Below are 72,089 nucleotides of genomic sequence, written 5' to 3'. Positions count from 1 at the left end.
AGCGAGAGATATGGGTGTGTGTGAGATACGCGGTCATGCGCAGGGCAGCAGCGAGAGATATGGGTGTGTGTGAGATACGCGGTCATGCGCAGGGCAGCAGCGAGAGATATGGGTGTGTGAGAGATACGCGGTCATGCGCAGGGCAGCAGCGAGAGATATGGGTGTGTGTGAGATACGCGGTCATGCGCAGGGCAGCAGCGAGAGATATGGGTGTGTGTGAGATACGCGGTCATGCGCAGGGCAGCAGCGAGAGATACACAGGACGGCGGCGAGAGATATGGGTGTGTGTGAGATACGCGGTCACGCGCAGGACGGCGGCGAGAGATATGGGTGTGTGTGTGAGATACGCGGTCACGCGCAGGACGGCGGCGAGAGATATGGGTGTGTGTGAGATACGCGGTCATGCGCAGGACGGCGAAGAGATATGGGTGTGTGTGAGATACGCGGTCATGCGCAGGACGGCGAAGAGATATGGGTGTGTGTGAGATACGCGGTCACGCGCAGGACGGCGAAGAGATATGGGTGTGTGTGAGATACGCGGTCACGCGCAGGACGGCGAAGAGATATGGGTGTGTGTGAGATACGCGGTCACGCGCAGGACGGCGGCGAGAGATATGGGTGTGTGTGTGTGAGAGATACGCGGTCACGCGCAGGACGGCGGCGAGAGATATGGGTGTGTGTGTGAGATACGCGGTCACGCGCAGGACGGCGGCGAGAGATATGGGTGTGTGTGTGAGATACGCGGTCACGCGCAGGACGGCGGCGAGAGATATGGGTGTGTGTGTGAGATACGCGGTCACGCGCAGGACGGCGGCGAGAGATATGGGTGTGTGTGTGTGAGATACGCGGTCACGCGCAGGACGGCGGCGAGAGATATGGGTGTGTGTGTGAGATACGCGGTCACGCGCAGGACGGCGGCGAGAGATATGGGTGTGCGTGAGATACGCGGTCATGCGCTGGGCAGCAGCGAGAGATATGGGTGTGTGTGAGATACGCGGTCATGCGCAGGACGGCGGAGAGATATGGGTGTGTGTGAGATACGCGGTCACGCGCAGGACGGCGGAGAGATACGCAGGACACATTCGCTACGTGATCCCCGCAGCAGTTTGCGCTTACGGTCGCCCCGTTGCCTCCGGTAACCCCATCCCTCACTCCATCCCTCCTCCAGCCCGCTGGACCAGCCGCCATTTCCACCCTTTACCGAACACACGGGTAACAGCCGGCAGGGATCAGCGTCACATCGGCCCGCATCTATACCGCAGTGTGTGAGGCCCCTGCGGCCCCATCTGTGCCGCCCGCCGGGCCCGGAGCACAATGGCCGCCGCTTCCCCCTCCGCCGGCAGCTCCCGCTCCTCCGTCCGCCGGCCCCTCACCTCAGCCCGCGCTCTCCGTGACTAGGAGCTCCGTGTAGCCGCCGCGCCTGCAGAGCTCAGCCGGCCGCAGGGTCCCTCGCTGGACGCCGCTCAGCCATCTTCCCGTCTCTCCCAACCCCCATTGGATCTCATTCCTGCGGCCTTATCATCCCTTTAAATCAGGAGCATTAAAGGGGAGGTGAGAAGTTTTCCCGCTCAGAGACTCCTCCTCGCGGAGAGACAGGATGGGGCCTGCTGGGAGGACTGAGGGGAGACGGCCGTATCCATCACACTCTGAGGGGGGGGGACAGGGCCGTATCCATCACACTCTGAGGGGAGACACCATATTCAGCACACTCTGATGGGAGACACCATATCCAGCACACTGAGAGGGGAAACACCATATCCAGCACACTCTGAGGGGGGGAGAGGGCCGTATCCATCACACTGAAGGGAGACACCATATCCAGCACACTCTGAGGGGAAACATCATATCCAGCACACTGAGGGGAGACACCATATCCAGCACACTCAGAGGGGAGAAAGAGGACCGTATCCAGCACACTGAGGGAAGACACCATATCCAGCACACTCTGAGGGGAAACATCATATCCAGCACACTGAGGGAAGACACCATATCCATCACACTCTGAGGGGAAACATCATATCCAGCACACTCTGATGGGAGACACCATGTCCAACACACTGAGGGGAGAGGGCCGTATCCATCACACTGAGGGGAGACACCATATCCAGCACACTCTGAGGGGAGAGGGCCGTATCCATCACACTCTGAGGGGAGACACCATATCCATCACAGTCTGAGGGGAGACAACATATCCATCACAGTCTGAGGGGAGACAACATATCCAGCACACTCTGAGGGGAGACAACATATCCAGCACACTCTGAGGGGAGAGGGCCGTATCCATCACACTGAGGGGAGAGGGCCGTATCCATCACACTCTGAGGGGAGACACCATATCCAGCACATTCTGAGGGGAGACACCATATCCAGCACACTCTGAGGGAGGAGAAGGCCGTATCCATCACACTCTGAGGGGAGACACCATATCCATCACAGTCTGAGGGGAGACAACATATCCAGCACACTCTGAGGGGAGAGGGCCGTATCCATCACACTCTGAGGGGAGACACCATATCCAGCACATTCTGAGGGGAGACACCATATCCAGCACACTCTGAGGGAGGAGAAGGCCGTATCCATCACACTCTGAGGGGAGACACCATATCCATCACAGTCTGAGGGGAGACAACATATCCAGCACACTCTGAGGGGAGAGGGCCGTATCCATCACACTCTGAGGGGAGACACCATATCCAGCACATTCTGAGGGGAGACACCATATCCAGCACACTCTGAGGGAGGAGAGGGCCGTATCCATCACACTCTGAGGGGAGACAACATATCCAGCACACTGAGGGGAGAGGGCCGTATCCATCACACTCTGAGGGGAAACATCATATCCAGCACACTCTGAGGGAGGAGAGGGCCGTATCCATCACACTCTGAGGGGAGACACCATATCCAGCACTCTGACGGGAGAGGGCTGTATCCAGCACACTGAAGGGAGAAAGAGGACCATATCCATCACACTCTGAGGGGAGACACCATATCCATCACACTCTGAGGGGAGACACCATATCCAGCACACTCTGAGGGGAGAGGGCCTTATCTGTTGCACTCTGAGGGGAGAGGGCCTTATCTGTTGCACTCTGAGGGGAATTAATGGGGGGGGGGACAACAGTATCCGTCACACTCTGAGGGGAATTCATGGGGGGCAATCCAGTATCCGCCGCACTGTATGGGGAGAGGGCCGTATCCATCACTGAGGGGAAACATCATATCCATCACACTCTGAGGGGAATTCATGGGGGGGGGCGACACCTTATCTGTCACACTCTGAGGGGAGAAACCATATCCATAACACTCTGAGGGGCATTCACGGGAGGCAATGACCGCATCCGTCACACTGATTGGTGACAACTATATCTGTCACACTCTTGAGGGGAGAGAACCATCTCTGTCACAGCCTGAGGGGCATTCATGGTGATGACACTGTATCTGTCATACTCTGAGGGGCGATGAGCGTATCTGTCACACCCAGGCGAGCGAAACACAGATGAGGGGCTTGTTCACGCGGCCATAAGCATATTTCAGGCGTATAAATACGCAGCATATTGGTACTGTGAGTCGCTTATGCCGCATTTTTCACCGGCTCCTGTGGGTTTTCATGCACACAAGTACAGTGCAGATTTGTAGAACCCCCTTTATACAAAGGCATTTGATATTTGTGCGCGCCTAAGTTCTGTATGTTTGTGGAATAAGCAATATTTTTTGTGCGCATAGGCATAGTTTACTGCACTTTTTGCACCCGCAAGGTATGTTCATTTGCCTGTGAGTGTAGCGGCCCAGTACATGCTTTCCTCCCCCCCCCCCCCCATAATGTCATACATGTCTGTCCTATGTAGATGCACTGTGCAAAACTGTCTTGTCATTTTGTTATGTGTATTGCACAGCTGCAGCAAATTAGAGGTTAATGTCTGTGACGTGTGAGCTGACTAAATGTATCAGTTTATGTCCTGTCAGGTGGTGTGAGAGAGTCTATAAATGGGAGTCATTAAGAGTGGGGAAGGAGGGTACCTTCAGCCCTCATGTGTTGAAGATGGAGGAGGAGGAGAGATTTCCCGAGCACAAGGATCAGCATGATCAGTAAGTGAGCCCCAGAGAGTGTGAGCCCCAGAGAGAGCGTGAGCCCCAGAGAGAGCGTGAGCTCCAGAGAGAGCGTGAGCCAGCCTTAGGTCTTTCCTACTCAAGGCCCAGTGCAGAGGTACTCTTCTCAATTGTTCACGCCCAAGGGGGAGGGGATTATTTTTAGGGAATCCATTTTTTTACTGCACAAGTGTGCAATGTGGCCTTTAATTTATTCAGCTGGGCCCTGAGCCATGTGTCGTATAAGTTGTTTGGGGCTGTAATAGGGGTATTGCTGAACACAAGAACTGGTGCTATGAAATTTGGGTGCGTCTCCCCAGATTTCCCTGCTTGAAACAGAAAACTGTCATGAAAGTGACTTTTATGAGAAACATTAACTTTTATTTATGCTGTTTAATAATTTTTGCAAAAAACTGTGGTGTAAGGATGCTCAGTACACACGTAGATAAGTGGGCTAAGGGGGTCTAGATTTTAACCCCTTAATGACACGGCCTATTTTGGCGTTGAGGACCAAGCGATTTTTTTGGTATTTTTTCATCTCCATTTTTCAAAAGCCATAACTTTTTTATTTTTCCGTCGACGCGACCGTAAAAGGGCTTGTTTTTTGCGTGGCGATCTGTAGTTTTTATCGGCGCCACTTTTGGGTACGTAGACAATATCATAAAATTTTTTTCTTTTTTTTTTATGATAACAGGGAGAGAAAACGCATCAATTCTGCCATAGATTTCTTTTTCTTTTTTTTACAGCGTTAATCATGCAGCATAAATGGCACACTAAATTTTTTCTGCGGGTCGGTACGGTTACAACGATACCAAAATTGTTATATTTTTTTTTAGGTTTTTACTCTTTTTTTGCAATAAAACCCCCTTTTTTTGGAAATCTTTTTTTTTTCTCTATAGCTGCATTCAAAGTTCTGTAACTTTTTTATTTTTTATGTACGGAGCTCTATAAGGGCTTATTTTTTGCGAGACGAGCTCTAGTTTTTATTGGTACCAGTTTGGGGAATGTACGGCTTTTTTGATCACTTTTATTGTATTTTTTGTGAGGCAAAATGCTAACAATTAGCATTTTGCCTCTGTTTTTTAGCGTTTTTTTTTTACACTTTTTGTCGTACAAAATAAAAAGCGTGTTCAACTTTTTGTACACGTCGTTACGGACGCGTCAATACCCAATATGTGGGGTTATATTTTTTTTCCCTTTTTTATGCTAATATTAGAAAAAGCACAAAAAAGGGTGTTTTTTACATTTTTTTTTTTACATTTTTCTTTTTTTACACTTTTCTTCTCTTTTTTTTACACTATTTGAGTCCCTCTGAGGGACTTGCAGCACTGTGCCTATGATCGCTGTCATAAGGCATGGCAGAGCTACTGCTCTGCCATGCCTTATCGCTTGTACAGCGATTATAGGCACAGGCAATACAGGACGCCAGTGTCTGGCGTCCTGTTGCCATGGTGACAGGCCGGGCTCTCGCGATGACATCGCGGGATAGTGCGGGATCTTATGTGATCTCACGCTATCCCCAGGACGTACCAGTACGTCCTGTTGCGGGAAGTACCAGGCTCCCAGGACGTATCGGTACGTCCTGGAGCGGGAAGGGGTTAAAATGGGGGGGCGTTCTATAGTTTTGGTTGTATAGGCCTATTTACATGGTTGCAGGCATTTTTCGTGCACCTGCCCGTGCCATAAAAATGCCTGGACGGCAAAGAGCCCGGCGCATATACGCTGGGGGGCCTGGGAAAACATTCCCCCTTCCCTCGCTGGCTCACCTCCTCCCCTCCAGACGTTTGCAATAGAAGGGGATTGGGTGGAGCTAAGCTGCTGCTCCTTGTGCACAGCCAGCAATGGGAGCGGGTGGAGCTTAGCTCCACCTCCACCCCCAAACAAGGTGAGGGGTGGAGAAGGGGGAGGGAGTTTAGCAGTCACGCTGAAAACTACCTCCCTTCTTCGGCAGCTAGCATAGGCTCCCATAGGAATATATGCAGCTGCCAATGTGAAAGTGCAGAAATACGCCACTGTGCACTGATGCATTGTAAGCCAATGCATCAGAGGGGCAGCGTATGTCAGCTGTGCTTGAAAACCCGGACGATATACGCCTGTGTGAATAAGCCCTACAAGTGTGCAATAGGGCCTGGAATTTATCCAATTGTGCCCTTAAGGCCAAAAGGTGTTCCCTCCATTACAGGCCTAGCCAAGTATCCAGTAAGCAGATTGCAGCTACAATGGGTATATTTCTGAAGACCGGACAAATCGGGGTATCCATTTTGGGGTGCAAGTCTTCATTCATATGTGTGCTATACAAAAAAAGCTTTTTAAAATGATGCTTTACTTAGATTCATTCAAATACTGTGGGGGCAAAATTTGCAGTACACCCCTAGATGAATTCGTTAAGGGGTCTAGTTTTCCAAATGAGGTCATTTGAGGAGGTTCTCCATCGTTTTGGCAGCTCAAGGGCTCTTCAATTGTGCAATGGGACTTGAAATGCCTTTAAGCTAAATTTCTGTTCTGGAAGCCTCCAGCTCGGCCCGTTGTGCATACAGACATAAGATTAGGACAACAATGGGTATGTTGATGAACACAGGACAAACGGGGGTATCCGTTTTAGGGTGCAAATCCTCATCTATTTGAACTATAGAAAAAACTGTCTTTATATTGACATATTTTATTTTTTCTTTTCTAAATTGCATTAAACTCTGGAAAAAACTGTGGGGTCAAAATACTCCTGACCCCCCTCAGTGAATACATTAAGGGGTGTAGTTTTTAAAATGGGGTCATGTGTTGGGGTGTCTATCATTCCAACACCTATGAGCCTTTGCAATCTTGGCTTGGTGCAGGAAAACAAAGTGTTCCTTGAAATGTTAAATATGTACATTTCCTAAATGGTTAACAAAAAAAAAATTCAAACGTGCTTCCAGAATAAAGTAAACAGATGGAAATATATATCTCAGCAAAAATTTGTACAGTATATTTGCACATATTTGACATTGCAGTTAAAATGTGAAACAAAATGACAATTCTTTTCAAAATTATACCAAATTTGTCACTTATAATAAACTAGCTGATATACCCAGCTTCGCCCGAGTTAATTTGGTCCTGGTGTTTATCTGGTGTTCACACGCAAAATCTTATGAAGTCGTGGTTACTTTAGAGATACCGGAAAAACATATGTTCACCATTTTGCATAGTTCTCTGCGTTACCCAGGAAACACCAGGTGGAGGTAACCATGCGACGTTTCCTTTATATAAAATGACATCAGGAAGTGAGAGAATTAGATTACGTACGTAAAATTTGGACACAATTCTTTTGCACTTAGAATTGAATAATCGAGTTGGGACCCATTAACTTTTCCTATTTATGACACATTCAATGCTTATGGCAAATTTCATGTTTCTATGACATTGGGAAGTGAGCGATTTAGATTATGTACGTAAAATTTCGACGCTAATTCTTTTGCGCTAGAATTAAATAATCGAGTTGGGACCCATTAACTTTTCCTATTTATGACATAATCAATGCTCGTGCCAAATTTCACGTTTCTATGACACCAGAAAGTGAGAAAATTACATTTCGTACGTAAAATTTGGACGCTAATTCTTTTGCGCTTAGAATTGAATAATCGAGTTGCGATCCATTAGCTTTTCCTATTTATGACATAATCAATGCTCGTGCCAAAGTTCACATTTCTATGACATCAGGAAGTGAGAGAATTACATTCCGTGCGTAAAATTTGGACGCTAATTCTTTTGCGCATAGAATTGAATAATCGAGTTGGGACCCATTAGTTTTTCCTATTTATGACATAATCAATGCTCCTGCCAAATTTCAAGTTTCTATGACACCGGGAAGAGAGAGAATTAGATTCCGTACGTAAAATTTGGACGCTAATTCTTTTGCGCATAGAATTGAATAATCGAGTTGGGACCTATTAACTTTTCCTATTTATGGCATAATCAATGCCCGTGCCAAATTTCATGTTTCTATCACATTGGGAAGTGAGCTTTAGATTATGTACGTTAAATTTTGACGCTAATTCTTTTGCGCTAGAATTGAATAATCGAGTTGGGACCCAATTACTTTTCCTATTTTGGAGATAATCTATGCTTGTGCCAAAATTCATGTTTCTACGACATTGGGAAGTTGGAGAACTTTTGGCGAGTCAGTCAGTCAGTCAGTGAGTCAGTCAGTGAGTCAGTGAGGGCTTTCGTCTTTATATATATATAGCCATACACAAATTCTGTTGCTCTGTTTTTACCTCCCAAATAAAGTGCAATATGTCAGAATCACTTGGATATGCAAAACTTTGCCTCAAACATTGCCACAGGTGTTCTTACCATAGGATATCCTGAAAACATGACCTGTTAGTGGTCCCTGAGGACTGGAGTTGGGGACCCCTGCCTTATAGTATAGGGAGAAGTCTGGAAGGCCCCCCCCCCCCTCCTCCTTAGGATGCATGAGCAGCGTGAAACTAAGGCAAGGTCTACGTCCCATCCACACAAAATTACTGATCACGGAACGGATGCTAAGCAGATAGCGCCGGTTGAGATGAACGGGCAGAGTCTTACATAAATATAGAAACTTTGGTAAGGAGTCTATATTAATTGCCTTAACTCTGCCTGTCTATGACACATAAAGTGGGCTTCATCTGTCCAGATCCGCCCTGCGGCTAGCCAGAAAGGGCTGGAAGGAGGTCATCTGCAAACAAAGCCATTTTATGTTCGGAGGAGTCCTCTTGCAAGCCCCTTACTAAACCATTTTTCCTGATAGCATTGGCTAGCGATTCCATTGATAAAACATAAAGCAGAGGTGAGAGGGCTCAGCCCTGTTGAGTGCCATTGCGAATCATTATAGTGTCGAAAGACAGCATTTACCCTTATTCTAGCCAAGCAGTAATTATACAATGCCATGATCCACTCCCTCATCCTCCTCCTCAGTCCCAATTGTTGAAGGGTCCCCTCCACAAACCTCCACCTGACCCTGTCAAACATCTTTTCCGCATCAACCGCGAGCAGGCAAAGTGGCTTATCTCCCACTCTAGCCCTGGAGATCAGAGAAATAGACTTAGTGGTATTGTCCCTGGCTTCCCTTACAGGAACAAATCCCATTTGTTCTCTATGAATCAGATTAGGAATACACTTGCTGAGCCTATGGCTATGAGTTTAGGGAGATCGGTCTGTAATTTGCATAGGAAGAGGGGTCTTTCCCCGGCTTCGGGATTACTAGTATATGTGCTTGAAGAGCCTGGGGCAGGAAGGGACTCCCCCGAGAAACGTCATTTAAAAATTGCACTAAAAGCAGAGAGGGTTCTTCCTTGTATAGTTTATAGAATCGCGCCAAGACCCAATCAGGTCCCGGTCTTATGCTTAAAGGGGTTGTCCCGCGCCGAAACGGGTTGTTTTTTTTTTTAACCCCCCCCCCCCCCCGTTCGGCGCGAGACAACCCCGATGCAGGGGTTAAAAAAACAAACCGCTCAGCGCTTACCTGAATCCCGGCGGTCCGGCGTCTTCATACTTACCTGCTGAAGATGGCCGCCGGGGTCTGCTCCCTCCGTGGACCGCAGCTCTTCTGTGCGGTCCACTGCCGATTCCAGCCTCCTGATTGGCTGGAATCGGCACGTGACGGGGCGGAGCTACACGGAGTCGGCATTCTGCACGAGCGGCTCCATTGAAGAGAGCAGAAGACCCGGACTGCGCAAGCGCGGCTAATTTGGCCATCGGAGGGCGAAAATTAGTCGGCTCAATGGGAACGAGGACGCCAGCAACGGAGCAGGTAAGTATAAAACTTTTTATAACTTCTGTATGGCTCATAATTAATGCACAATGTACATTACAAAGTGCATTAATATGGCCATACAGAAGTGTATAGACCCACTTGCTGCCGCGGGACAACCCCTTTAACTTTAGCTCTTTAATGCTCTCCAAGATCTCTTCATAAACGAAGTCATCTTCCAAAGCCCCAGACTACTATAGGTCCAAGGGACCCGGGCCAAACTCCCTTAAATAGCCTCCTCTTCCTCTCTTCTGACCTGTCCTGCCACGGGGTCCCTCTCTATATTATATAACCTATCATAATAGGGTGACATTCCTCCAAGATACCCAGAGTGGAGAGGGCAAGTTCCCCCTAGCTTTGTGAATTTTTTGGACAAACGTCTGGGGTGCTCTAGGATGGAGTGCTCGGGCCAACCAATGCCAATACTTGTCCCACGTCTCGTAGGCCTCTCTACAAACCCTGTCGCTATACGCCAACATCTTCTGATTTAAGATTTCCACAATCCATAAGGGCAAGGATGAGACTTCTGCCCGTAAAACATTGCTCGGGACCTTTTTATTCGCTACCTCTCAATCGTGCAGGGACAACAATAGTTTCCCCAATTCCTTTGAGCGTTCTTTCTTTAATCTAGCTCTGTGGGAGATCATAGTTCCTCTCAGAACACATTTCAGAGCCTCACATTCGAGTGAGGCCCACATTTCGTCATTCTGGTGATCATTTATAAAATTGGCTATGGTTGCTTTAATATCTTGAACGCAAAGGGGATCTCAACTATATTGTCATTTAACCTCCATACTTTTCTACGAGTGTCAACCTGGCGCTTGCGAATTTCGCATAAACCGGAGCGTGATCTGACATCTGCTGTTGTGGAAGTGCTTGGGGGTGACCGCTCTTTGGTGACTTGCACGGAGGCCTCCTGCTCTCCTACAGCTCCACGATCTGTAAGACGCGGGGCCATCTTAGATTTTCCGCTCGGCGCCTGCGGTCCTTCTGGGGAGCGGAGAAAGCGCTCCAGGCCAGGTGTGGAAGGTCTCGGCTGCTGCTTCCCCATGGCAGGCTCTGCATGAGTCCGCGGTGGTAGAATTGTCCCTGCTTGTGGCGGGTCAGTTGGGAGCTGCAGACGGATGTGTGGGAGATGAGTGGGAGATTGCATCAGCAAGCGCTCACTCAAAGACTGCACGTAATTATGTGCATTCAGTCACTCGGCAACCAGTGAGTGTGCATCGGGGCATAACATTTCAAGTACAGTACCACCATTAATGCTTGCACCAATAACTGGTCAACGAAGGATATCTCGGCCCGTGTAAATGTTGCCAACACCTCTTTCAGTGATTGCAGAATTGAATGCCAAGTGAACAACAATCACTCTGTGTAAGAACCCACAAGCAGTGGTTCTTCGTACACCTAAGTGACTGTTTCACCCTTAAAATGCTCGCTATTTGGCTGTAATCTCCCAATGAGATGTGGGACACGGCGTCCGTGGTTTCCAAAAATAATTTCTAATTTTTATTCAGCTGACCACAGAACAGTTTTCCATGTTGCCTCCCTCTATTTTAATCCTTTCCAATCCAATTTGTATCCTGGTTTTCCTAGGGGGGCTTACTATTTTTCTGCCGTTATACAACAGCGCTATCTGCTGGCTAAAGCCAGTACTGCATGAGGTGACACATTGGATAGGCTCTGACAGCAGAGAGGCTGGCAATATACAGTAAGAGAACCCCGAGGGACGTCTTCCAACATCGGAGCTGTACAGCCTTAAATCATAATGTCTTAAGACGTCAGACAGTGGATTGGAAAGGATTAAATGGGTTTTGTCCCAGTAAAGAGGCTGGCGTTTCTGGATTGTGTTGACATGTGTGTTACGTTCATGCAGGACGTGAGAACAGCGACCTACACGATTGTAATAGATTCATAGCTACATACACTCCAGAGCCACCACAGAGATCACCAAACAGACCAAACGCGAACAAAGTAAGAGAAAAGGGGAAGTCTGACCCTACACCTCCGAAGGTGGGGAATCCTGCCTAAAAGCGCGGTGATTGTCCCAAGGATTGTCCTACCCAGGAACCTAGGGTAACGTTGACTTGCCCTGGGTGGATTTAGGGAAAGAGGTTGAAGACACAGATCAGGCAGGGAACACCAGACAAGATCAGAGCAAATTCAGACAAAGCAAACCACAGGCAAGACTTGGTTTAGACAGAAGGGTCCGCACACCTACAGACAGGGGGGATTGAGACATGAACCAAGCTGGACGTAGGCCACTCACACACGCTTTTTAGACGTATGTATGTGAAACCCATGTTTTCAAATGGGTTTCCTCACACTAGTGATGTTTTGTAGCCTGCTACATTGTGAGAAAAAAAAAATCGCGGTTTGCTAAATATTGCCGCGATCTACAAGGTTTTGTAGCCCATCTCTCCCTATGGAGCATTCCTTTCTGTTGCATGGCATTGCACAAAAACGAGCTGCAGAGGAGAAGTGCGCCGGACCTGACAGTGGCTGTTAGGTGATCTATTTCTATTTGGGTTTTTTTTTATGCAGCTAGGACTTGTTTTAGGGGTAGGGCTTATATCTCAAACCCACCTGAAAATTCCGGTAAAAGAGTGCTACAAAGACGCACGATATTGCAGCGAGAAAATGCAGTGATATGACAAATTGCTATGATTTTCTCGCAGCGATATCGCTGTCGCCCGTGTGAAAGAGGCCTTACAGCGTTTACCACGGTATTTCTGTGTTTTTTGAATGCTGCTTGCTCTATTTTCCTGCATTTAAGCACTTTTTAAACGCACCTCATCACCCAGTGTTAAATTGCATTAGTGGATTGTATGGCAAACTTTTTTCATGATGTGTTGCTGCGGTTTTGGGGTCGCCTTGCTGATAGTCTAGTGCAGGTTTTGTAGGTGCTTCTCCATCTTCTGGCTCTGGTGGGAGTGGTATTAGGTGAGATGTACTTGGACTCACCTATGGGTATTTGTCAGGGCTATTTAGCCTGGCCTGATGTTGGACTGAATTGCTTTTTAATCTTCAGTCTCTCTATGATTGCAGTCAGAGCTGGGTGCTGGATCTTCCATTTACCTGATGCTTCTCAAAGTTAAGTCTGCACTTGTTTTAATTTCTATATTGTTTCTTATGTTATTTCCCCTGTCCCACGCAGGGTCAACTAGTAGCCGAGGTGCGAGGCCAGGTTCGTCCTTGTCAGGACGGGTTGCCTGCATTTAGGCAGGTCCCTTCCCCATGTCAGTGTATATACTGTATTGTTTTGACAACAGAGGGTGTGCATTTGTATGAGATCCGCGGGTAACAGATCCAGCACATCCTGGGTGGACGTGACACAGTGGTTTCTGGAAGTATTCTTGAGCCCATGCAGTGATTTACATTACAGAATCATGCATGTTTTTAATGCAGTGATGCCTGAGGACCTGCTGTTTTTAGATGCGGTTTTTTACTGATTGGTGAACTCTGACTATCTTTGCTTCTCTTACATGCTGTTTTTATACACAGTCAGTAGAAAATTGACCCTGCAGGTGTTTTTTATTAGTATCACATAGGGCCCTTTTACACAGGACGACCTGTCGGGCGTAGATGCCCGACAGGAATTCCCATCGATAATCGTTCTTGTGCTTTTACACAGGAACGATCATCACTAGTGAATATTGGGAGAGCAGGGCGGGGATCGTTCTGGCCCGCCTGCCTCCATTCACAGTAAACAGGCAGTCATTCATAAATGATCCATTGTTCAGTTTTCTACATGCTGTAAGCAAGTGGGGTTCACTCGCCTGTGGATCGCTGTCCTCACGGTTAGGAAATGGTCACCAAACGCATGCAAATAGTTTCTGCCAGCTTTATTCCACAGCACATCATATCAAATCAACTGGATACAGCAAACAATGTCCATATAAGCACCCCACCTGGGTGTGAGTTTAGGGTCGTCTTACCCTGTCTGACTCAAGGCCTTTGCCGGCCCTCAGCTTGCATCCCTCCCAGCATGGCTAAACTGTCACTTCTCCCTGATTTGGGCATGATCCACTCCTTTTAGCCTGTCAGGTGTTAACCCTCTCTGTAGTATCAGAATGCCGGTCTATTGCCCTCTAGAGGTCATTCTGTGTAATGCACCACTACAATGCATAAACTGAATGATGAACAGGAACCAAACAAATTCTTGTTCGCCATTCAGTCGGCATACATTCACACTGTACAATTTATTGGCCCATTGGCTCTTACTTTTCTAGCTCTTTGTTACCCCGGTCCAAACTTTTGTGAGACGTGTTGCTGCCATCAATTTCTAAATGAGTTAGTGGAAAAATGTCTCCCCTCCCCCTTCTAATGTGCTCTGTGCTCTACCGTGAAGAAAATATTCGATGAGATTTCCAGATCATTGCATTCTTTTTTTTCTTTACATTTATTTACATTTTACAGAGCGCCCCAACTTTTTTGAAATTGGGGTTGTATTACGCTTGGTTGCCATGGGACGGCTTCACCACGGAAATGTTGCGGTTTTGCCACAGCAAAAAAAGCGAGATTTCCGCGGGATACTTTTTGGAGCGACTTCCCCGCATGCTCTTCTTTTGCGGATGGCTTTCCCATAGAGAGGAGCAAGGCCGTAATGGGGAAAAAAAAGAATTGCATGCGTCCCAGGAATCTGCGCCGCAGCGCCGGCTTTGCCGCAACTGACTGTCCGCCCCGTGTGGACAAGATTTTTGACAAATCTCGTCGACATGGCTGGCTAAACCCGGCATTAGCGGCCGCAGGCAGATTTGCCACAGCGAAATTCCGCCCTGTGTGAACCCGGCCTTATTGATCCTGAATTCGGATGAAGATGTGACCACGGGTGCGGATCCCACCTTCTTTCCAGATAATCTTTCTTTGCTTTTGGGGTGTAAGTACTTGTGAGCAGGACCTTCACTCCTCTTGTATGAATAGTTGCTCTCTTAACTGTACCTGTAGGATATGTTGATGCTACATAAAGATTATTATTATCGGCGACCGTCGTGTCCCCATAAGAGAACCATCGCTGGTCCATTCTAACATTTGCGTACCAGGGAGCTTTTTATGCTTTTTGGCTCTAAAGACTGCTGTGGTTACTTGAAATGAATCCCAGAAGCTTTCTGAGCTTCAAGTGTTAGCATTCTGATGTTCTGACTTGATGTCCTAATTGTCTACGAATATCAGATGTCATATCTGAATGCCAAACGCTCCGAGAGCTGCTAATGAGCAATCAACTTCTTGAATTTAGCTGATCTGTCATTAGCTTGTAAGAGCTGAACTACACAGATGTTGCAGTTGATCAAGTAGTTTTATTAAACAGTAGCACAAGATTTTTGAGCAGCCCTTAAATGGGAGTTGGGAGACCTTGTCTGCCGGGAAAGACGGGGGTCTGACCAATTTTGGCACCAAGTGACAGTTGGCTGACAGCCGACCATCTGTGGTGCTATGGGTCTATGTCAGGCTCCATCGGATCCATGGAGGCCATATCTTGTAATTTACAGGATGTCTGTCTGTCTATCTATCTATCTATCTATCTATCTATCTATCTATCTATCTATCTATCTATCTATCTATCTATCTATCTATCTATCTATCTATCTACTTGTGTTAGCTCTGAGGTAGTACCATAAGTACTCCAGCTGTAAAATACACTCAAATGGTTTAAATTGTCACTTTGGTGGATAGAGATGGCACCTTGGTCCTCAGAGTGCCCCACAGCCACTTAATCCAGAAGCCAGTGCAGTCCATTGCTGTTTTGGAGGATAACCCAGCATTGATTAGAGGCATGGGTCAAAGGGCGAAGCGCCAGGGGTGCACCTTGCCATTCTGCTGCTTGAGGATAACAGTACTGCAACCCCACATTTTGTGCGATGCAATTTTAACATTACCAAGTCTCATAGACCCCTGGAGAGAAAAAAACGCTGCGAATTTCGCAGTGAAAAAGAACTGTAGTAGGTAGTCACCCAAATGCGGCACCAAAGCTAAAGTATGTACTGTATTGGTACCAAGCATGGCAAATACATATGGCATCAGAACCAAGCTAAGGGCATATATAATACTAGAACCAAGCTCAGGACACACACAGTACCAGAACCAATCCTAGTTGATAAATATGGTACCAGAACTAAACTTAGTGGAGAGAGGGATTATGAAGCCAATGTAACTCCTACTGTGTAACATTCATAGTTTCAGCTTTAAGTGGTAGCATTCTGATGGACTGACTTCATGTTCTCATTGTTTACGAATATCAGATGTCATCTGAATGCCAGAAGCTCAGAGAGCTGCTAATAAGCAACCTAGTTCTTATGTTTAGAGCTGTCATTAGCTTGTAAGAGCTGAGAAACACGGATATTTCAGTTGATCAAGTACTTGTATTAAACATTATCACAACTTTCCTGAGCGCCCCTTATAAAGGAGTTAGGGGACATAGACCACCGTAAGAGGTCTCATCAAGTCTGGTTGCGCCAAGTGACTGCGGGCTCTTAAGCCCATCCTACTGTGCCACTATGGGTCTTTGAAAGGCTTCATTAGATCCATGGAGGCCACATCTCACAACTAACAGTACGCATATGTCATTCACTGATCACATGTGACGTCTTCTCTGATTAGAGCCATTTTCTTTCCTTTCCCATCTGACCCAGACCACCATGATGATTGTTTCCCAGGCATGACTTGTCTCTATAAATTTCACTGCCCATGTATCTAGAGCATTGCGCTATCTACTTACTGTATACAAACTCCTCACCCTGCTGCCCACTTTAACAATGCTACAAGTGCTGCTCTCCTTGAGCACTAACCAGGCCACGTTAAAGTTGAGGGCACAAGTCGTAGTAAAAAATGCAATTTCTATGAAAGTTGACCTCCCAACCAGACCTCCCCACTGGTACCGCACATACTTAGCCGCACAAGGGACTACCTGGAAAAGGGCTGCAGGGAGCGTTATAACTGCAGCTATAGCCATCCGGCAGAAGAAGGAGACACTTCTTTCCAACAGTGACCCAGTCTGTTCGTATTTATGCTCCTATGTGATGGGGAATGCAAGTGTCTACTAAAATAGACGTGTCAGCAGAGCCGAGAGGTCTTTACAAGATTGTTTTGACTTCACTTGGAAATGATTCATTAACTCCCTAACAGTCACAACAAAATTCATAAAAAACCCTTCCACAAATATCACTTTTTATTGCAGATTTGAATTTACGTTTCATGAAAATATATTTGGTGCAGAAAGTCATCTCAAGTGCATTTTAACCCCAAGTGACACAACTAACTTTAGCCTTAAGAACTAGTAAATCATTTCCTCTTTTGTACCTTTTGGGATGAGTTCTAATTTTTATAGGAACATTTTTGGGTACATATAATATAAACTAAATAACATATTAATTTTTTGCTAACTGGCATGTTTTGGGGTATTTGACTTAATTTTATGACATTCACCATTGTATAAATATTATGTAACTTTATTCTACAAGTCATTACAATTACGAAAACATCAAATTTATAGGTTTTATTATGTTTACTACTTTTGCAGAATATAAACTTTTTTTTTTTACAAAAACACTTTTTTGTGGCACCACAATCCAAGACCAGGGTGTTTTTATTCGTTCATGGGCGGGGCTGTATGAAGGCTTGTTTTTTGCAGGATGACTTGTAATTTTTATTGGTACCAGTTTTGAGATATAAACGACTTCTTGGTTGTTTTTTCCTCCTGGTTTGGGAAAGCAACATGAACAGAAAATGGCTATTCTGCATTCTTCTTTTTTTCGTAGAATGTATCCATGCTGGATAAATAATGTAATATTTTATAGTATGGGATGTTATGGATGTGGCTATACCAATTATGTGTAGTTTTTTTTTTGTTCTCCAAATGTTTTCATTTTTAAAATATTGTTTAAGGGGGAAAAAATTTTAAAAAATTTCTATAAAAACACTTTGATGCTGCTGTCAGCAATGACCATGGCATCTGCAAGGATAAACAGCAGAAAGAAAGGATTAGATGAGACAATGCTCCTCTTCTCTCTCTTTTTCTGGGGAAAAAAAGGCAATCAGAGAATAAATATGCTCTCTGATTGAGAAGGGTGGCAATAAAATGAACAAAACTTCATGTTACCCTCCCTTGGGACAGGCAGGAAAATCACAGATGGTTGTCTGCTACCTGCTCTGCACTCAAACTGACATGATAGCTGTAAATACCCCACTTCAAACGGCTGTAGCTACTGTTGTGTTGGTGCTACAGACAAGCTTTTGGCACTAATAGAATCGGAGCTACAACCGTCTGAAGTAGAATGAGCCATGTTAGTTAAAAACTGTAATGTCCTTTTCCAATTGAATGAACAGAGCTTGGGTGAATCAGTAGGGGGGCTAAATGGGTGTTCCTATCTGGACCCCTAACTCCACACCTTGTCACAGCCTGTCGTATCCAGGCTGCAAAAGGTGGCTGGGATTTACAGACACGGTTGAGGGTCCTGTGCTGTGCTCTTTCCATATCTTTCACAGAAGTAAATGGGAGTTAAAAGGGTCTTCCAGTAACATTAAGTTATGACCTATCTACAGGATAAGGGATAACTGGTTGGTCAGTGGGGGTCTGACTGCTGGGACCTCCACTGATTGCTAAAATGAGGGGTCCCATGTTCCCCAAGAGACTGGTAAAATGAATGGAGAAGCAGTGTGCGTACTCTCAGCCACTCCTCCATTAATTTTAATGAGAGCACCGAAGATCATCTAGGCTATTTTTGGTTCCTGCATTGAAATGAATGGAGTTATGGCCGAGCATGCGAACTGCTGCTTCATTGATTTTGCCAGTCTCACAGGGGCATGGGACCTCAATTCTTGTGATCAGTGGAAATTCCAGTGGTCAGACCCCCACGGATCAGCTAGATATCACCTATCCTGCAGACTACCAGTATACCCCTTTAGGATGGTCATACACTTGAGAAGAAAGTCACCTGAAACGGCTGAATTTAGCCATTTTTTGCGACCATCGACTGGAAAATTAACATGAAAGACCGGTCGCAACAGCTGATGGCAGACTATAGTCTGCCAAAGATGCGATCCTTGATGTTGGAAAATATTGGTCAACCATGGCCAAAAGTGCAAGCCTGTATAATAAAGATAAAGAAAGAAGTCTTACTCCCCTCTTAAGTGTCCCCTCCCCCTTGCCGATTCACTGCAACAGACCTGATGACCACCAGTCCAAACACAGAGGAAGCGGTAGTGGTCATGTGCTGTAAATTGTACACATGACCACTCAGCCAATCACAATGAACAGCATGTGACTTCTACCAGCTTCTTCCAGGACTGGGGTCCTGCACTGGGTGGGGGGGGGGGCACTTAAGAGACAAGTGTGGCCTACAGTATTTCTTTATTTTACACCATCCTGGTAGACAACTTTAATATTTACTGTAGCCGGTGTGATCATTTGTGCGAACAATCCCACGGATGATCGATATCTTGAATGTATGGTCAGTTTATGTAAACAGCATAGCACGGGGTGTTTCTGTAAAATCCTACCACCACTTGGCGTCTGGAGGCGGATGAGATGATGTGGGATAAAGTCGGGTCCTCTGGTTCTAGATATAGGTGTTGGTCCCAGTGGTGGCACCTGCATCTATCAGACATTTAGTATATGTTTACATGGGGTGTAAATGTCGTGGAACCTCCAGCTTTTCCAGTACAAGCCATGTAGATACAATTTAAGAAACCCCATCCACATGGTGTTGGAAAAAATCTGCATGAAATCTGCAGGTAAATTGACATGCAGTGCGGGTTGTAAATATTCAGTGTGGCTTCCACCTCTTCAAATGAGGGGGTGAAATCTGCGTCAGAATCTGCATGTTGCATGCAGATTTTGATGTAGATCCTTACCAGGATAGGGGATACCTTTATGATCAGTAGGTGTCTGACCACTTGGAACCCTAATCAATCCCAAGAATGGGGGTCCCAATGCTGCTACTCCATTCATGTAGGGACCTTCGGGATCCTGGTTCTTGGGATTGATCAGGGTCCCAGCGGCCCCACCATAAAGTTACCCCTTTCCACGGAATAGGCAGTAACTTTAGATACTGGTAAAACCCATTTAAAATAAGTCTACTTGTCACAGAGTAGCTTTTGTATGTAGCCCCCATAGTCCAAAAATGGTTACATTACACAAAAATTTCCAAAGAAAAAGTAAAAGATGCATTTAGAAGACACTGCTCTACTTCTAGCTTAAATATATAATAATCAAATGCTACAGAATAGCATAAATGTGAATTAATATGAAATGTACAGGTACAAGGGACTGTGGAAGGAGTCCACTTATTTCCAATTGTCCACTCTCCATGGGTATTGCAGATACCATAGAGCTTTGTTCACAGGACTCCTCTTACAAGGGTTTAAGGCCATTAACTGCTTGAGCATATCCATAGCCTCCAAGGTCAATTTCTTCCAGTGCCAGGCCAATTGGTCATCTCTGCCAGTTTCCTGCCATACAATAAAGTCATCGAAAAACGGATCAGATGATAATGTTTTTTCCCATGGGAAGTAGCCTGTCAACAAACTAAAGAGAAGCACTCCAAAGGCCCAGGCATCAAGGGTGAAATCGATTGGTACTGCTTCCCCATTTTGAGTGTTGCTTAATTCTGGTGCAGTGTAGGGAATGACCCCCGATACTAGTTTAAGCAGTGTACCCCTGGGACGAGTTAGGCCAAAGTCTGTTAGTTTGATTCTTTGACAATCGGGACCAAAAAGAAGCACATTTTCGGGTTTGACATCTCTGTAGACCAGACCTCTGCTATGAATGAACTCAAGTGCGCTGACCAGTTGATGGGTGCAGACTTTTGCAACTGGTTCTGGAACACCTTCCTGTAATAAGAAACAAAGCGTGTTAAAAAAAAGCAGCAAGTAAAACTTTACAGCAAATTAAAGAGAATCTGTTTAAGTGCCATGTGCCCACAAAGGTGCCACTCGCACACAGCGTGACTCATACAGTGTGTGCGTGGCTACTTCGCAGGGACACAGCGCTTGAATGGGGCTCCTTGTGAGTATTAAACACAGGTTCCCAGTTCCCTCACATTTGAGGACCATAGCATTGTTTATGGGGCTCAAACATGATGGCAGGTTCCCTTTAACCACTCAACGCCACAGGACATAAATTGGCGTCCTAGCAGGGTGGTAGTTAACAGGACATAAACTTACGGCCTCCAGCTGCAACAGCGGGGACTGATGAGAATAAATATCCCCACTCTTAACATGTAAAGGGTTCACAAAGGGAGCATGCTTCCTCTGTGACGTCATCGGCCCTCCGTGATGTAATCCATACGCTGGTGTCCGGGCCTGACATACCTTGCCATCGTTATTGTGAGCAATAATGCATTGCAGTACATAGGTACTGCATTACATTTTCAGTGACCTTTTATGGTTCAAGTCGCCTAGAGGGACATAAAAAATGTAAAACAAAAATGTAAAAAAGTATTAAAAAAATAACAAAAAAAACCCCACCTATTTTGTGCACCTAAATTTCTTTTAATTTAAACCCACATATTTGGTATCTTCGTATCCCTAACGAGCTGTACAATAAATTAGACACACTATTTATCCTGGATCGCAAATAATGTTGCAAAAAAAAAAAGAGCTAAAAAAACTGAGATAAAATGCTTATTTTGCCAATTTTGTCACCCCCCCAAAAAACCTAGAAAGTGATTAAAAAAGCCATATCCACCCCAAAATGGTCCAAATTAAGCTACAACTTGCCACACAAAAGGCAAGGCTTGACAGAGCTCCGTCCATGGCAAAAAAAAATAGTTATGATTTTAAATGCAATGTGAAGGAAAAAAAATAATTTACAAAAAAAGGATTTTTATTTAGTAAAAGTGGAAAAACCTAAAAAAACCTAATAATAATTTTGGTATCTTTGTAATTGTACCAGCCCGCAGAAAAAACATCATGAATGATTAACGTTGTAAAAAAACAACGGCAGAATTGATGTTTTTTCTCCCTGTCCTCTAAAAATAATTCATAAAAGTTATGCAATACATAATATTTACTCAGAAATTGTACCAAGAAAAACTACAGCTCACCACGCAGAAAACACGCCCGTATATGACCAGGTCTACGGAAAAACAAAAAAGGTACGGCTTTTGAAAAATGGTGATGAAAATCCTAAAAATATCGTTGAATTCTCAGGTCCGAAATAAGCCGCGTCACTCAGTGGGTGAAGCTACTCTCAGCTTCCTGAAGGATGGCACTGGTCAATTTCTTTACTTGCTACGTTAAGGCCTCATGTCCACTAGGAAATTCAGGCCCGCGCGGATTCTCCATGCAGAATCCCGCAGCGGGTCCCTCCTTTCCCGTGGACATGAGGCCTGAAAATTGATTTCTCTTACCTGTCCGAACGCTGCGGATCTTCCTTCCGTCGCGGACGGATCTTCTTTCTTCGGCCCGGTAGATGTGCTCGGCACGCCAGAAGCGTACCGCGCGCATGCGCTGTGCACTTCTTTCTTTTTTTGAACTCCTGCTCTCCCGCGCCGGAGAGCAGAAATTCAGCTGCAAGTGTGCCACAGATACGGACGGCTTCCATAGGCCTCTATGGAAGCCTGCAGGAGCCATCCACGCGGGAGACCCGCAGAAAATGGCGCGCGCTGCGGGTGTTTTCCCACATGTGCGATCCGCGCGGCAGGGAAAATTGACATCCGCAGGTATTTACTTACCTGCGGGTGTCCAATGCATCCCTATGGCTGCGGAAAATGGGTGTGGGACACCCGCGCGGATTTCCTAATCCTATTTGTCCAGTGGACATGAGGCCTAAAGGGGGTTTCTGGCACACAAGAAAAATTGAATACTGACCTGTCCATCGCTGCAGCCCCGGTGCCCACCGCGTGGAACCTGGGAGAAGTGGCGGGCAGTCATGTGCTGTTCATTCTACACATGACCACTCAGCGACATCAGCAGCCATAGAAAAATCCTTTCTATTCTTCCGGGTTCTTTGCTGCGGGCACCGGGGGTGGAGCACCGGACGGGGAGCCACTGCAATAGGTGAGTTCAGTTTTTCACTTTAGGGCCATATAACCTTTTTTATGTACTGGAAAACCCCTTTAAAGGGGCTGTTTCTTTCGAGACATGAAGACATAACATGTGAAAATAAACACCAGTATAAGAAAAGTATCACACAAAGCAGATTCCAATATCAATATCCTAACAGTCACAAAGCAGAATCCTCAAAAATAGACTTTATTAATAATACATTTAAGAGTAGGCGGCAAAAAACCAACCACTGTGGACTTCAGGAGAACAAATCTCACACCGAAGTCCAACAGCATGACTAGTAGAGCAGAAGTGAATAATAGAAGGGCAATGAAAAACTACTGTGCCATCTAAAAAGGGGGTCAGATGAAATATTGAGCACCAAGCGAGGTTAAGGCCATCCATGAAGGAATACAACACTCTAACTAAATACGTCAGGAGGATCTTGGATACTGATGAACTAACATAAAACTAATTTTTCCATGTCATAAAAAAGGGGCAAATGAGAGTCTCACTGAGGCCACGGGGGTGACAGCAGTCGATATGAAATATCCATTTAGTTTCCTTGCGCAATAATCTGCTATGAAGATCATCCCTTCTTCCATTGATCTAACCAACTCAATACTCTGAAATGAAATACTTCAGTATTATGTTATTATGATAATCCCGGACATGTGTGGCTATTGGTGTGTCTTCCTCGTATGTAATATTACTGTCGTGGCTTGTCGGTTGTGACAGTGTCGTGATGTGGAAGCAGACTAGTTGCTCTCCTCCTATACAGGTTGCTGGTTATGTGGGGGTTGCCTGCTACTATCTGTATCTGTATAGTTGCATGTTGGTATTTTCCCCAGAGTCCCCCACCTCTGTGAGAGGTTTTATTAGGTGTGGTTTCCTCTCTGGTCTACCTATCAGCAGGTAGGGAGGGCTTTATATTCCTACCCCTCCCTTAGCTCCTTGCTGTTTATTGCAGTTCAGTTGGTCATGGTGGTTGGAGTTGTATCCAAGTCCTCCTGCAGTTAGCTGTTCATCTTTCAGTTAAGTTGTAGTTTATTTCCCTCTCTTGGTTATTCGCACTGTGGCACAGTCTTCTCCCTTGCCCCCACCAGGGTCAGGTAGCAGGCCAAGAGCAGGTTCACACTTATCAGAGCAGTCAATCTGTTCAGGCCTCACATGGAATACTGTGTACAGTTCTGGTCATCGGTGCTCAGGAAAGATGTTGCAGTGCTTTAGGGGGTCCAAAAAAGGACAACTAAATTAATAAACGGAATGGGAGGACTGGAATACCCAGAGAGGCTATCAAAATTGGGATTATTAACCCTGGAAAAAAGACAGGTAAGGGGCGACCAAATAACTATGTAAAAATGCATGAGGGAACAATACAAGGATCTCTGCCATAACCTGTTTATATCCAGGACTGCGATGGTAACAAGAGGGCATCCACTATGTGTAGAAGAAAGCAGGTTTCATCGCCAACGCAGAAGGGGGTTCTTTACTGTAAGAGCAGTGAGACTGTGGAACTCTCTGCCTGAGGACGTGGTGATGGCAGGATCCATATAGGAGTTTAAGAGGGGACTAGATGCCTTATTAGAGTGCTATGATATTACAGGATATAGACATTAGGTGACTAGCAAGGTTGTTGATCCGGGTCTTGGAGTTAGGTAGGAACTCAAACGTTGATCCGGTGATTATTCTGACTGCCATTATGGAGTCGGAAAGGATTTTTTCCTCCAAATGAGCTAAATTAGCATCTGCCTCATTGGGCGTTTTTTTTGCCTTCCTCTGGATCAACAAGTTGTGTGTCGGGGGAGGGGGTCAAAACAGGCTGAACTAGATGTACATTTTCTTCATTCAGCCTAGCATACTATGTTACTATGTTGTTAGGTATGGACCTCTCCCAGTTAGGAGCAGGGTAGTTTTCCCTCTTGTTTTGTGTTTTCCTTTGTTGAATAGGGGTTTTATTGCAGCATTGCATTTCCCATTTGTCCAGTGTTGACACAGTCTTGGGCAAGGTGTGCATTGCGCCCAGGTCAAACGTGAAAATTATCTTTATGGTCAAGGATGCATCTACATAGTATATATATACCACAAACTGTGGCAGTTGATGAAGTCCTGATTACAGAAGGACCAACCTGTAGCTGCACTAGTAAATTTGGTGCTCTTACAGATATAAATACAGGTTTTGCAGCCCGAGATCTTAGAAGTAGCTGGTTCTTGGATTTCTGTTTTGTTATATGGAAACCCTGCAGTATTTAGCTCTATCCTCTGATGGAACTGAAGAGCAACGGACGGATCTCATTGAGTATAATATGGTCCGTCCAGCTTCTGTTATGATGTCTAGCATTTTCCCTAATGAAATAGCAATGTGCTATTTCATCTGGGATTCTGGACAGAACTCAGCTGGAGACTCTGAATGGAGCCTCTGACACAGGTGTGAACATAGCCTTATTTTCAGATTTGGTGGGAGGAGTCTAGCTGATATGCTGTGTCCTTTATACTGTGCATAGCAAAGAGTATGATATATTCTTCTCCATCTCTTTGTGTGTAGCACACACACTGACTTAACATCTTCACGTAAAAGCATCATACAGCTGTACTGAGCAGTGTAAATGTGATGCCAGTAGCTGTAACACAGTAAAAAAAAACAACCCTCACATTAGCTGCTAGAGCCATGTCTTTGAGTCTTACTCTTCCAACCCCTCCCCTTTGTTGTCATACTTCAATGAGCAGCATAAGTCATTCCCCTTCTACACTTCCTGTTCTCTGTCTTATCTCCGTTATTAGAGATGGACATCACTTTACAACAGGCAGTGGACAACAAATTAGGAGGAAAAGAGACTTCTAGTGATCAGCAATTTAGATGGATTTTAGAGCACAAAAACATTTTAGGTAAATAGAGTAATTTGCACTTTTGCTGGTTTTCACACTGCATATCACATGATCACAAGTTGTTGGAGAAGTTAGTGACTAGAGATGAGCGAACATGCTCGGCCCCGCCCCTTTTTCGACCGAATACCGCGATTTTCGAGTACTTCCGTACTCGGGCGAAAAAATTCGGGGGGCGCCGTGGCGGCGCGGGGGGTTGCAGCGGGGAGTGGGGGGGAGAGGGAGAGAGAGAGGGCTCCCCCCTGTTCCCCGCTGCTCCACCCCGCACCGCCGCGCCTCTCCCCGCCCCCCGGCGCCCCCCGAATCTTTACGCGCAAGTACTGAAGTACTCGAAAATGGCGGTACTCGGGTGCGTAAGTACTCATTACGAGTACGTTCGCTCATCTCTATTAGTGACCAAACTAAGAACAAGTAAAATAAAATATGAGTTTCAGCACATATCAAAATATGTAATGAAAGCAACACCAGACAGCATAATAATAAATGAAATATAAAGATCCAATATGCACTTTCAAGTTGGCTGCTTTCACACCAGCGTTAGGGTCAGTTCAGGGTTTCTGTCTCACTGCTCTGTTTTTGGAGGAGAGAAACTGAAATAAAACTAAAAATATCAATCCATTATTTTGCTCATTGATTTCAATGGGGTTTCAAAAAAAATGTAAAACTAACAGAAAGCTTCCATTTTGTTAAGTTTCTGTTTTTATGGATGGAAAAATAGTGCAGTCTCCAGGAATAATTTACAGCAGTCATTTTTAGTCAGTGTGTGCAGAGGAGTGGGGGAAGGGAAGACCAGCCTAACCAGAGAAGATCTGTGACTCTCCTGTCTCTCTCTGTCCTAGGAAAGGGGTGACATTAATTTTTATTCATGTTATCACTCCCTATCAATCAGAGAGCATATTTGCTCTCTGACTATCACATATGGGGTTTTCTTGGAAAAGGATTAAAATGATGAGGACTTGCTGATCTAATCACTCCTCTACACCGTTTAATCCCACAAATGCTGCAGTCATTGCTGACCATGGCATCTAATTGTTTTTACAGAAGAAAAATGGTTCCCCTTACACAAGGCTTTAAATGTTGAAAAAATAAAAAGAGACAAGAAAAATCTAACACATAATTGGTATTACCACATCTAGCAACTTGTACTATAAAATATTACATTAGTTATGAAGAACGGAAAATTCTATTAAGAAAATCCAAAATAGCCATTTTCTGATCATCTTGCTTCCCCTAAACAGAAAAAACGAATAATTTAATAATTGTATATACCTCACAATGCTGCCAATAAAAAGTACAAGTTGTTCCACAAAAAACAGCCCTGATGCATCTCTGTCGACTTATAAATAAAAACGATCTGGTCTTGGAATGTGACGTCACACAAAAGGTAGTCTTGTTAAAAAAAAGTGTTTATATTGCGCAAAAGTAGTAAATAGAGATGAGCGAACGTGTCCGTTACGGACACATCCGCACCCGGACACCGGCTTTGCCGAACACTGCAGTGTTCGCGCGTAAGTGTTCGGGTGCCGCCGGGGGGCGGGGAGATGCGCGGCGGCGCGGGCGGCAGTAGCGGGGAACAGGGGGGAGCCCTCTCTCTCTCCCTCTCCCCCCCGCTCCCCGCCGCACCCCCCCGCGCTGCCACGGCGGCCCCCGAACTTTTTTGCCCGAACACTGAAGTGTTCGCAAGGTTCGGTGTTCGGGCGAAAAAGGGGCGGGGCCGAACGTGTTCGCTCATCTCTAGTAGTAAAACATAATAAAAACTCTATAAATTTGGTGTCATAATTGTAATAATAATAGAATAAAAGTACCATAATGTTTATACCAAATAAATGCGATTAATAATAAATTACAAAAACAACGGGGAAATCACTTTTTTTCCATTTTGCTCAGCAAAAAAAAAAAAAAAAAAAGTTATTGGTTCCTATAAAAACTAGAACTCAGCCCGCAAAATGCAAGATGTCATATGGATATATTGACTAAAAAATGAAACGTTAGGGCCGCGAGAACACAAAAGGGTATACAATTTACTGGCTCTTAAAGGGGTTGTCTCACGCCGAAACGGTTTTTTTTTAAATTCAATAGGCCCCCCGTTCGGCGCGAGACAAACCCAAGGGATGGGTTAAAAAAAAAAAAAAAGTTTATTACTTACCCGAATCTCCGCGCTGCGGCGACTTCTTTCTTCCTTTACCCACGATGCACTGCGGGTCTTCTTCCATGGTGCACCGTGGGCTCTGTGCGGTCCATTGCCGATTCCAGCCTCCTGATTGGCTGAAATCGGTACACGTGACAGGGCGGAGCTACGAGGACCAGCTCTCCGGCACGAGCGGCCCCATTCACCAGGGAGAAGACCGGACTGCGCAAGCGCGTCTAAAAACGCCAGAAGACAGCGAATTTAGACGGATCCATGGCGACGGGGACGCCAGCAACGGAGCAGGTAAGTGAATAACTGTTGTATGGCTCATAATTAATGCACGATGTATATTACAAAGTGCATTAATATGGCCATACAGAAGTGTATAACCCCACTTGATTTCACGAGACAACCCCTTTAAGGCTAAAATGAGTTATGTTACTAAGGGGTTAAAATCTACATAAGTTGACTGAGTTCTGCGCCAAATATATTTACATGATACATAAATTTAAAATCTACAATAAAAGTGACCTTTTTGGTGGGATTTTTCCAATTTTAACATGACTGTTGAAGAGTTAAAGGGGTTGTCCCGCGGCAGCAAGTGGGGGTATACACTTCTGTATGGCCATATTAATGCACTTTGTAATGTACATTGTGCATTAATTATGAGCCATACAGAAGTTATCAAAAGTTTTATACTTACCTGCTCCGTTGCTGGCGTCCTCGTCTCCATGGTGCCGACTAATTTTCGGCCTCTGATGGCCAAATTAGCCGCGCTTGCGCAGGCCGGGTCTTCTGCTGTCTTCAATGGAGCCGCTCGTGCAGAATGCCGGCTCCGTGTAGCTCCGCCCCGTCACGTGCCGATTCCAGCCAATCAGGAGGCTGGAATCGGCAATGGACCGCACAGAAGAGCTGCGGTCCACGGAGGGAGCAGACCCCGGCGGCCATCTTCAGCAGGTGAGTATGAAGACGCCGGACCGCCGGGATTCAGGTAAGCACTCTCCGGTTTGTTTTTTTAACCCCTGCATCGGGGTTGTCTCGCGCCGAACGGGGGGGGGGGGGGTTAAAAAAAAACGTTTCGACGCGGGACAACCCCTTTAATTCGCTTTTTAGATGCCGCGCAATTCTATATATTCCTAGAATCGTGGAACTAATTTTAATGGCGCTGTGCCGAGATCTCTGCGCTTACATGCAGTGCCTGCTTCGCCCTGGAAATGTTAGGACACTGCAACAGCAGAGCACTCATTGGACATTCTGTAGGCAGGTGGGCGGGACTCATCAAAGCAGCAGTAGCGGAAGATCAATAGGGAGTGAAACTTTACTAAAGCTCTATAGGCCCTTCCCATCACACGCCGTACATCTACGGTGCAGCGGGACTCTGAGCTCTCCACAACCAGAGCGGGATTAAGGAAGTAACGGATCGCCACTGTCTCACTGCAGCCACTGGGATCAAGCCTAGCACTGATTGCCGGCAATTTAACCCTATAGATGCTGCTATCAATACAGACTGGCATCTACAAAGAGATTCTTGCCACCCCATTAGATAATTCAACTGATTTCTAAATATCCAACATTCTCTGGTGAAGGCAAGAAGTGCCCCTGAAATGAATTCTGAACAACCGGTTTCGGTAGAGTTCCGTGGCACTCTGGAGGTACCATCACTGTAGTGGGTTGTTTAAGAGGAGAAACTGAACTTAACTGTCCAATAATCTTGAAGTGTGAATGTAGCATAAACCACAATGGATAGGAAAAAGCTAGATAATCAACGGGTACTAGGGTAGTCGAAGGAATGGTTCACGGAAGAGTTCTTGTAGATCATTACCACGTGTAATTAGACACACTTCCCACAAACTACTCTCCTCATCAGATCATAAGACTATATAATCACCCCATTTATTTATTACCTGCAGCCAGTATCCCATGTACAGCTCCGCCGACACATCCCTTACATCACATCTGGCCTGGCATATTTTTCCAGAGCTCCCAAAATCAGTTACACTTCTACCATTCCTCCACTGGGTACCACTTAGACCTCCCCTCAGGAACATCCATATACACCTCCAACTAAGGGGTTTCCAGCGCCATTCAGCACCCTTTGTTGTAGGCTATGACTAAGAGCGCTGGATGACAGTGTCAGTGAGCTTAGTGCATTTTTCTTGTGCATTATGGGTATTTTTGGTCTACACAACCTAGAGATGAGCGAGCATACTCGTCCGAGCTTGATACTCGTTCGAGTATTAGGGTGTTCGAGATGCTCGTTACTCGAGACGAGTACCACGTGATGTTCGAGTCACTTTCATTCTCTTCCCTGAAAAATTTGCGCGCTTTTCTGGCCAATAGAAAGACAGGGAAGGCATTACAACTTCCCCCTGCGACGTTCAAGCCCTATACCACCCCCCTGCAGTGAGTGGCTGGCGAGATCAGGTGTCACCCGAGTATTAAAATCTGCCCGCCAGCGGGTCGCCACAGGTGCGTTCTGACATAGTTCAGGGAAAGTGCTGTTGATGCCGGAGCTGCTATAGGGAGAGTGTTAGGAGTGATTTTAGGCTTCAAGAACCCCAACGGTCCTTCTTAGGCCATAGAAATCGCAGATCGCACCTATGTGCGATCTGCGATTCCTGTTCTCTTCTCTATATGCGCTCAATGGGGCCGGCGGCAGCAGCGCCGACCCCATTGAGAACATATAGAAGACAAATAATTCTTCTCTGCCACAGCTGTAACAGCTGTGGCAGAGAAGAACGATGTTTGCCCATTGAAGTCAATGGAGCCGGCAATACAGCAGGTTCCACTGAAAGCAATGGGCTGCCGGCGATCGCGGGATGAATTGTCAGGAAGGGCTTAAAAATATAAGCCCTTCCCTGCAATTCATCCAGAAATGTGTTACAATAAAAATATATACCGTATATACCGGCGTATAAGGCGACGGGGCGTATGACAATGATGTCATTGAATGGCTGTGATTGGCTGAAGGCACGTGTGTTTTCTGGAGGCGGGGATTTCAAGCCCTGCGTCCAGAAAGCAATGCTCTGCCGGGGACCAGGAGGGAGCGACAGCCTGCAGCAGCGCCGCAGAACGCCGCTGAACGCCGGGGGAAGTGAGTAATGATTTTTATTCTTTGCTCCGCTGTATTCCCGGCGTATAAGGTGACAGTTGGGGGGTCGTCTTATACGCCCCGTCGCCTTATACGCCGGTATATACGGTATATATTTTTATTGTAACACATTTCTGGATGAATTGCAGGGAAGGGCTTATATATTTAAGCCCTTCCCGACAATTCATCCCGCGCACGCCGGCAGCCCATTGCTTTCAGTGGAACCTGCTGTATTGCCGGCTCCATTGAATTCAATGGGCTAACATCGTTCTTCTCTGCCACAGCTGTTACAGCTATGGCAGAGGAGAACGATCTTTATGCTGACAGTGGGGGGGGGGGGGGGGCACTCTTGCCGCTATTGTGGCTTAATAGTGGGACCTGGGAACTTGAGATGCAGCCCAACATGTAGCCCCTCGCCTGCCCTATCCATTGCTGTGTCGTTCCCATCACTTTCTTGAATTGCCCCGATTTTCACAAACGAAAACCTTAGCGAGCATCGGCGATATACAAAAATGCTCGGGTCGCCCATTGACTTCAATGGGGTTCGTTACTCGAAACGAACCCTCGAGCATCACGAAAATTTCATCCAGAGTAACGAGCACCCGAGCATTTTGGTGCTCGCTCATCTCTAACACAACCTCATTATTTTTTTAGAAACATGTCAAATTAAAGTTTAGTGTTTTTACAAATTTTTGCCATTGGATGAGCTGGCCTCCCCTTTTTCTTTTTTGCATCCTAGCTGTGCCTGGTCAAGCATGTCCGTGCTTCCATCCTATGGCAAGGTTGCTTGGTGAGCTGGTGTTTTTTTATACCTTTTCTTTTGGTATACCTCCAACTCTCTGAAGAAGAGGCCGGCCTCAAAATCTGTTACTTTGGATTTAACAAAGGGAATTAAATTTTAATCCGTGGAATCTAATCTCCGATTGGCAGGTGGCTAATCTCAGTCTACTTGTATCTTGCCAAATATATGACTAGATGTTCATAATGCCCATAACGTTATCTAAACACTGTTTTCCATTTATGACCGGGTCTAATGCAAATTACTGCATGTGGTCACTGCTCTATAAAGCATCTTTGAACAGGCTAAAATCAGTCCGCCTTCCTGTAGAAGCGTCACGTCTTGTACTTGTGGGGTTCTGGAGAACCTCAGATCATGGCTAAAGGAAACTAGAGTTACTAGGACCAGTGGTTGAGAAACACTGGACCAGATAAAGAGAGGACCGTGCATAATAAACATGCTATGAAACATAGTGATAGCGAATGTATTTAATGTGGAACGAGAATATCCTGAATTGACATTGATTAAGAAACTACTTTCGGGAAAGTTTTTCTTGTTTCTTCATGCTGTAATTGATACAAAGTGCCTACTTGGGCAGATAGTATACAGTTGCAATCAAAATTATCTCCCTTATTACAAATTCCATTTATTTGTCAAATTTACAAATTTTCAGCTGTTTTCAAATAAACAATCGGACAAAAATAACTTAGATATCTCAACAATATAACTCCTGCAGTCTCAGAATTATGGATAGCCAGACAGCATCTTCAGACAGCGTTCCTGAGGCATCTTACCCCGTTGCTCATGGACAATGGCCTCCAGGTCACTAATATTCTTGGGTTTGCTGCTACAACTGCCTTCTTCAAATCCCACTAAAGATTTTCTGTGGGGTTCAAGTCAGGCAACTGTCATGGCTACTCCAGGATCTTCCAGGACTTCTTCTGAAACCAAGCCTTGGGGTGGACCTTGAGGAATGTTTGAGATCTTTGACCTGATAGAAGGTCCAGTGATGCCCAAGCTTCAGCTGCCTCACGGAAGGTATGACGTTTTCTCCTAGGATTTCCTGATACTTGATGGAACCTATCTTTCCCTCTCCATATTGCAGGTTTCCAGTACCAGAGGAAGCAAAGTAGCCCCAGAGCATCGCCGAGCCACCGCCATGCTTCACTGTAGGCATGGGGTTCTTTTCAGCATATGCTTCATTCTTCCTCCTCCTCCATACTGCTGATCCATAGACTCGAAAAGTTCCAGTTTGGTTTCATTGCTCCACAGAACAGAACGCCCAAACTCCTGTGGCTTATTTATATGGTTTTGAGCATATTGGAGGTGACTTTTCTTTTGGGTCAGTAGAAGTGACGTCATGAAGACCTTAAGTGTTTAGTATGCGCCTTACTGTGGAAACAGAAACCTCAGTGCCTGCTGGCTCCAAATGTTGCAGCAGGTCTCTTGCAGTCACTGGAGAGTTTTTGACTACATGCCTCCTCAGGAATCTGGTGGAAACCAGTCATAGCATCCTCTTTCTGCCACACCTAGTGTAGACAGTGTTTCTGTAACTTTGAACTGCCTCCAGCTGTATCTCTAGGAACTTTCAGCACTTTTGATATATTTTTGTATCCTTTTTCTTGTTTGTTCAAGCCAATGATCTCTTCTCTTAACTTTTTGGCCCTATCTCTTGAATTTAGCCATATTTCCACAATGCAATCAAACGTCATAGTCAACAAAGCCCTAATCAGTCCAGGTGTCTGATGTGTTTTATCTCAAGGACACCTGATGTGTTTTATCTCAAGCACACTTTATTAGTTGGATCAGGTGTGTTTAAGGCAACACTTGATTTACAAATCTGTGCTCTTATGAGGAATTCTATTCAGGGGGGGGGGGGGGGGGAATAGTTCTGAGACTGCAGTAGTCATTATAGTGGCATATTGTGATGAATTAGGAGAGACTAGCTGTTATATTTCTTGTGTTGAGATATTTAAATTGTTCCTGTTCAATAGTTTTTTTAAACAGCTGAAAGTTTTGTAAATTTGATAAATCTAATTTGCAATGGGGGTTGAGTAGTGTTGATTGCGACTGTACTGACGATGGCTTTATTGATGATACATTCGGTCCTCTGTTGACCCATGTGACCTGCACTGCGCTGAGCCCAATCCCGCAGACCAGAAGTCACTTCCTCTCTTTTTTTTTCCTATGAGGCTCACATTATGGTTTTCAATGGAATGAATAGAGCAAGTCACTTCCCGTCACACAGCAGATGCTGTAGGATTCGGATAGTCGCAGTGCGGGCAGGAAACAACGTGAGACCAGATTGGAGTGGATAGCTGATAAATAATGCAATAGAGAAGTATATTAGCTGCCCTAGAAAATTTCTCCTGGATTTGCTCTTTAAAGATGAAATTTAAAGAACCCCATTACACGAGGCAACAATTTTTTGTGTGTGTGTGTCCGGGAAATCCGTGGAATTTTCACATTATTTGGATAACAAACAAATGGTTATTAACAGTTATTGAGCCAAAACATTGATTGTCACATTGCTGACTAAGATTATATGTAGAGATGAGCGAGCATTGCCCTTAGCGAGTACCTGCCCGCTAGGGAGCAAAGATTCGGCTGCCGGCGGCGGGGGAGAGCGGGGAGGAACGTAGGGGTGATCTCTCCCTCGCTCCACCCCGCTCTCTCCTGCTCACTGCCACAACTCACCTGTCACCCGTGCCGCCACCCAAACCTTCTCTGCCGAGCGGGGAGATACTCGCTAAGGACAATGCTCGCTCATCTCTAATTATATGTACAGGGCGGGTTCATGACCACAAAAGCAAACGGTTTTCAAAATAAAAGTTATTTTCCATAATATTTTACAATAAGCTAAAAGGAACAAACAAACTTATCTTAGACGCAAAAATCGCGCTGTCTTGTGTTATCTTTGTATTGACCGCCACAGTGTATAAGTGAGTGGTGACACCTAGAGGCCAAGCTTAGAATGCAAATGCATAGGATTAAACTTACAGGCTTTCTGCTTCGAAGTCGTTGTACTAATAAATAGTTCCATCTAGCAGTGACATTTGAGGTGGAAGGCATAATTACAGCCCTGACAGGGGGATTAGACCTGATTTCCCAGCATTCCTTTCAGAATGTCGGCTCCTCTACTTTGTCATCTACTTGGCTCCGTCTCCTCAAACAACAGCTGAGGAAATATGTAATGGGAACCGACAATGAGAGAAGACATTCTTCTGCTGGGCTGATAGGCAGAGAAATACATTTTTTTTCACTAGGGTATTTTGGCGTTTGTAGAGAAACAATTTATGACATCAGTGCTATCCGTGCAAGTCTTTAGATGCAGCGTTATTGAATTTATTTCACCAATGCTTAACCCCTTAATGACCACCTGTACGCCTTTTGACGACGGCCATTAACCCCTTAGTGACCAGGCTTTTTTGCTTTTTTCCATTTTTGTTTTTTCCTACTCCCTTTTAAAAAATCGTAGCTCCTTTATTTATCCATCGATGTCGCTGTATGAGGGCTTGTGTTTTTTGCGGGACGAGTTGTGTTTTTCAATGGCACTATTTATTGTACCATATAATGTACTGAAAAACTTTTTAAAAATTCTTAGCGGAGAGAAATGGAAAAAAAAAACCACATTCCACCATCTTTCGGTGCGTCCTGTTTCTACGACGCACAAACTGCAACAAAAACGACCTGATATTTTTATTCTATGGGTCAGTACGATTACTACGATACCAAACTTATATAGTATTGTTTTTGCTGTAGTACTTGTATTTTTTTTTTTAAGATATTACATTTTTTTCAATTATTTTCTGCGGTCATTTTGTGCGCGCGATAACTTTTTATTTTTCCGTCGACGTAGTTGAGCGAGGGCTCATTTTTTGCGGGATGTCCTGTAGTTTCCGATAGTATCAATTTGGAATACATATGACTTTTTGATCGCTTTTTATTGCGTTTTTTCTGGGAGACAGGGTAACTAAAAAAATGCATTTCTGGCGTTCTTTATTTTTTTTTCGGACGACGTTCACCGTGCAGAAAAAATAATGCACTACTTTGATAGATCGGACTTTTACGGACGCGGCGATATCAAATACATATTTTTATTTTATGATTTAGATTTTTTAATAATAGATAAGGCAAAAGGGGGGTGATTTAAACTTTTATAACTTTTTTTTTTTTTTTTACAATTTAAAAAACTTTATTGATCTTTTTTTTTACTTTACTTTGAAGTCCCCCTGGGGGACTTTAACATGCGATGCTTTGATCGCTCCTGCAGTATGACGTAATGCTATAGCATTACGTCATACTGTTTTTTTACAGGCAGTCTATGAAGCCACCCTGTGTGGATGGCTTGATAGGCAGTCTGGTAAGGCAGCCCTGGGGCCATTCATTAGGCCCCCGGCTGCCATGACACCTGCACGGATCTCACCGCGGGGGGGCCGTGCGGGACCCCCCAAACAGCGTTCGGGGGATTTAAATGCCGCTGTCAGAATTGACAGCGGCATTTAAAGGGTTAATAGCCGCAATCGGCCGAACGGCCAAGCGCGGCTATTGCCCGCGGGTGTCAGCTGTAATAAACAGCTGACGCCCGCGCTGTATGGAGGGAGATAGTGGCGCTACCTCCCTCCATACACGTCCTGCAACAGCAGGACGTAAAAACACTATGGCCCGGTCGTTAAGGGGTTAAAGGGCTTTACTCTGATGAGCCATCTTTTTACGGCGGCTGCATCAGAAGCCTGGCATAGGTCCCCCTTGCCAGGGAGAGGGGGTTCTCGGCTGCTGGTTAATAGCCTGGTACCTGCTCAAACAGTGGGGACCAGAGAAACTTCTGATTCCAGTTGTTTAACCCTTTGAATACCATGGTCCCTCTCTCACCCATTGGACTCTGATAGGGTACCTGAAGGCTTCAATATGGCCTTCTGTTCTGCCAGCTATGGCCACCTATGAGACTCCCCTTCTGTCTGAGCTTCATAGGCTTTATAATACACTGCTGTATTAGAAGAATGATAAAAGTTAATGATATTCAAGTCTCCTTGTGGGACAAACATAAAAAGTTAAAAAGGTATAAAAAAAACAGTAAAACATAATAAAAACATCAAAACCCCATTTTTTCCCCTTAACTTTCTAGTATGCAGAGAAAAAAAACCCATCGATTAAAATGGTTTCGTTCAGGCAGTGTTTTTTCCAGCACACATTTTGAGCCCAGTGAAAAAACACGACATGCTCTATTTTGGTGTGTAATTGCGCACCAAAGGCCCCCATTTGCACTAAATCAATAACACCTGAGACTAAGTATGCTGGCCCGCCTACTAACTCGGCTGGCCCGCCTACTAACTCGGCTGGCCCGCCTACTCAAACATGGTGCTGCCGGGACCATGCTGATGTGAGCAGTCCTGGCAGGACATATAGATCAGGCTATGGCAAGCATACACGTGCTTATGCCCATGGGTGGCTGCCCGAAGACGCAAACAGGCTGCGTCACTAAAGGGGTTAATGCATGTTCATCCGTAAGAAAGAAGTACCAGCCTTAATTTGGCCTTAAATAGTCACTAACGTTTCAAACAACTTGTGTTTATGTTACAGACAATGTGATAACTAGCAAAAATGCAATGTACTTTATTTACCTAAAATGTCATTTTTGTGCTGAAAAATCATTCTGAAGTTTCCTCCCATTAGGCAGAGCAAGGTCTATCTCTTATAACAGAGCTAACAAGAGGGAATACAGGAGGTGGAAGAGGGTGTTGTCTTGCTCTCCTATGTAGTGTATGGAGACATTATAGTAACAGTCCATACCCACCAGCTCAGAGATAAAGATATCCTGCTCTCTTATGTTTACAGTGTATGGAGACATCATACCAGCAGTCTACACCCACCAGCTCAGAGATAGAGGAGAGATCCTGCTCTACTATGTGTTCAGTGTATGGAGACATCATAGCAGCAGTCTACACCCACCAGCTCAGAGATAGAGAAGACATTCTGCTCTCCTATGTGTACAGTGTATGGAGACATCATACCAGCAGTCTACACCCACCAGCTCAGAGATAGAGAAGAGATCCAGCTCTCCTATCTGTACAGTGTATGGAGACATCATACCAGCAGTCTACACCCACCAGCTCAGAGATAGAGAAGAGATCCTGCTCTCCTATGTGTACAGTGTATGGAGACATCATAGCAGCAGTCTACACCCACCAGCTCAGAGATAGAGAAGAGATCCTGCTCTCCTATGTGTGCAGTGTATGGAGACATCATAGCAGCAGTCTACACCCACCAGCTCAGAGACAGATAAGAGATCCTGCTCTCTATGTGTGCAGTGTATGGAGACATCATACCAGCAGTCTACACCCACCAGCTCAGAGATAGAGAAGAGATCCAGCTCTCCTATCTGTACAGTGTATGGAGACATCATACCAGCAGTCTACACCCACCAGCTCAGAGATAGAGAAGAGATCCTGCTCTCCTATGTGTACAGTGTATGGAGACATCATAGCAGCAGTCTACACCCACCAGCTCAGAGATAGAGAAGAGATCCTGCTCTCCTATGTGTGCAGTGTATGGAGACATCATAGCAGCAGTCTACACCCACCAGCTCAGAGACAGATAAGAGATCCTGCTCTCTATGTGTGCAGTGTATGGAGACACCATAGCAGCAGTCTACACCCACCAGCTCAGAGATAGAGAATGGATCCTGCTCTCCTATGTGTACAGTGTATGGAGACATCATAGCAGCAGTCTACACCCAGCAGCTCAGAGGAAGAGAAGAGATCCTGCTGTCCTATGTGTGCAGTGTATGGAGACATCATAGCAGCAGTCTACACCCACCAGCTCAGAGATAGAGAAGAGATCCTGATCCCCTATGTGTGCAGTTTATGGAGACATTATAGCAGGTAGTCTACACCCACCAGCTCAGAGATAGAGAAGAAGACATCTTGCTCTCCTATGTGTACAGTATATGTAGACATCATAGCAGCAGTGTACACCCACCAGCTCAGAGATAGAGAAGAGATTCTGCTCTCCTATGTGTACAGTGTATGGAGACATCATACCAGCAGTCTACACCCACCAGCTCAGAGATGGAGACGAGATCCTGCTCTCCTATGTGTGCAGTGTATGGAGACACCATACCAGCAGTCTACACCCACCAGCTCACAGATAGAGAAGAGATCCTGCTCTCCTACGTGTACAGTGTATGGAGACATCATAGCAGCAGTCTACACCCACCAGCTCAGAGATAGAGAAGAGATCCTGCTCTCCTATGTGTACAGTGTATGGAGACATCATAGCAGCAGTCTACACCCACCAGCTCACAGATAGAGAAGAGATCCTGCTCTCCTACGTGTACAGTGTATGGAGACATCATAGCAGCAGTCTACACCCACCAGCTCACAGATAGAGAAGAGATCCTGCTCTCCTACGTGTACAGTGTATGGAGACATCATAGCAGCAGTCTACACCCACCAGCTCACAGATAGAGAAGAGATCCTGCTCTCCTACGTGTACAGTGCATGGATACATCATAGCAGCAGTCTACACCCACCAGCTCAGGGAAGAATAAAAATTAGATATAGAGTCTTCAGATGGGAAAAATGGTGATAAATGCAGTCTACGAGTCACATAATGCCTGTTATAGTGTTATTCCTCACATACACACATGGCAGCTTATCTTGCAATAACAAAGAGATTGTCTCTTTGCTGTACCATGACTCCTTGTGTCATTTACTGCCCTTCAGGCCCTTCATAAGGCTTTATGCAGTGTAAAAATACTTTCAAATGATTTGGGGAAATGGATTGCTTTAGTGACCTCACTGACTATAAGGTATATTGACAATCATATACAGGATTCTGCCTTATGCTTACACATGTTTTTTTTAATGGTCTTACTGTTGGCTTTATAATGGAGATAAGATCTTGATGCAGAGCAACTTCATACAAGAAACCATAGTGATCAGGCGATTCAAATGCAATACCGAACATTCCAATGATGTTTGGATGAGAGGAAAGAGAGAGAGCCACACAGTATTCATACAGAAAGTTCTGCCGCTTGGTTAAAGTCTTTGGCAGGAGTTTTAAAGCCATGGGTGTACCTTAAAAACAAATGAAAAAAGACATTTCAAGATAAAACATTGACCTGTTACATTGTATTTAACGTACTTTCAGACATTGTATTACAATTAAGTCAATTTAAGGGCTCATTCACACAGGCGTATGAGTACAACGCTGCGAATCTCGCAGCCCCTATGCTCTGCCGCAAGAGTACAGGCTGCGATAGGCACTGCGCATGCTTGGGACCCTGACGTCACGGACATGCGCAGTGTGACTTTTTTTTTCAAATTTCCCACTCTGTGCAGAGCGGCTCTCCTTATTATGTGCTGACCATTCACAGGCATTGCAAAAGGGCAGCATGTCAATACACAGGCCTTCAAAGGCTGCATATAAAACATGGAGAAATAGAGCGTGCTGCAATTTATTTCTTCTACATTTTATACGCATGTCTGCTCACAGTTACAACGCAGGTGCGAATGGAAGAATGAAAGCCCATAGACTCTTATTGCCTCCATTCACCAGGCGTTACGCACGGGAAATACGTGCGCTTAATACGCAGTGACAATACGCCCGTGTGAATGAACCCTAATTAATCTAGAACATTTTTAAATCCATTCACAGACATAATCTGCACTCCTATGTGATGCCTAGGCTTTGTTCGTAGCTCTTCATAGGTCACAGCTGCATCATCCAATAGCTGAAGAGCATTATACAAGGCGTAATCAAAAGGTCGGATCCAGCGCTATGTCTCCATACTGTTTTCCTATATTGAAATAGCAATAATGTACTTGAATAGGAAGTCATGGATGTGCTACACGATGGTACAGTACAAAGACCCTTGGGGGCCCCGAGACATGGATTATACTCTCTCTCTCTTAAAAGGTCCACAACACAAAATGGAAATCCATGTCCGAGAATTCCAGGGGCCCAAGCACCATCCCATCATGTAGCGCATCCAAGTACACTATTCTTATGTCAATATAGGATACCAGCATTACGATTTAGTGCTGAATCGGTCTTTTTGACTGCACCCTGTATCTATTGACATGGAATTTCGAGAGTAAATATTTTATAAACTTTTTACTTTGTAAGATGGTAAAAGTTTTGTGGACTCTGAACCTGCACAATGTACACTAAATGACCCCCTTATAAGAGACCCCGGCCCTCTCACAATTTGAGCTTCCCTGTATGGAAATTATCCCCATGACCCCGGAGTGCGGCCTAAGATTACGTGACAACTTTTCCTTCAATCAGTTTCAGTGTGAATCCACATTAGATGGGAAAATGAAGCAATGAGTGACTTCCAACGAGGCCGGTCATCCGTGCTGGACTAGCCGTGTCTCATTGCCAACTCGGTGGGGTTTTCTCGTACAACGGTATCTTCATCTCTCGCATGTTCCAAGTTTCTGCTCTTCATCTTCATAACATACTTGCAGATAAAACCTTTGTGTCCAGGCAACATAATAAGAATAACAATCTTCGGTGGGAACATTCGGTTGTTCCAAAGTGGCTGGTTTGTCACTGTGGCATTCGTAAATCTCTAAAACCATATGGCGCACTGGTGGCCAAAGGGAAAGACTTTGTTGCAGCACAAAGTAAAACTTCCCAAGAGAGCTGAGGGATTTTTCCTCCACTTCTAATCCTGATTGCCCTGGGTTCCATATGTTTGTAGGTTTTATTAAAAACCTGTCTGAATCGCCTAATTTCCAATCTACCTGATGATGGACAGATTTATTATAAGATGTTGTATTTCATACCACTTAGGCTGCCTGTCCACGGGCGATGATCCACTGGTCATAAATCACCCGCGGATCACGCTCCATAAAGCTTTCCATAGGCTAACTATGGAAAGCGCAATGCTGGCGTTCAAGACCAGAGAATCATAGCGATTCTCCGCTGGTGGGATTTAAATCACGGCATGCTGCTATTGCCGCCATTCTCCACAATGAGCCTATCTATTAGATCGGCTCATCTCGAAGACCTTCCTCCTCCCTCGCAGCGGAATATCACTAGCGATATTGCGCCTCGGCCGTGGACAGGGGCCTTAGTGGTCTACCTTTTGCTGTTAACGTCGCCTCACCCTTTTTGTAAAATATTTTTTGTTTTCATGGACTTTCTAATTGCATTTTGTCTGACTGAGGTGTAAAGTTTATACCAAGATAGTGATGTGGTCTTTGTAAACTCTTGGTTACATGAGTCAGTACACATATAGACAAAAACTTGTAACATGTCTGTAATCTACTATGGCCGTTGTAAAATAGTCCATCAGTTCGAACCATAACAGATACTGTACATAAGATGGAATCCCTGCCTATCAGCTTGTATGTCAATGTCATGTGGTCCGTGTAACAATAGACCATCCTTACGGATTCGGTGGCTCAGCTTCCTGTAATGGACATCTGGTGCTTGTCCATTGCAGAATGAAGAAAATGGAAATAGATTCCAGGACCATCTAGTAAGCCAAAGGGGTTGGGTTATTCCATATATAAATGAAGAAAAAAGGTTGGCTTCAACGTGGGTTATTCCATACCCCATCTTACTGGTTCCAACATACACATTACTTCTCACATATAAAACAGCAGACTCTATAGAAAATAAAAGAGGACGGGAAAGTAGGTAGACAATGCTTGCCTTTACACGACAGTCTCCAAGAAACTCTGAAATTCAGAGGTGTCCAAGAAAGAAGACCATAAGACCCACTATTTTGGGGTTCTACTGGGATCAGGGGATCCCTCAGCCACCAGCTCCTCAATACACATTGGATGATTCATTTCCTGAGCAAATTCAATAATGAAGGGGGTTGTATACTCGGCCAATGCCTAGGAATCACTGCCCTTGCAGCCTCTGAAAAGTGACGCAGAAATATCCTTTACTGAAGAAAGGCTACCTGGTATAATAGAGAGTAAGGCCAGTTGAGGAGTCATTCCAAATGAGCAATGAGTCACTTTTTCATACATTAGGAAGACTGGACTCCAAAATGGCCTAAGATCTGGGCAGTCCCACCATATATGAAGTATGGCGCGTATTGCCGTACCGCAGTGTCAGCAGGAGTCATAAACTGTCTGAAAAATACTGTGAATGAGATCTGGACACAGATACCACCTAGTGAGCAGCTTGCAGTTTTTCTCTTGCTCTACACAAGCCAACGACATCTTATGCGATAGCAAAATTGCCTTATCCCAATCAGAGTCAGGAGTTGGGACGGGCCCATCCGAAGAAGGATTAGCAATTAAAATGTTCTAACATTATATTATTAAAATATGCTCAAATGATTTGCTTTATTTTTACCTTTTTGGCGATGGATTACCAAAGTCACTTGACCATATTTGCCTTTTCCCAGTTGCTTGATGAATTTGTAATGTTTGTCTACTTCTATTGTATTGAGGTTTTGACCAGTGATTTCCATCATGTCCTCTAGCAGATTTTCGGCCATCGTGCCATTGTTTGGGTCCATGTCTCTAGACCTAAATACAAGTAAATCACATGTTAATACTTATGTTATAATATTCAGTATGAACCCCTAATAACCAAATAGTACTTCAACTCTTTTATTTCTCAGATCCTGCCCATAAACTGGGGGAGACTTAATTTTACCACTTTACAGAGTCAATAACTGTTTATTACAGCTTGTGGTTATGTAATATCCAATATAACTAGCAAAAGTGCAATTCCTTTATTTACCCAAAATGATATTTTGTGCTGACCTCTAGCGGGCCTCATTTCCTCCTAATTTGCAGTCCACTGCCTGTTGTCCAGTGAAGTAGATCTCTAGTAACAGAAACATGCTGTCTCATGCTGCCCATAGAAGTTTGACGGGTGGGGAGAAAGCTGCTGCAGAGTCAGAGAGAAGCAGAGGGACTCACACAGGTGCTGCTGCAGCCAATACTAAATATAAATAGTGTTACAACTACTGAAACCATAGCTACACTGCGCACTACTGTCGCATTATGTGCTCCATATTGTTGTTACATATGGTTGTGTGCTACAGAGAGACAGAGAAGGTGTCCTACTCTCCTATGTGTGCCATGTATGGAACCACCATAACAGCTGGTCTCCACGCACCAGCTCAGGGAAGACTGAGAAATAGACATACAGCCCGCAGAGGGGAAACTGCTGATTAAAGTAGAATGCAAGTCATGTAATGGCTAGAAATATTATTATTCCTCATGAACACACCTGGCAGATAATCTGAAAAGTCAGTTAACCCTTAAATCTTACTGTGTCTGCAAACAAAAGGCAGTGTTTATGAGTGTTTCAGAGTGTATGCTTCCCTTACATCCTTGTTGTGGATCACTCCCTGGACATTGGAGTAGTTGGCTGCGGTACTGCTGAGTGGGAGTTATTCATGAGTCTTACCATTTTGAGCACCAAGTCCTTAAGAGATTACAAAGTTGAAGTGATTAAGATCAAACCCCCCTAGCTTGGTGGGAATACAAGCATTTTGTAGACCTGACAGATTCTCGAATATGATGGTCAGTTAGAATCACTTTTTGCTGAGCTGTTCCTTCTAAATGATGTCTCCATTCCTGGAAAGCAGCAATAATGGCTACCAGCTCGTTGTTTTCCTTGTCCTAGGTCTTCCCTGAATACAAGAGCATCCACATCATAGATGCAGACCATGCAGCTGCTATGGGGCCCATGGAGACAAGCAGCTCCACAGGGTTTGGTCTCATACCCTTTTTCTACTTGGTGGCTGGAACCAATGCAGAACTTTCCTCTCCAAAGAAGTTGAATGGCTCTAAAACAAATAGATTGGGAACCATCTCAAGGGTCATGGAAAGGGATTGGAGAGGAAAACAAACAGACCTTTATGTCCTAGGTTCAAAAATCTAACACATTAAAATAGGGCTCATTTCGATCTTTGCTATAGGGTCCTCTGTCTTCTATGTATGATACTGCCTGAACATCTTCTCCAAAGAGATCAAATGTCAAGAGAAATAAGCGCAAAGATGTAGCAAACCTTCTGTCCTGTACTTTGTGATAGAATAACCCCACTACACTATCTGTAGCATCCAATTTAACAATAAAAGCTAGTCCAAAGTTAGGGCCCTTTTACATGGGACAACTGTCAGATGCTTCAGCGCTCGACAGTCATCCCATCAATGGTCACTCGTGTTTTCACACAGGAGCAGGGATTCTTTAGTGAATGGAAGCGGAGCCGGAAGGAGATCATTTGGTCCGACCACATACAATCAGAGTAAACAGGCAGTCATTCATAGGCCTGTCATTGCAAGAGAAAACTCATTAGTTGACCCAAAGGCTGTGCATCTATTGTTGGCACATGGGACATCTTCAACTGTCCATGTGCTCCATAAAGCCAGAAAGCTCCACCGGCCAGGTGAATGCCCTGGAAATCTCCTGTAGACATTTTCTTTAATGAAATATTGGCAGTTTCAGTTGCTTTAAATTTCAAGACTCTTCACAAATCTTGACTTGACTTCATAGACTCTGGAGCTTTGAAGAACTTTATCTATTGATTTTCTGCAAAGAAATTTCAGATTTCTCTGGTGTCTCTTCAGAACCCCCTGCATCTCTACTCCATCAGTGGTTCACCTATTTCACATGGTCATGTCTGTCACCAAACTGTTCCAGTCCACTTTCAGAAGAAAAATTCATTTCTGGCCCTCCATTGTGCAGATAGTCTAGTGCTCTTGTCCAGCGGTAGACTGGTCATTTGGTCACATCATCCATTGGACACCCAACTGCTTTTTGGTCCTGCATTTTTGGCTCTTGTTTGCACTTATTCCCTTCCAACCAAGATTTCACCATTGTAGCAGGACTTTGTGCTTGTGTTCTTTACCAAAAGGCAAATACTTTTCCTGTAAATCACTCTTACGATTGTGTCACTCTGTTCTTGATCGTCCCAGAGGTAGAGTTATTAAAATTGGATCTACGTGGAGTACCCAGTCTGATTCGGATTAAGGAAAGACATGAGTGGAAGACGTCTTTCATGGCTATCACTAGGACCTGAATGGTCACTAGGACCATTATCACTAGGATACTATTCATGATGTTTATAATATGAGCTAAATGTAGTTTTCCATTTATAACCGGGTCTAATGTTGATCAAATTATATGCACCTCAAAGATCTAATTCGGCGAAGATCTTTTTTTGACAAACTCAGGAATCACAGTTTTTGTTTGTGGCTTTGTTTAATCTATTATAATCAATACAAATTCTCAAAGCATTTTTCTTCTTAACAAAAATTCTCTGTGTACTTGCTGATGATGACAGTTAAACCTTTTAGCTAAATGATCATGTGTTTTTTATGAACTTACAGTTCTTGCTTTGCCAATGGGTATACACATCCAAAAAAAACCATAGCTGCTCCATGTATCAGTTCAATTGGAAATTATAAAGTCAATGTAGAGGAGGTTTATCGGTATTTTTCTTGTCACCACCGCCAGCAAATTCTTCATATACTGGTGGTAATTTGTAAGGTCCTTCAAGATCCCATAAAACCTTTTCATGGGGTTATTTTGGTAAAGTCGTTGCAAAGTAGTTTTACAGTTGAAGAGACAATTTTTTGATTTTTTTTAGTCAATTGTGAGATTCTGTACTTGCAAGCACACCGTTCCCAAAATTAATTGAAAGTGGGATAAAGTTAATGTGAAAGATAAAACCTCCTGGTCATTAGGTTCTATCATTATCATAGGCTAAAATTCTTGATCAACTGGGCAGGGCTTAGCGGGGACCCATCTACAGTTTCTATGTACTGTAGAACACATGGGTCAAACTCAAGACTCGCAGACTGAATGTGGCCTGCCATATCATTTTATGTGGCCCGTGAGGTTCAAATGCAGAAGAGCCTCTTCTAGATCAGAGATTCTTGAGCTGTGCCAGGAAGACTCTCCAGCACCTAGTAGACTTGTTCATGGCCTGCCGCTGAGTACTGGGATCACAGTCGCCATCTTAGTCCTACACTGCGACATTGGCTACATGCGGACTGAGCGCTGTGGCTGTTCCCATAGCCCTTGGAGCCTTTGGTGTGCATCCCCTATGAGCCTATCCTGCAGTACAGCGCTGCTTGCTGGGGCTCAGACCGTCAGGTGGCTTATACTTCCCAGCTGGTCCTTGTTACCTTCAAAGGACCGTCTGTTCCATATGCTGTGAGCCTGCTGCATGGATCAAAGAGTAAGTTGCTGAATTGCTGCTTGACTCAGTGAGTAAGGGCTCTGCCCTAAGGAGATACTTGGAAACCTTTCAGCAAGTTCTACTAACTCCAATGATTTTTCCTTTTCTCTGACTACCTGGCAGTTTAGAGTTTTGTCAGTGTTGGGGGACTTGTGCACTAGAACCTTGTTCTCCCCTCCTTCTTTTAAATATATCCTTTAACCCCTTAAGGGCGTGGCCATTTTTTTTTTGCACTCGAGCACCGCTTTTTCCGAGTAACTGAGTACTCGGACGAAAAGATTCGGGGGTGCCGGGGGTGAGCGGGGGGTTGCAGAGGGGAGTGGGGGGGGGGGGGAGAGAGAGCTCCCCCCTGTTCCCCACTGCTACCCCCCGCGCCACCACGCCACCCCCGACCCCCGGCGCCCCCCGAATCTTTTTGTTCGAGTAGACAGTTACTCGCAAAAACACCCGAGTACGCTCGCTCATCTCTAGTCAGTACGATTAATACAATACGAAATTTCTGTAGTTTTTTTTTTTGCTGGACTATTTTTAAAATATAAAATATCTTTGGAAAAAATGGAAATTATTTTCTGCCGCCGTCTCCTGACAGCCATAACTTCTCTTATTCTGTCGACATGTTTGTGTGGAGGCTCATTTTTTGCGGGACTTCCTGTAGTTTCTATTGGTACCACCTTGGAGTACATAGAACTTTTAGATCACTTTTTATTACGTTTTTTTTCTAGGAGACGGGGTGACCAAAAAAACAAACCTCTAAAGTTTTTTTTCTAATGATGTTCATTGTGTGGGATAAATAATGCATTAGTTTGATAAATTGGACTTTTGTGGTTGGAGCAATACCAAATATGTTTTTTTTTAATTTTATTTTCTTCTTCTTATTATTATTCATTTTTAATTAATTGATTTTTTGGTAAACTTATAGTACCGTTTATTTTTTCTATAATAAAACTTTTTAAAAACTATTTTAAGAATTTGCGATTTTTTTTTTTTGATTGCTCCTGCAGTATGATAATACCACATTATGACATTATACCGCAATCTAACAGGCAGTCTATCAAGCCACACCATAGGCAATCTGAAATGTCAGCCCTACAAGCTTTTAGAAGGCCCCTGAATGCCATGGCAACCGAACGATATCTTGGCAAAGGGGCCATTTGGGACCCAAAATTCTAATTGGGGTATTTAAAGGGTTAACAGCTGTGATTGGGGGGAGGGGGGAGGGGCTGATCAAAGCTGTTGTAAGCGGGTGTGAGCTGTAAGAAGCAGCCAGCACAGCATGGTCTGTGGGAGCACCTGCGCATGCTAGCTTGTCCTTCAAGGGGTTATGCCAAGAGCACAAACCCCATTCATATGGTCTGTTAGGACCCCCCCTGTATGACCCAGTAGCAGAAATGTTATGACATTCCCCAGCGAAATCAGCTGATTGCCAGGGGGGCCAATAGCAGAATCCAGGGTGATCAGCTGTTCGCCCCGAACCCCACATTCCGGAGGGGTGAGGGTGCATCTTGGCACAATCTCTTTAAGTTCACTGGATTTTGCAGCATTATTCCATTCAGTATTAATTACCCACCTTCTCAATTCATCAGCGGAGCGCCTACCCTGCTGTAGAGCCAAAAGTTTCCCTTCTGCCATTTCATACCACTTAAAAGTCTTGGTTCACGACTGCTATTGAAGAGAACCTGTCATCAAGTATTTATAATGCAATCTACGATAACCTCTAACTGCGCTGCTAATGAGATTTCCTTATCACTATCTGGTTCTGTAATCCGCCCCGGGACCCTTACAATCTGCTTTTCAACTTTTCCACTCTGTTTTCTAATGATCTGAAAAAAGTGAGATTTTTCTCTCAGCGCCGCGGCGGGGATCGGCATGCAGGCTGACGTCTCTTTGCTGTAATCTTGTGCAGGCGCAGTAGCAAAGCCTGCCTGCGCCCGCACGCCTCGGGTCTCCTTCACTAGTGGTAACCTCAGCAGCACATGGTGATCGTTACACCCACTGTGTCCGGGGTGCAGTGCGCCACTGAAGTCTCAGCAAGCAAGGGAGGTGTGCAGGCGCGAGCAGTGTTTGCTATGGCAGCTGTGCAGGATTACCGCCCCTTACACATGTGGCCGGCAAAAAACAGTGATTTTGATTGCGGTGTTTTGTTACAATTTTACTATTGTTTTCGGGATTTAGCACACCCCATTATTTTGATGAGGTGCGTTAAAATAGAGCAAAACACCGCGATCAAGCACATGTTTGTGAGGCCCCATTGAAATCAATGGGAGCTTTACATCGCAATTACTGCGCCGTTTAAAACACCGTGGTAATCGCGGTAAAGAAAACGCATGTATGAGAGTGGCCTTCCAGAGAAGAAGAGAAATCAACGAAGAGCAGGGTGGGCCCGGCCTGGCACTGAGGGTGGGCCTGGCCTGGCACTGAGGGTGGGCCTGGCCTGGCACTGAGGGTGGGCCCGGCCTGGCACTGAGGGTGGGCCTGGCCTGGCACTGAGGGTGGGCCCGGCCCGGCACTGAGGGTGGGCCCGGCCCGGCACTGAGGGTGGGCCCGGCCTGGCACTGAGGGTGGGCCCGGCCCGGCACTGAGGAGAAGCCTGACTGTCTTCAACTCATGTTAATACACTGCGGGAAAACTTCAAAGGCAGATTGTAACGGCAGCGGGACAGATTACAGAACTAAATGGCGATAAGGAAATCTCTTTAGCAGCGCGGTTAAAGGTCTATTTGGACCGGCTCCCGAGCATCGTTAGTTTCTATATGAGGGCCTGCCCCGCTGTAGTCTTGTCAGAAGCCTAATACTACCCAAGATCTTTGTTCTATCAGTAGGCAAGTGAGCAGGTTATGCACCAAGGTATAACCGGCAGCGATTGATGAATCCATGTTTGACCGCCTGCACACAAATGGGTCGGATTCCACATGTGGGAGCTTGCAGCGGAATCCGACCTTGTGCCGGCTGGCATCCGCGCATGCCTGTATTTTGTCTTGTGTACTGCGGAGGGTCCGCACGGCTTGCCGTTGGAAATGCACAGTACAGATTTTTTTTTTAAACTCCTGCTGTTCCAGTGTCATCGCCATGTGATAACGCGGCATCCGCGACCTTTCCACAAGTGAGATGGCTTCCATTGACATCAATGGACGCCGTCCACGTGGAATCCAAAATCAGAGTCGTTGTCCGCTCATGTGAGCAGACATGCGGATACTCTATGGGTTTGATTTTGACGATCACAGATTCTGCAATTCAAACCCGGTCGTGTGCGGGCGGCCTTACCTGCCAAAGTCCCCAGGATATTAACCCTTTCCAGTCCAATTTGTATCCTGGCTTTCCTAGGGGGGCTTACTCTTTCTCTGGCGTTATACAACAGCGCTATCTGCTGGCTAAAGCCAGTACTGCATGAGGTGACATGTTGGATAGGCTCCGACAGCAGAGAGGCTGGCAATATACAGTAAGAGAACCCCAATGGACGTTTTCCAACATTGGAGCTGTACAACCTTAAATCATAATGTCTTCAGAGGTCAGACAGTGGATTGGAAAGGGTTAAAGTGGAAGCGAATGGTTGGTCGGAAAGGCTGGACTCGCAGATCAATTTTGAAGTTCCAGGATTTGATCTTGGCCTGCTGAGCCGCTTGATTGGATCTTTTACAATATTTTGTAAATCTTGAGTAGTTTGTCCAAAGCAGCAGATGTTAGGTGTGAACTGTAAATGCCAAACATGTAATCTTCAATCATGGCGGATCAGCACAAAGGTTAGTAAGCAAACATATTGGTTACATCAACCTCCAGACTCATTTTCCCGGCAGATTTTATAGACTTAGCTAGAGAATCCAATTACGATACTGCTTAAGAGCTGCAGAAATCCAATAGCCTACGGGGCCTTTCACACAGGATGGAATTACGCCGCAAGACGCAGCCAAATCCGCAGCTGCAGAACTCCAGGCCAAAATTCGCAGGTCTAACTGTGGATTTTGATGCAGAATTGCAGGCAGGTTTTAAGCCATTTTCAATTCTGCACCAAAATTTGTAGGCAGCCTGCAGATTTTGGTACAGAATCTACCACAGCTTGCGGTGCGTCATGCAGCCTATTGCATCCCGTATGAAAGGTCCCTAAGAAGAGCAAATGGCGCACAGCATGAAGGTCTGACTCAAGGTGGAAGCAAACTCAGAAAAGGAGCAAGAACAGACGGTTCTAAAGAAACACAAGACTAGAACAAGTCACAATCTTCAAGTACTGGTTGTATTTCCCTGTTGTCTTGGTAAAGGGCAAGATTTAAAGGGGTTGTCCCGCGAAACAAAGTGGGGGTATACACTTCTGTATGGCCATATTAATGCACTTTGTAATGTACATTGTGCATTAATTATGAGCCATACAGAAGTTATTCACTTACCTGTTCCGTTGCTAGCGTCCCCGTCTCCATGGTGCCGTCTAATTTTCAGCGTCTAATCTCCCGATTAGACGCGCTTGCGCAGTCCTCCTTCTCTGTGTTGAATGGGGCGCTCGTGCTAGAGAGCTGCTTCTCGTAGCTCCGCCCCGTCACGTGTGCCGATTCCAGCCAATCAGGAGGCTGGAATCGGCAATGGAACGCACAGAAGACCTGCGGTCCACCGTGGGTGAAGATCCCGGCGGCCATCTTCGCAAGGTAAGTAAGAAGTCACCGGAGCGCGGGATTCGGTAAGTACTACCCGTTTTTGTTTTTTTTATCCCTGCATCGGGTTTGTCTCGCGCCGAACGGGGGGGCTATTGAGAAAAAAAAAAACCCGTTTCGGCGCGGGACAACCCCTTTAAGGCCAAAATAGCATCCCCAGTGGTCAAATGTAGAAGTGCAGCATAATGTTTTTTAAATTGTGATTCAGCAGCCATAGTGGGTGACAATCCTAAAGGCCCTTTTCGCTCAAAAATCGCTCAAAGCCGTCTTTTAAGCAATAATCGTTGTGTCTAACTGCACTGACATCCTGCAGTTTTTGTTAAGCCATCGCTGATCTTTCAGCATGCTGAAAGATCAGCGATCAGTTATCAGGAATTCACAGCGGGATACAGCTGATACTATTGTTTCAGCTGTATCCTGCTCCCAGAAGACAGGCGGGGTATGAAGAACAGAGCGGTCCAGCTGTGTTCTTCATCCCCCGCTCGGAGCGCTCGGCTGTATAACAGGAGAGCGCTCGGAGCAGAGAACAGCTGGATGCAGAAGACAAGCGGCCCCGCTTGTCTTTTGCATCCCCCGCTCGGAGCGCAAGATGATCTCTCAACGTTTGAGTGACCACCTTGCACTGTAAAAAAGCACATGATTATTGCTCAAAAATCACCCAAAAGATGGGCCTGGAGTGTACTAATATTATATATTATATTACTAATTATTGAGAAGGGTCGGGGATTATTCTGATTGCCGGATTGGAGTCTGGAAGAAATTTTTCCCACTCAAATTAGGAAAATAGGCCTCTACCTCATTGATTTTTTTTTGCCTTCCTCTGGATCAACATTGAGGATGGGGTAATAGGCTGAACTAGATGAACATAGGTCTTTTTTCAGCCTTCCACACTATGTTACCCTGACATATTAGAAGCCATCAGTATTAGCATATTAGGTAGATAATCTATTACAGATTTTGCATCGGGGTCTGGAAGCTTAAAGGGGTTGTCCCGCGAAAGCAAGTGGGGGTATACACTTCTGTATGGCCATATTAATGCACTTTGTAATATACATCGTGCATTAAATATGAGCCATACAGAAGTTATTCACTTACCTGCTCCATTGCTAGCGTCCTCGTCTCCATGGTGCCGTCTAATTTCAGCATCTAATCTCCCGATTAGACGCGCTTGCGCAGTCCGGTCTTCTCCCTTCTGAATGGGGCCGCTCGTGCCGGAGAGCTGCTCCTCGTAGCTCCGCCCCGTCACGTGTGCCGATTCCAGCCAATCAGGAGGCTGGAATCGGCAATGGAACGCACAGAGCCCACGGTGCACCATGGGAGAAGACCTGCGGTCCACCATGGGTGAAGATCCCGGCGGCCATCTTCGCAAGGTAAGTAAGAAGTCACCGGAGCGCGGGGATTCGGGTAAGTACTATCCGTTTTTTTTTTTTTTAAACCCCTGCATCGGGTTTGTCTCGCGCCGAACGGGGGGGCTATTAAAAAAAACAAAAAACGTTTCGGCGCGGGACAACCCCTTTAAAGTTATGGTTATGGTTACAAAGTTTCATAAAGGTCACATGTGCTGCACAGACATGTATATTATAGGTGCGCTTCAGCCTTTTTTACTGCCAAACATTTATAGACATTTGATACGTCTGATAGGAGATGGCAGTGCCCCACCGGATACATTTGCTGAGCATTGTTCTTTATTTATTGTCATGGTTTTTAATCATATTTGCCATCTTTTTAAATGTTTTTAGCTTTGGCTATGTGTCGTGTCTTGTAGGTTTTTTTTTCCAAAAAGTTTTTCTTTAAAGAAAATTTTAAAACAGATTTAATTTTACAGTTTATTACACTTAACTAACTTTGTGATTCAATTCTGAAATAGTCCCATAAATGTCTAAAATGCTGAACAAATCAAGTGTGATAAAAACTGAAATATACAAAATAAGAGAATAAAGAGCAAGGAAGATACATTTTGACATGCTGGCAGCTGGATGGCTCCTCCTTTTGCTGCTCCTGCTCTTCTGCTATGGGTGCGTGGCGGTATTAGGGTGCCAAGGCAACCTGCACACAAATATGATATCACGCTCAGAGTATTTAGAGGTAAAGCTTTCATGGAACATTAAATCTTTTTCTGGCTCTTGTTTGTTTGCATTATTTCATTTAACTTCTGAATCTTATCCAAACTTTGGCCTTGTCCCTGATTTTGCTCCTGCCGTGTCCTTTGGCTTACCTGCCTGGTACCTTGTTTTCTACTCCTGATTCATTTTTAGCCATGACATTGCTTCATCAGTACTACTGCCACCAATCCAAGACTGTTCTGGGGACAGAAATCTGGGACTCCTACTACAATGTCTGTTCCTCCTTGTGAGGGCTAAGGGTAAAGCCCAAGGGGTGACTTAGACTCCACACCCCAGTCTAGCCGGTGTCAAATAGAATGTAGCTTAGAAAATCCATATTGCAGTACATGACCTCAACAGGAAAGCCAAGCCATGGATTCTAAAAAACACGTCTGTGTCTACCTTCCTGAATATTGATGACTCTCCACAGTATGATGGGGATTCTTTGGCCTGTAGAGGGTTTATTAACCAGTGTACCATACACTTTAAGCTGTGATTTCTGATCATGCCAAAATATATTATATGATCTTGTTGCTCTCTAGTTAGGCCCTCTCTTGAATGTTGGGAGTAAGGCAATCCAATTAAGTCATCCCTGACCACCATCTTGGCTGTTTCAGAAACCTTTTGAGGAACCTCGACAAACCTTCTTTGAAGTCTCTGCTTTATTGTTCTTGAAACTCTGTGCTCAACAGTTCCATTGGTTGCCAACAAATTCTATACCATGACTTGGGAACTGGCATGGCTTTGGCGAAAGCTTTATATGAAGGGTCATCTAGTCACATTAAGGGTGAATTGGCAGGGCATGATCTTACTTCAGCTCCTGTTGGCCTCATTTCCTTAGCTATCAGAGTGGATCTCCATTTGGGAAAGGTCAAAGTTACATTAAATGTGCCTATCAGTATCCTTGCAATTGCTCCAGCCTTAATCCTCCATCTGTGGGACCTGATAAGCCCATGGGTTGCTCTTCCCTGCTATTGAGAAAACTCATTAACACAAGGGCTGTGTTTGTACTGTTGGCAAACAAGGGCATCTTCACTCAATGAAGCCAAAAAACTCCAAGGCCCAACGGCCCAGGTAAGTGCAGGAAAATCACCTATAGACTATTTCTTTCTCTAATAAAAAAAATTGCTGTTTTCATTCACTTTACATTTCAAGACTCTTAACAAATCTCGACTTGCCTTTATAGACTCTGGAGCTGTTGAGAACCTTGTTGATTAATCTTTTACAAAGAAATTTCAGATTTCTCTGGTGTCCCTTCAGGAAGCCCTGCATCTTAACTCCATCATTGGTTCACCTATTCTACAAGGTCATGTCTGTCACCAAACTGCTACAGTCCACTTTCAAGTGGGGGTCCTCCATATAGATAATTCATTTCTGGCCCTCCATCATTCAAATAGTCTAGTGCTCTTGTCCAGCAGTAGACTGGTCATTTGGTCAGATCATCCATTGGGGACCCTTCTGTTTCCAGGAGTTTCTTTTGGGCCTTTATTGTTGGCCCTTGGTTGCACTCAGAACTTCGTGGATGTGTTCTTCAGCAAAAGGCTGAGACTCTACCTATATATTGCACCTACGATTGTGCTACTCAGAGGTAGACTTTTTTCTAAAATAAATTGGATCTATGTGGAGTACGCACTCTGGTTTGGATTAAGGAGGGACATGAGTGGAAGACTATTTTCATGACATATATATATATATATACAGTATATATATATATATATATATATATATATATATATATATATATATATATAGTAATGCCCTTCAGTTGTTGCAGTTCTCTTGCTGTCTTCCAACAGTTTATTAATGCGTTCTTCCAGAATATCCTGAACTAGTACCTACTGTTCTGTCTTGATATTTGTATCAACTCCAGGGACATGAAGACCCATTAACTGCACATCTATTCTGTGCTGCAATGGTCTAATGAAAATTTCCTATATGCCAAATTCAAGAAATGCTCATTCAGGAAGCAAGAGCTCATTGTTCAAGGGTTCAGTATTTCTTCTGGAGGCATGAATCAAGATATGGTGTCTGTGTTTTTGAACTGGCCACAGCCGGTGGGGTTCAAGGCTCCTCAGATTGTTACCAGCAGTAAACCCAAAATGCCTCTTGACCTTAAAATATGCATCAAAAAGCTGATCAGCACGTGTGAAAGCACCCTTCAAAGGGACATGTACATTAGAATAAGGTTGGTTCAACCCTTCGATGTCAGCCGGACCGGATGGCTTTCTAATGCGTATTAAATTTTTGGTCAACATTTGTTTTGCATATGTTGGGAAAAACAGCATCAGGTATAATGAATGACAACATGCCAAATCCTTTACTCTCAAGGGAGATAAGCCTCTATTAGAGGTACTTATTTCCATCTCCCCACTGAGAACCAAGCATACACGTGTATGAGGGGGAAGGAGTCATAAGGTATAGCTTTTAGTCTTCAGCTATTGAAGGTGCATGGCCAGCTTTACTGATATTAAAGGGAATGTGTCATTAAAAAATGACCTCTTCTATAAATCTAGTTTCTATGTTAAAAAATATTTTTGGTGATTATTTTAAATTTTCCATGTCACAATCTATATTTTAAAAATCCTGAAATGCAGTAGTTTTCATACTGACAAAAAAACCTAATGATAGTCCAACACGTCTGGTTCTAAAGACATCACTTTTCAGCAGTCAACACACTATAATCACAAGCAGGGTTATAATGAAATGTTACACCTATATATAGATAACACAGGATTCTCCCTTCATATTAGGTGATGATCACAGCTTACCTCCTCCCCTCCCTCCACAGTGACCTATGTACGTGTCAAAGAGCAAGCCCCCAACACTGTCCTATAACAGTCAATGAGTCCCACTTTGTCAATGGCCCATGAGGTTGTTGTAAAACATAAATGTTGTAAAGTGCAGCTCAGACAAGATGGTCATTTATGTCAAAGAAATAGTACAGAAAATACAATTTAAAAAAATCTACAATCAGAAAATAAAAAACATTAAAAAAAAAAGAAAATGCTTCATATCTGGTTTTAATTAGAAAAAATATATAGGCGATCCATTCCCTTTAAGCCTTTACACTCTTTAGATTTCCTAGCAGTAGCGCTATGGTAGGTGAGCTGGCTCAATGTCTGTTTTGTAGAGCTTCTATGCTGATAATGGTGCCAGCAACACAGTGCAGGGCTCCTTTATCGCGCATTACATGCCCAATTTAGAGTCTGGATTGACTGATGGAATTTCACAATTTGGCACCAGTGAAATGGAAAATGTGTACTGTGAGACAATAGTTGTGAATGGCTTGATTTCAAGCATGCGGGAGTAGTACGCTTATTGCTATTTTGCTGGTTTCATGCACAGGTTTTATGATTTTTTTTTTCTTTTGGGTGTTTTTAACAAAGTTATTTATACTTTTTTTGCAGACAGATTTTACTTTAAAGTCTATACCGAAATATAAACCCGGCTGCAGACAACGCGCCTTCATTTTGGGCATTTTTGGTGTTCGTAGTGGGATTTATTCAAAGTATAGCACACTATGAATGTGTTTTTAACCTGGGGTTTTTCTAATAGGCTTCTTTATAGGACTTTAAAAAAAGGACAAAAATTTTTTTTAAACTACAAAATAAAAAAACTCCAGCAAAAATGCTTGTAAAATACCATTAAAAATTTCTCGAAATTCATGGCATTTTTTTTAACAAGCACTTAAAAAACCCTGAAGAAATGTGTGCGTGAAGGAGCCGCTAAAGTACCTTTCCTCTGTTAAATAAGCCCCAAAGCTGGGTTTCAGCAAACATTTCCAGCATTGTGTCATACCGCACATTAGGCACTAATATTCTAAATGCAGTGACAACTGGAACAACAAACTGCCGGTCACCATTTATTACAGATTTCTTTTCTTTTTTTTCTTTTTTTCTAAAAAAGCCCAATTTTGCTGGAAGACGTTTTTAAGTTTTGTATCCCTATCATGAATATGAAAGCTTACATTAAGATTCGAATCTTCTGTATCACAAAAGGAACATATTTTATATTTGCAGATGAAGTTTTAATTATTTCTAAAAATGTATGTTTAAGAACAAAGAAAGTATAGAATTAAAGTTGAGACACTTTTTTAAATTGCAGACTTTTTTCTATAGATTTTCGACTGCTTTTTCAAAATTCGACACATTTCATTTTCAAGCATCCTATTAAGTGTTTTCGTCCTAATTCCTATTACACAATGGAAGTTAGAATTTGAAATTCAAATTCGATTTGATGTCAGCAGTCACAGGGTGGAACGGTTAGAACTGCTTGTTATACTCAGTATTGCAGTAATGTAAAATTCTGGAAAAATGTTAAAATCCTAAATTAAATTTCTCATTAAATGTATAAATTATAATAAAACTTACGTAACGACACATTTTTAGGATTTTCTTACTTTCTGTCTCTTTGGAAATGTAGCCACACTTGACACCAGAAAACACAAGTATGTACTGTACGGTATAAAGTGCAGAAGATATAAAAACTTAAATCCTACTAAGAAAGTTTAGCAGAGATGATTCCATTTAACAACATAGAAAATGCTAATTTCCAAAACACAAAAAGTTGCATTTTTGTAATTTTTAGATACATTTTTAAATTTAAAAATGCAAACTTTTTGTGCCTCATTAATCCCTAAAGTGCGCCATAAGTAACACCGTGACATTAATCGATTGACCTTTTAGCTAATTGAAGCAGTTATGTTAACCTGAGGCTACTAGATAATCTATGGCACTGTGCTATGGCTTACTACAAAGCTATCCCGTCTAATTAGTACTATGTTTGAAGAGCTGTACAAGAGCTGCGCTCGCCCCATTCAACTTCACGGATAATAAGAAAAAACATCAGACTTAATGAAGTAAAGATATTAGACGTGAAAACGAGCAGCTATTTGGTACCTGGACATTTTCTCACCTTTTCACCTGATGAGTTGCCTCCGTATGACTTCTGCTGCTCGGCGTCTGCTTCTGAAAGTGCTTTCAATCTATCTTTCTATGCGTACATTCTGGTCCTCTGCCAATTGTACTGACCAACTCTACTGCATTTGCCAAAGAGCTGAAGGGATGTTGTGTCTCAGTTCCGATTTCATGACATGTTAACTATTAAGCTTCCAGTTTACAGACAGTTTTTGAAAAATATTATTTGTAAAGAATTAGAAGAAAAAATCAAAAATTCACAGTCCTTCGAGAATTCTATGGAAAAAAAAAGTGCTTAGGTATTTTTTTTCTTTTAGGGCCATGTGTTTAGTGCTCTTCAGTTAAAAAAGTAGACTTTTGTTCTGTGTGCATGGGCATTAAAAGGAAGCGTCTGATTTTCTTCGAAGCCGAGGGTACTTCTGCAGATCTGAAAATGCTGCACAGTGAAAACATCAGGCATCATGGGTAGGGGCAGGGCTGGGTGAAGAGGGTGCTGGATCCTAGGCACAATTTGAGACCCTTCAAATCGAATATGCAAAATAACGACCCGTAAGCAAATACCAGGTCACAGGTGGAGCGGTCGTGCTTACAATTAATTTTCGACTATTACCCGTTTACAAAACAACCACAACCCAAGCAGGATGGAATAAGATCAGCAATTCGTCATTCAGGAAATGCATCTTCCAGTTTTTCTAACGGCAAACTCTGTTATGGCTCGATTAAAAGAACTATTTTTGAGTTGAAGGGGTTGTAGCAAAAACAACTTTTATCACCTATCCACAGGATCAGGATCCAAGTCTGATCAGTGATGGTCTCATCACCGAGATCCCCACTGATTGCAAGAACGGGGCTTCTGTGTCCCCTTCTCTTCATCGTGGGCTTGCTGCACCCCACACACTGAAGAAGAGGATGAATGGAGCAGCGGCTGTGCATGGCTGGCACCGTTACATTCATTTTCAATAGGACTACTTGAGGTAGCTGAGCACTTGCACTGCAGATGGGTGCAGCGAGCCTGCAGTAACAGAAGAGGGGGCCATGGGACACTTGTTCTTGGTACTGGTGGGGGTCTTAGTGATGAGACCGCCACCAATCAGAATATTATTACCTATCCTATAAATATGTGATATAACCTCTTTAATTCCTCCTCTATAGACAGTTGGATTTGGCTCCGTGGGTATGGGCCATAAGGAAGCTCTTTGCTTGTGACTATCCGATACAACTTTCCTTGTTTTCTGTTTTCATAGACTCACACACAGACACCCACATACAACACAACTCATTAGTCCACACGTGTGATACTTACATGTGGGGAGCCACGAAGTATGAATCTGAAAAAGTATTGTTTCGTGTGACTGGATTTTTTTGTAACATTCTTAATTTACAAAGATTTAATGCCTTTTGTTCTACTTTTGTACAATTGCTCCAGCCTTTCTTCAGTTTTTTTTTTACATTTTACCTCTTCCCAGCCCTCCCAGCTTCTGCTCTGTAGGCTGATGTATAGATTGCCTGAGTCAGAGTTCATTGTCACTACTGTTTTTATTTTTAATTATTTTTAATGAATTTGTAATGCTATAAAAATTCAGATAAACGAGAGCAGCTTGCCCAAGACGAGACTAAACATCACTGTTATGTAATGACAAAGAGTATATTAAAGGAGCTCTATGGCCTGATGGGGGGGGGGGGGGGCACAACTCAAAGAACACCAAAAATAGAAACCAAATATTGCCCCTTCTGCACTGGGAATAGCCCAATATCTTGGATATGACTTTAAAGTGATGCATTGCCATTATGTTGTTATTTTGTTTCATTACGGGAATCTACATGGTGAGCACTATGTCTGGCCCAATGTTGGATAGGCCTTATTGATAGCAATATCCCAGCTAAATAAAGATGCAGATTGTGTTAATTTGACTCTATTATTATTAACGCTACTATAATTTAATACAATCACATTTCGAGACTCCATCATTATGAACCTACCCCCCCCCCCCATTCCCCCAGACTACTATAGTGCGTGGATAGCTGAAGAGACACAGATTCCAAGGATGTATTCATATTTCTGATCTCACTCTCACTCCCACGCAGTAAGCCGGTCGTGCTCTGTATTATAACACTTCCCCCGGATTTCTAAGCTTCAAGAAATAGTGCAACAACTTCCAATCCTAGATGCTTCATTAGCATACACAGTTGCCCTCTAAACGCCAAACTTAGTGGAGCTATCTTTTCCTGCAATTACAGATACAAGTCTCTTGGGGTCTCCATTAGTTTAGAACATCTAGACATGGGAACGTTTGCTCATTCTTCCAGGCAAAGCTGCTATGATTTCTTTCATTGGTTGATTTGGTGTCCAGTAGTCTTCAAGTCATGACACAGATTCGAAATTGGGTTGAGGGTTGGGCTTTGACTAATCATTGTCCTACTGGGAGGTGAGCCTCCAATCTTGTCTCACATCTCTGGATGATGGAAACAGGTTTTCCTTATGAATTGCCCTGTATTTACTGCCATTCATCTTTCTTTGTTTAAGATCTGATTAACCCTTTCCAATCCACTGTCTGACGTCTGAAGACATTCTGATTGAAGGCTGTACAGCTCCGATGTCGGAAGATGTCCGTCAGGGTATTCTTACTGTATATTACTGGCTGCTCTGTTGTCGGGGGCCTCTCAAGCATGTCCGATACTGCAGTACTGGCTCTAGCCAGCAGATGGCGCCATTGTAAAATGGCAGAAAGAGAAAGCCTCTAGGAAACCCTGAATCCAAAATTGGATTGCAAAGGGTTAATGCCCTCCTCGCCCAGTTGGTGATTTTTAGTGAACAGCCTTCTCTTGTCAGGGTTGTAGTTTTGCAATTTTCTATCCATTTTCTTACAATGGCGCTCTGTGAGAAGTTCAAAATTTGGGATATTTTTAAATAATACAACCCTAATCTATATTTCTCCACAACTTTGTCTCTGACCTGATTTGAAAGCTCCTTGGGCTTCATGTTGCAGACTGAGGGGCTTTTCATAACAGGTGTATTTATACTGACGTCACGTGACAGATCATGTGACACTTTGCACACACGAGGAGGACCTTATCTGACCAATTAGGTGACTTTTAAAATAATTGGTTGAAACAGACATTACTTAGGGGTTTCATAGCAAAGGAAGTGTATATGTACAATTGTGGCAAAGTTTAACTTGACTGTGATAACTTTCTGTGACAAGCGATTAAAAAGCTATTGTTATTGGATCTCAATGCAGCAAACCAGTGAAAAGCTACTGAAAGGGAAAATTAACCCTTGCTGCAGAAAGTTATCTTAATGCATTAAAGGTCAAGTTAAACTCTGCTGTCTCTGTACATATTCATAACTTTTCAGTTTTTATTTTATTTTTTAAACAAGGTTTTTTTATTCCACCGTGGGAGTTTGGATATTTTGTCGGCTCCATGGCGTAACATGTAAATTAAAATCCATTCCTCTCTCAAGTTGTAACGCCACAAAACAGAAAATACACCAAGGAGGCGAGTTCTTTCAGAAGGTGCTGCCTGTATTTGTCTAATATTTTGCTAAATTCTCCAACTTTTACATTTACATTTAAATTTGCGATCTTTAAGTAATGTGATATCAGGTGACAACAAATATAGCAGCTTAATAATCTTAGATCCTATTATTACACAGGAGTCTGAAACATTAGAGGGAAACTATCACCAGTTCTGAAGAAGGTAACTAACGTGTTTCCCCGAAAATAAGACAGTGTCTTATATTAATTTTTGTTCAAAAAGGTTTAACTTTTTTACATGTATAGCTGCCTGGACACTATTTAAATTGACTTTTTAAATTAACTGTTAGCAGGGCTTAATTTTGGAGTAGGGCTTATATTTCAAGCATCCTTAATAAGCCTGAAAAATCATGCTATGTCTTATTTTCAGGGTATGTCTTATTTTCAGGAAAACAGGGTACTTGCAGCCACAGAATCACCAAGGAGAGCTTATTCCTGAGTGACAGATTTTGGTGCAGAATTGAAAATACCAGAATCAAATTTTGGTGCGGAATTCAGGGACGGTATGATCCACAACAATTTATGAAAATTCTGTCCCAAGTGGAAGGTCTCAGGGCTCAGTTAGTTATAGTGAACAAAGCCAGAATTCTTTGTAAAATAGACCTTTAAAGATTCCCGCCCGCTATGCTAATAGTTCCCAGAGGGTCCGGTGGGTGGTCCTGGACTGTCTGTGCTGCTATCACTGCATTGCACAACCTGACTTCTAGCAATCGGTGATGTGGGTTACGTCTCCTATGTCATCCACGAAACATCAAAATCTTGTGCATGTGCATGGACCGGCGCACACACAGATCCTTTAGCCTTATTGTGGGCAGATTCGAATGACTCTACTGGGATTCGGATCGTTCTGTGGATGACATAGATGAAATAAGGGCCCTTTTATAAAGGACGACCTGTCGGGCACAGATGGCTAACAGATCGTTCTAGCGCTAATCGCTCTTATGCTTTTACATTGCTAGTGAATTCAGGCTTTCCAGCCCTCCTGCCTCCATTCACAATAAACAGGCAGTCCTTCATAGATGGACGACTGCCTGTTTAAACAGGCTGATCCATTGTGCAGTTTTCTGAAACTGAATGTTGAATGAGAAGCGAATGAATTATCATTCATCGGGGCATGCATTCAGATTACTGCATCCAGCGGGAATCAAAATGATTTATTGGACTTTTTAAAGGGCCATAAGCCACTAATTGAGAGAGGGGCCGAGTTCTTCAGAGCAGAGATGGTCTGGACCTGCTCACTGGGCCATCCGGGAACTATTAGCATGGAGTACGGCAAACTTTAACAGGCTGTATTACAAAGTATACTATTCTGTAACAAAGATACATTTTGGAATAATTTCTCCCTTGTTGTTCTCCACCTGCAAGTGGGTTACCCTTCTTGGAACTAATGACAAGTTCCCTTTAAGAAGGTTTATGTGTTACAAATACAGTGAAGAGTGACTTTATATTGGTGCGTCCTGAATATACTCCCGATACATTCTGGTATTGTAGGTCTCTCTAAAGCAATTCTTATGAATGATCGCTTAGCTGCAAATATTAGGTATATAACATAATAATAATTTGTCGTTCACGTAAAATAAAACAATTCAACTTTATACAAGACTGTAAGACAAAATGTGTGCAAAGAGAGGCGTTCGTGCGCTGGCAGGCTATAAATGGAAAGTTTTCTTGAGCTTAGCACTTAACATGTGTGCAAACAGCTCCTAATCTAGCATGGGCTGTAATGAAAGAGTACATGGAGTGCTGCTTACAGTCACAGTTCTCCTAGTCCTCCACATGACAGATCGGTGAAAAGCAGCACACGTTCCTGTTCTATCTGTTAAACATATCGACTTCTTCCAAGGATGATCATATAACACAGAGTAGCATAACAGATATTAAAGGGGTCGTCTCACCACATTAAAAAAAAGAAAAAAATCATTTTAGGTGAGATCAGTCCAATTAAGGAACGTAGCATTTTTTTTTCTAAATACCTATCAGATTATCACCTCCACTTGGTGGCGACAACCATGGCCGGCCTTAATTATATGTGACCTGTGCAGTAACACAGGGCACTAGCTACCAATTTTTAGGTCGGCATCAGGCAGATGTAGGCTGGGGGCGATCGCCCCTTTTAGGTCCGCCTAACCATATGATCTTGTTCCTCTATGTAGTAACACCTTGAGGAGCTACACAAATCAGCCTCCTCCTCGCTCTGTTTCCTCCCCTGATGTTCTGAGGTGCTGATGTCAGCCAATTGGCACCCCTGCAACACAATTGCTAAGTTCTTCTGCTGTAATTATGTTATGAGTTTCGTTACATCATTGTATCTATAGAATGAGGTTGGTCCTGGTATTGTATTTATGTCATGAGTTTGATTACGGTACATTATTGTATCTATAGAATGAGGTTGGTCCTGGTATTGTATTTATGTCATGAGTTTGATTACATTATTGTGTCTATAGAATGAGGTTGGTCCTGGTATTGTATTTATGTCATGAGTTTGATTACATTATTGTATCTATAGAATGAGGTTGGTCCTGGTATTGTATTTATGTCATGAGTTTGATTACATTATTGTATCTATAGAATGAGGTTGGTCCTGGTATTGTATTTATGTCATGAGTTTGATTACATTATTGTATCTATAGAATGAGGTTGGTCCTGGTATTGTATTTATGTCATGAGTTTGATTACATTATTGTGTCTATAGAATGAGGTTGGTCCTGGTATTGTATTTATGTTATGAGTTTGATTACATTATTGTGTCTATAGAATGAGGTTGGTCCTGGTATTGTATTTATGTTATGAGTTTGATTACATTATTGTATCTATAGAATAAGGTTGGTTCTGGTATTGTATTTATGTCATGACTTTGATTACATTATTGTATCTATAGAATGAGGTTGGTCCTGGTATTGTATTTATGTTATGAGTTTGATTACATTATTGTATCTATAGAATGAGGTTGGTCCTGGTATTGTATTTATGTTATGAGTTTGATTACATTATTGTATCTATAGAATGAGGTTGGTCCTGGTATTGTATTTATGTTATGAGTTTGATTACATTATTGTATCTATAGAATGAGGTTGGTTCTGGTATTGTATTTATGTTATGAGTTTGATTACATTATTGTATCTATAGAATAAGGTTGGTTCTGGTATTGTATTTATGTCATGAGTTTGATTACATTATTGTATCTATAGAATGAGGTTGGTCCTGGTATTGTATTTATGTTATGAGTTTGATTACATTATTGTATCTATAGAATGAGGTTGGTCCTGGTATTGTATTTATGTTATGAGTTTGATTACATTATTGTATCTATAGAATGAGGTTGGTCCTGGTATTGTATTTATGTTATGAGTTTGATTACATTATTGTATCTATAGAATGAGGTTGGTTCTGGTATTGTATTTATGTTATGAGCTTGGTCCTGTTGCTATATTCATTGACTGAGCTGTTCTGGTGCGGGTATACTGCTATAGTGCTGTTTTCTGCGCATGCAAAATACAGGTGGACTTCATATCCTGTTCAAAGATTAATCATTTCCAATGTATTTCCACCGTCACTGTGACCCGTTATCTGTACAACTGAATTGGAAAACAAATTGAAATCTTTAAGGGTGCAAAAATGTAAAAAGCAAATTAAAATGTGGTAGCATACATATGCACACCCTCAAACTAATACTTTGTTAAAGCAGGCTTTGACTTTATGACAGCATTCAGTTTTTTCAGTTGGTGTCTATCAGCCTGGCACATCTTGACTTCACTATCTTTGGCCACTCTTCCTTTTGAAAACTCTACAAATCTGTCAGATTGTGAGGGCATCTCATGTGTAGCGTGTAGCGCCCTCTTCGGGTCCACCCACAGATCTTCAATGGGATTCAGGTCTGGCCTCTGGCTGGGCCATTCCAAAACTTTGATTTTCTGGTGAAGCCATTCTTTTGTTGATTTGGCAGTATGCTTTGGGTAATCATAGAATGATGGAGTTGGAAGGGATCTCCAGGGTCATTGGGTCCAACCCCCTGCTCAGTGCAGGATCACTAAATCATCCCAGACAGATATTTGTCCAGCCTCTGAACAATCCATTGAAGGAGAACTCACCACCTCCTGTGGTAACCTGTTCCACTCATTGACCCCCTCACTGTGTAATATCTAATCTGTGTCTCCTCCCTTTCAGTTTCATCCCATTGCTTCTAGTCTTTCCTTGTGCAGATGAGAATAGGGCTGATCCCTCTGCACTGTGATAGCCCTGCAGATATTTGTAGGCGACTAAACATTCCCAGATCCTTTAACCGTTCCTCATAGGACATGATTTGCAGACCGCTCACCATCTTGGTAACTCTTCTCTGAACTTGCTGCAGTTTGTCTATGTCTTTTTTAAAGTGGGGTGCCCAGAACTGGACCCAGTATTCCAGATGAGGTATGACTAAGGAAGAGTAGAGGGGGATAATGACCTCACGTGATCTAGACTCTATGCTTCTCTTAATACATCCCAGAATTGTGTTTGCCTTTTTGGCTGCTGCATCACATTGTTGACTCATGTTCAGTCTATGATCTATTAGTATGTCCAAGTCTTTTTCACATGTGCTGCTGCTCATTCCAATTCCTCCCATTCTGTATGTGCTTTTTTCATTTTTCTTACGCAGATGTAGGACTTTGCATTTTTACTTGTCAAATTGCCATGTTGAAAGGTGAAATTTCTTTTCATCTTTAGCTGATGATTTTGTGCCAAAATGGACTGACCTTTGAAACTGGTCGTAATTTGTACCACCTTAGCTAAAGCCCCAGTTCCAGCTGTAAAAAAAAAAACCTACACATAATGCCTACACCATCCTCACTGCAGGTCTGGTGGTCTTCTGATGATACCTTCTGGAATTATGGCCCAAAAGTCCAACCTTGGTCTCATCAGCCATAACCCGTTCTCCCACATACTTTTGCCAGACTTTATGTAGGTTTTGACAAAACCTAGCTGGGCTTCGATGTTTTTCTTTGTTTGAAAAGGCTTCCGTATTGCCCCCTTACCCCACAGCCCAGAAACTCCTGCAGCTCCTGTAATGTTGCTGTAGGCCTTCTGTCCGCCTCCCGCACCAATTTTCTTCTGATCTTTTCATCCATTTTTGAGGGACGTCCAGTTCTTGGTGATCTCACTGTTGTGCCAAATTTAATCCCCTTCTTGATGACCGTTATCACTGCATTCTATGTCTTGGAGATGTCTTGGCCCCCCTTCTCCTGACTCATACCTTCCAACAATCAGACCCCTTTAATGTGCTGTAAGAGCTTTACTGCCCAACTAAGAAAATGTCCGGAAAATCCTCCTAGGAGAGCTGAACTTTATATGGGGACCCGGAATCCCTGTAAATAATGGCAATGGGGTACCGACTACTATTCATGAGGAGATTACATGTGATTGGCTAATTCTGAACACAACCACACCCCCAAATATAAGAGGGTGTGAACACTCATGCCACCACATTAGTTTAATTTAGTTATTTTTATGTTTTCACCATAAAGGATTTCAGTTTGTTTCTGGATGGAATTGTACAGATAACGGGTCACTAGGAAATACGTCTGAAATGATTCACCTCTGTGGGATTTTTTAACATAAAAAAAACATGTTATTTTAACAAGGGCATGCAGACTTTTTATATCCACTGTATGGGGGGTTTGGGGTACACCCAAAAAGAATCAGCACAAGGTGCCATCTAACCTAAGGTCAGCACTGGCGACAACATCCCTGGTACTTCCTGGTTAAGCGGTTGGTCATACACCACACCCCCACGAGACCGTCAGCACTGGGCAGTGTGGCGCACTCTTCTCAGGAAGTCGTTCTCTCCAGAAAACAAACAGGCTAATGAGGGCAGGGGAGGATGAGGGATAAAGGTCACCTGCGCTACAGGAAATGGCTATCCAATTCTGACAGGGTTCAGGAATTCAAGCTAGCCTTCCCCTCCCAGGCAGCTGCAGCAAACATTGCATTGCATTTGAGGGAGTGGGGCTAGCAGTATAGCAAATGATGTGATTGGCGGATGGGACGTCATGACATCACAAAAAAACTTAGAACTAACCAGGAGAGAGATTGGACCTTGGTGGCCAAAGATGAAATGGACTTCTGTGGTCATTAAAAGTATGCCCATATAACATTTATAAAACTTCTTTAGTGAGCAAATAACTCTTTTAACCCCTTGATGACATCCGTGATAGATATACAGCAGATATGCTTGGGGTTTGTATTGAGCGGGCTAAGTCCACTCCATACTCGGTTGGTTTTAGCTGTCTGACAGCTGGCCACGATTGGAGATCACCGCAGTCACAGCTGTTAACCCTATAGATACTGCTGTTAATTCTGACAGCAGCATTTAAATGTCCCGACATGTAGGGAGCGCCCTCTGTCTCCCATGAGTTCTCATACGGGTGTCATGGCAGCCAGGGGCCTTGTGAAAGTTTTATTTACTATTTTCTAAATTATTACACATTTAAAAGCCCTTTTCCCATTCTTAACATAAAAATATCAAAACAAAATAATCATATCAGGTATCACCAGATCCGTAAAGTCGATTAAAATGATGCATTATTTATCATAAACAATGAATGCAATCAGAAAAAAAAACCAATGCGAGAATCGTCAACTCGTCAATAAGCTAAGATTTAATAAAAAGCGATCAAAGATACCCCAAAATGGTCCCAATAGAAACGATAGGTTGTCCTGTGAAATCGAGCCTATCATTGGAAAAATCCAAACATTATGGTGGCCAGAAGATGGCGCCAGAAAGCAATTTGTTTTAAATGGATTACTTTTTAAAAGTAGTACAACCAAAAAACGGTATAAATGTGGTATTGCTGTAATCGTACTGAACCATAGAAGAAAGATAACATGTCATTTTCGCTGAACCATATGTGCTTCTAAAAGCAAAGCTGTCCCCAAAAAATGGCGCAATTGAGTTAGAAATTTAAAAAAAAATTTCAGTACATTATCCGTTTCTTGGCGGCTGATTCTTGGACACTTTATGGCTCAGGCCTCTCCACGCGGGTCAGTACATTTTGTGGTACTTTTAAATTGTATCATTAAAAAATACATTTAGTGTCTCAAAAAAACAAGTCCTCAAACAGCTATAGAAAAATTAAAGAAATTTGCAATTTTTTGGTAGTAGGGAGAAATTAAAAAAAGAGGTTCAGGTTTCCTGGTTTACATCGTACAGTGTATTATTCTTATGAATACACTTAAAATAAAGAAAAGAATAATAACAGCCTGCGGGAGGATACTACTCTCATCGTCAAAAGCAATCCCTCCCCTAGAAGGAGTATATATATATACACTCATTGTCAGTAACATTCTTCCCCTAGAAGTTGTCGGGATAAAACTTTCTCTCTGTGACTGTAACGTTGATATAATTGATTACAATATCAGAGCAAAAGGGTCATTTATTGTGGAGAACCGACCCCTTGTAGGGAGGCTCTAGTACCCTGTTGTACCACCTCTAGCTTGGATACAAGATGTGATACAGGCAGGCATGGAGGCTCTAGTACCCTACTGTACCGCCTCTAGCTTGGATACAAGATGTGATACAGGCATGGAGGCTCTAGTACCCTGTTGTACCGCCTCTAGCTTGGATACAAAATGTGATACAGGCAGGCATGGAGCCTCTAGTACCCCATTGTACAGCCTCTAGCTTGGATACAAGATGTGATATGGGTGGGCATTGTGGTTCTAGTATCCTATTGTACCGTCTCTAGCTTGGATACAGGATGTGATACGGGCGGGCATGGAGCCTCTAGTACCCTGTTGTAAAGCCTCTAGCTTGGATGCAAGATGTCATACAACCAGGCATGGAGCCTCTAGTACCCTGTTGTACCGCCTCTACATGGATGCATGGATGGAATCGAAGATTGCCAGAGAGTCTTAGGCAGAAATCTGAAAAGGCCCAATATGTTTCTGCCCCAATTTGGGAGTGGGCAGGTCTTCAGGTTCTTGGTTGATAACCATGTTTATCCACCACCTCTCTGTAGGCCTCTTGGGCTTCCTGAGTTCTAGCCAGCGCTGTCAGTCTCTGGGTGACAGTCGGCACTGGAGTATTGATAAAGAGGCCAGAAATAAAGGCAGGATGCATACTGTAATTGGCATAAAGCAGAGTTTGGGTGATTTTGGATGGGAACTGTTTTTAGCATTATTGTAGCTGAACTCCACAGTTGATAAGTAATCCATCCAATTGTCTTGGAGATGGGAGATGAAGCAGCGAAGATACTGCTCCAGGGTCTGATTTGCTTTCTCAGTTTGGCCATTGGACTGTGTATTAAAGGCAGAGGAAAGATTCACGGAGGTTCCCGGGTCCATACAGAAGTGTTTCCAGAATCTTGAGGCGAATTGAACCCCTCTATCAGAGACCAAATCCTCCGGAATTCCATGTAGTCAGAACACTTCCCGGATCATCAACTCTGCAGTATGCTCAGTGGTGGAAATCTTCTCTATGGGGATGAAGTGAACCATCTTCGTGAGTCAGTCCACAACCACAAGAATGGTAGTCATTCCCTTTGAGGGTGTCAGGTCCACTATAAAGTCCATAGATATAGACTCCCATGCCCTGGATGGGACTGGAAGGGGCTATAGCAAACCAAGAGGGCAAGCTCATGGTGTCTTGTTCCGAGCACATACTTTGCAAGAGGTAACATACATCTTTACATCCTTCCTGCAGTCTGGTCACCAGAAAAAGCGAAGTAAAAGTTCCAAGGTCTTTGTGACCCCAAGGTGACCGGCAAATTTAGAGTCATGGACTAGTTTGAGGACTTCGAGTCGACTAGCTTCGGGGAAATATAATTGATGCCTATGTCTCCAAAGTTCATTCTCAAAATAGAGCTTCACGTCCTTAGAAGGATGATTCAGAAAAAAGTCACTTTCGTAGCCTCCTTTAAAGTTTGTTAGTAGGTCCTCTGAATGCAGGATTCCTAAAAAATTATTTGAAGACAGAATTGTGTGGTCTGTATTTAACTTCACTTCAGGCTCTGAAAATATCCTGGACAATGAATTTGCCTTGCCATTTCGGGAACCTGGGCAGTAAGACAAAACAAAATTAAACCTGGAGAAGAATAGGGCCCATCGTGCCTGTCTTGCAGATAATCCCTTGGCAGAATGGAGGAATTTTTTATGGTCAATAAGTATCATTACTGGATGATGGGCTCCTTCCAAGAGGTGTGTACATTCGTTGAAAGCCACTTTGATCGCCAGAAGTTCCTTGTTCCCGACAACATAGGTTTTCTCGGCGGGTGATAGGGTATAGGACAGAAATGCACAAGGATGTAGTTGCATCTTATCTCTGACTCGCTGTCTCAGGATGGCTCCTGCAGCGGAGTTGGAGGTGTGCACCTCCATGACAAAAGGCAATTCTGGGTTTGGATGGATCAGTACTGGTGCTGAATCAAACAGAGTCTTTAGTTTTTCAAAAGGGGGTTGTGCCTCCGGAAACCAGAAAAACGTGTGCTTTCTTTGTGAGGGAGATGATGGGAGAGATGATCTTCGAGAAGTCCTTGATAAATCTTCTGTAGACATTCGTGAAACCAATCAGGAGCTGTACTTCCTTTAAATTTCTTGGAATGGGCCTATCTAGGATCACTTTAATCTTGCTGGGATCCATACTTAAACCTTCTTGGGAGATAATGTATCCCAGGAATTGTATTTGAGTTTGTTCAAACTCACATTTCTCTAACTTGATGTAGAGGTTATTTTTTTGGAGTCGTTTCAAGACCACCCGCATGTGTCTGCGATGTTCCTTCAAATTTTCAGAGAATATGAAAAAGTTGTTAAGCAATGCCACTACGAATTGATCCAACAGGTCTCAAAACACATCATTGATAAAGTGCTTGAAGGTAGCTGGAGCATTACAGAGGCCGAATGGCATCACTAGAGATTCGAAGTGTCCATATCTTGTTCTGAAGGCTGTCTTCCACTCATCTCCAGGATGGATCCATACTAGGTTATATGCTCCTCTGAGGTCCAGTTTGGTAAAGACCTTGGCTGCCCAAAGCCTCTCCAGCAGTTCTGGA

At 43.8% G+C, this 72,089-nt stretch overlaps 2 protein-coding genes across 2 annotated transcripts in view; both read right to left on the bottom strand.

Moving 5' to 3' along the window:
- The window catches only part of LOC136631816 (zinc finger protein 892-like), an 8,534-nt gene extending 6,960 nt beyond the window's left edge, over positions 1-1,574 (bottom strand). The window contains exon 1 of the mRNA XM_066606206.1: positions 1,374-1,574. The gene's annotated coding sequence lies outside the window, so the exon portion shown is untranslated. The remainder of the gene's footprint in view (positions 1-1,373) is intronic.
- Positions 1,575-19,917: 18,343 nt separating this feature from the next.
- LOC136571980 (serine/threonine-protein kinase SBK2-like) lies at positions 19,918-58,567 on the bottom strand. The gene is made up of 4 exons (XM_066572603.1): positions 58,533-58,567; positions 43,037-43,212; positions 39,587-39,789; positions 19,918-20,674 (listed from the first exon to the last, which is right to left on the bottom strand). The coding sequence occupies exons 2-4, from the start codon at positions 43,200-43,202 to the stop codon at positions 20,129-20,131; spliced, it is 915 nt and encodes a 304-aa protein (XP_066428700.1). The 5' UTR covers positions 43,203-43,212; positions 58,533-58,567; the 3' UTR covers positions 19,918-20,128.
- Positions 58,568-72,089: the final 13,522 nt, after the last annotated feature.

This window comes from Eleutherodactylus coqui, chromosome 6, assembly GCF_035609145.1.
Source record: "Eleutherodactylus coqui strain aEleCoq1 chromosome 6, aEleCoq1.hap1, whole genome shotgun sequence".
NCBI lineage: Eukaryota > Metazoa > Chordata > Amphibia > Anura > Eleutherodactylidae > Eleutherodactylus > Eleutherodactylus coqui.
Note: the sequence above shows the minus strand (reverse complement) of the source record. Positions and strands in the feature narration are given on the sequence as shown.

What these genes read in the sequence shown, in the direction of transcription:
- LOC136571980 (XM_066572603.1), bottom strand. Translation starts at nt 43,202, where the DNA reads ATGGACCCAAACAATGGCACGATGGCCGAAAATCTGCTAGAGGACATG. An exon ending in GGTAATCCATCGCCAAAAAG is followed by an intron (nt 39,790 to 43,036) that starts GTAAAAATAAAG and finishes TTTGTTTTTAAG; the next exon opens with GTACACCCATGGCTTTAAAA. An exon ending in TCTCCATTATAAAGCCAACA is followed by an intron (nt 20,675 to 39,586) that starts GTAAGACCATTA and finishes TTCTTATTACAG; the next exon opens with GAAGGTGTTCCAGAACCAGT.